General features: G+C 36.7%; 3 protein-coding genes across 3 annotated transcripts; 1 reads left to right on the top strand and 2 right to left on the bottom strand.

Moving 5' to 3' along the window:
• The first annotated feature begins 17,329 nt into the window (after positions 1–17,329).
• LOC120075201 (glucuronoxylan 4-O-methyltransferase 3-like) lies at positions 17,330–18,819 on the top strand. Its single transcript, XM_039028404.2, has one exon. The coding sequence runs from the start codon at positions 17,748–17,750 to the stop codon at positions 18,624–18,626; it is 879 nt and encodes a 292-aa protein (XP_038884332.1). The 5' UTR covers positions 17,330–17,747; the 3' UTR covers positions 18,627–18,819.
• A 125-nt stretch (positions 18,820–18,944) lies between these two features.
• LOC120075200 (GDSL esterase/lipase At1g71691-like) lies at positions 18,945–20,818 on the bottom strand. The gene is made up of 4 exons (XM_039028403.2): positions 20,275–20,818; positions 20,009–20,130; positions 19,677–19,916; positions 18,945–19,580 (listed from the first exon to the last, which is right to left on the bottom strand). The coding sequence occupies exons 1-4, from the start codon at positions 20,570–20,572 to the stop codon at positions 19,110–19,112; spliced, it is 1,131 nt and encodes a 376-aa protein (XP_038884331.2). The 5' UTR covers positions 20,573–20,818; the 3' UTR covers positions 18,945–19,109.
• Positions 20,819–23,124: 2,306 nt separating this feature from the next.
• On the bottom strand, positions 23,125–54,540 carry SMU1 (transducin family protein / WD-40 repeat family protein). Its single transcript, XM_039030360.2, has 16 exons — positions 54,253–54,540; positions 53,461–53,671; positions 49,156–49,308; positions 45,925–45,973; positions 45,153–45,236; positions 42,423–42,526; positions 33,483–33,569; positions 33,348–33,401; positions 33,098–33,193; positions 32,657–32,784; positions 32,346–32,472; positions 32,173–32,232; positions 31,947–32,054; positions 24,862–24,962; positions 24,126–24,177; positions 23,125–23,484 (listed from the first exon to the last, which is right to left on the bottom strand). Exons 1-16 carry the CDS (start codon positions 54,279–54,281, stop codon positions 23,386–23,388), a joined length of 1,542 nt encoding a protein of 513 aa, XP_038886288.2. The 5' UTR covers positions 54,282–54,540; the 3' UTR covers positions 23,125–23,385.
• Positions 54,541–64,597: the final 10,057 nt, after the last annotated feature.

Genomic DNA, 64,597 nt, shown 5'->3' with positions numbered 1-64,597 from the left:
AATGTTTGAATTGCTCATTTCATTTTAGAAATAACCTAAATCTAATAAACTAAGATCCATGACTATTACATGAATACTTGAACTTTATGTGGAGACATAAGAGTGGATCAAGTTCGAGTAAATAGCCAAAATGTTCTATAGTATACGGATAAGGTTAGGTATCTTATTCTGGGGATACTATTGGATGCGACCCACTTTGTAGATGTCACAATTATTGTTGGTGGGGTTGATGGTTGATGCCCTAAATCTCGTAAGGTCCTATAGTTTGTAATTGTTATGTACAAATATTTTATTTATGGAATAAAATATGTGATGTTTTGTTTCATTTCTCGAGTTGGATTAACCACAAACCAATAAACTAAGATCCAAGGTTATTATCTTAAACATATATATAGAGACATACGGGTGGATCATGTTTAAGTGATAACCTAAATGATCTGTAGTAGGTGGATAAGACTAGATACTTTATCTTGGTGACACTACGAGTATGACCCGCTTTGTAAATGTTACAATTGTTGTAAAGTGCTACAAATGATATAATCCTGATCATTCATGTGGAGATATGTGAGCAGGAATATTCTATACAAAGGAGTTTGTATAAGACCAAACCACGAAATGTTTAGTTTTATTATATAACGTCGTTCATAATAGAGACTTATATTTCACCAGAACGACCATAGGTAACATAACCCGAATCCTGAGTGAATTGTGAACTCTTGCCCATGAGGACAGTCCTTTGATTTGTATGGGTTAGAGTGACCAGATCGCCGACTCAATAAGCCTACCATTTTGGGGATTCATCTGATTAGGGAGCTGAGAACACAATTACATAAGAGGGAATTCACTCCTTCCCCAATGTCCGGTCAAGTAGATAAATTGCTCTTTTAAAGGCTGATTCCAAGGCTTGAACAATGTGGCGTCATACCCTTTCCTGGCCCCAAAGGGGTTTGGTCATAGTTGGACTATGATTTATTGTTCATTAGAGGGATCGGGGTACTTAAGAAGTTAAATGTAACTATAAGGACAAAACGATAATTTTGGCCCAATTGTATTTATGAGCAATTTATGAAGGGTCATCATACTGTTGATTGGTTATATCCAATGGACACATAAATATATTTGTAGTGCGAAGAATACAATTGTCGGTCTTTAGTGGAGTGTCGATAGTTAACGGATGGTGAATAATTTAATTAAAGAGTTTAATTAATTATTCACATACCATTGAAACTTCAAGCTATAGATCCATGAGGTCTCTTCGGTAGCTCAACAGGATTTAATGAAAATCAATTTTTTGATTAATTTGAATTGTTCAAATTAATTAAGGGAATTAATTATATATGATATAATTACTATAATGCATTTGATACATTATAATATTAATGAGAGGAAATAAATATTTGAATATGATTCAAATATTAATTATATGAATTGGATTCATATTGTTAAATTTAATGTAAATGTGATTTATGTTAAATGACATTGGTGAGAGAAAAGAAACTATATATTATATTGTATTTGATACAATATATAAACTATAGGTTATATGTTATATATGATATAACATATAGTTTAATATATATATTATATGATAAAGTGTTTATCATATAAATAAATGAATATATATATATACAATAAATTATTTATTAGAATAAATTAAGTTTTTTTTTTAAATAATTAATGGGAGTGAGTTGTAACTCCCTCTTCCCCTATTTTCTCTCCACACGTAAGTGGGAAAGTAGTTTTTATTCTTCTTCCTGTGTGAAAAAGACAGATACAAAGAAGACAGGAAACGCTAACTTTTTACAATCTTCCTTTTTCTCTCCTCTCCTCTCTTTCAATTCCCTCTCAACCAAAATAGTCAGAGCTCCACTCCTCCTGGATTCTCATCTAGAGAATACCGAGGTAGCCGTTTATGGTAATGTTCATCGATTCGAGGAAATCCATTGAAGACTGTTCTTCAAAGGTAAGGGTTATGAACCCTAATTTATTTTTCTTATATTTTGTTAAAATCATGTTATATTATATTTGTTAAATTCATAATTCTTATTATGTTTACTGTAAAATTTTACATTCTTTAAAATTGGTCTCAGAACGATCCGTTTTATTTAGAAAATTGGTTTTATAAGGCCTTATGTTTTGGGGCATTAATAGCGATAGAGTATGTAATTTTTTTTTTTGTTGAGTCTTTTGTGATGTTCCCGACCATTTTCTGGAGAATTTGAGGTGTTTTCCCTCGAGTTTTAAAGTTGTTTGAATTATACAGTGGCGACTGTACAGTAGCGTCGCGACGTTGTGCCCTAGCGTCACAACGCTGCAATGTAGAAAATGAAGGAAAACTTCGTAGCATCGCCGTACTAGGGCACGACGTCGCGAGGCTCTAAGATGGAGTTTTCACACAGTTCAGCTCCGGGTTGCGGGCGATTCGTGGTCTGCTGGTTCAGTTTGGTTCGAGCTATTTGGGTTCATCTGGACCAGTTCCTGGTTTGGTTCGAGCGATTCAAGACCTAGTTCACCTATTTCGAACCGAATGGATAATTATCTTGTAATAGTTAGTTTTTTTTGTAATAGGTGTCCACCTCGGTCCATTAATTGCTTTTATATTATGCATGTGATGTATGATTTAATTTTGTTATTATATGCTATAATGTATGTCATAGTATAAATCTCATCATAGGTTATGCATTTAATTTCATGCATCATATTATAAATGTTGTAATTTTTGATGCATGATTTAATTTTATAGCATGCTCATGCATCATATGATATAAATATTATAATATATACACACATGCATTAATAGCATATCCATGCATCATTTATATTATAGTTTTTGTAATACATAGTTCAATGTATGTATGGATGTATGCTATATTTCGTTTCATTAACTATTTATATAAATATTATATATGATAGTAATGAAATGAAGTTGCATGATGCATGACACTACCTTAGATAATTTATAAATGTTATAATTTAATAAAGTATGTCAAAGCATGCAATGTATGTTTTAATTTGTTTCATTTGTTTATAATTGTTATAACTAAATGAAATTAGAAATTAAAATTGATAATTTAGAATTGCATGCAAACCTTAGACTAAATGAGACAGCGAGAGCGAGATCCATTGTAGCAAGAACAAGACCAATATCGTGTGGGGTAATTCTTATATTATCCTAGCATGATGACATCAGAAGTGCGTCAGTTGACTTTTTTTTTAAAGGGCCATTTGGCATTATAGGCCCAAATTTTAGGTCATCGGCTCAAATTTTTCCTTAAAATTTTGCAATAAAAATAATATTTTAATTGTTTTTAAATGGTAAATCTGTTCCCAGTTTGGTAAAAGTTAACAATTTAGGCCATATAATCCGGTCCTTTGATTTGTATGGGTGCGAGTGGCCAGGTCGCCGATCCAAACCTACCATTTTGGGGATTCGTCTGATTTGGAAGCTGAGAACTCAGCTACACAAGATGGAATTCACTCCTTCCTCGAGGCAGGGGTAAGTAGATAGATAGTGTTGGGGTTGATGCCCTAAAGTCTCGTGTCCTATAGTTTGTAAACAGTATGTACGAACACTTTTGTTGTTAATATATGATATTTACTTCACATCTTATATTTTACTCGGTTAATTGTTTTATTTGCTTTACTACAAACCAATAAACATAAAATCCCTGGTTATCTGTATGTGACTCAAGCATATATGTGGTGACATACAAGTGGATCAGGTCTTGAGTGATAACCAAAATGGTCTGTAGTAAATAGATAAAGGAGGGAAATCTTATCCTGGTGAAGCTACGGACGCGACCCGCTTTGTGAAATAGTCACAAGTGTTGTGACTTGTCATAAATGGTTTGATCCTGATCATTCGTGTTGGGGACATGCGAGCAGGGGCGTCCTATACAAAGAGTTTGTATATGACATGACCACAAAGTGTTAACATCTCGTTATATAACACCGTTCATGATAGAGACTTCACTTCACTAGGATGACCATAGGTAACATGACCTCAATCCTAAGTGAGTTGGGAACTCCTGCCATTGAGGGCGGTCCTTTGATTTGTATGGGTACGAGTGGCCAGGTCGCCGATTCAAACCTACCATTTTGGGGATTCGTCTGATTTGGGAGCTAGAAACTCAACTACACATGATGGAATTCACTCTTTCCCCAAGGCAGGGGTAAGTAGATAGATGGCTTCATTAAGGGCTGATTCTGGGGCTTGAACGATATGGCGCCACACACCTTCTCTTGGCCCGAGAGGTGTTCACACATAGTTGGACTATGTTGTATTGTTCATTAGAGGAATCAGTGGTACTTAAGAAGTGAGATGTAACTACAGGGGCAAAATAGTAAATTGGCCTAACTATACTTATGAGCATCTGTGAAGGGTCATCGTACTCATGATTGGTTATATCCGATGGACACAGAAATATATCTGTGGTAAGAAAGTTCAGTTGTTGGTCTTTAGTGGAATCACTGACAGTTAACGGATGATGGTGGATCTCGTGGCTAAAGAGTTTAGTCAGCTATTCACGTACCGTTGGAGCTTCGAGCCACAGGTCCATTAGGTCCCCTGGGTAGCATGGATAAAGTCGAGAACCAGTGTTTGGGTTAATTTGAAATGTTCAAATTGACAAGAGGAAGTTTCATTATATATGATATAATTGGATTGGTTAATTATATATGATATAATTGGCTAAATGTATGAGATACATTATTTTGGAGAAAATTAGATATAAATATGATTTATATCAAGTAGAGGAGAAAATACTATAGTAGATATGTGATATCAAACTATAGGATATAAATATAATATGATTATATTTATAATTAATTAATTGATTAGTTATATGATAATTAACCAATTTTTCCACGTTTGGACGTGGGTAGTGGGCAGCGTTGGTTATGGTAACTGGCGGGTTAAGAAATGAAAAGAGTTTTCATTTTGCATCATGCATTCAATATATTTCTTCGACCGCCCAAAAGAATTCGTGAAACAATCGCCCGAGAGCCTATATGATAATGGCTTCTCCATCTAAACGATCGTCTACCTCACGATTTCTCTAAACGATCGTATACGTTTTTCCTAAACTATCATTCAGCCTTTCCTACACGATCGTATAGCTCCTCTATGCGATAAGCACTTCTGCTATACGATAGCACTGTTATATCTCCCACTTGTTTATCATCTACACGAATCGTTGTCCTCCGTCATCTACCAAACTCACCAAAGCCCACCCTTTGGGTTTTCACGCCGAGAATACCCGGGGTTCATTAGTGGTGGTGTTGTCCCCACTGCAACTTTCGTGTTCGTGTTGATCATGCTGTTGCAGTCGATATTCCCGTCGGGTGTTGATAGATCTGTTGGAGGGTTCCGCTGCATTGGGGTTCAGAAGTTCCAAAAGAGTCTTCAACTGGTATGGAACCCTTTCAGTGTTATTTATTTTGTCCTGAGCATTCCGATAATTAGATTTATGTGCATAACTATTAGTGTTGAATGTATGTCATTTGTATTTCGGTCAATGTGAAATCGGAGCGACCTGAACACGCTCACGAAACTCTCGGTATGAGATCCTTTAATTGGTATCAGAGCTAGGTTACTAATACTCCGATTTCATCTGTTGCAACGAAATAACATATACATTCATGGTGGGTGCATTTCTATGCTGTTTTAATTGTTAAATCTGTTGTGGATATGCTGGATTAATGGATGTTTTTGGGATGAATAGCCTCGGTTTGTTTAAATCCTTTTACATTTGTGGTTGTTTGTAAAAGGCCCCTGCATTTTTTGGGCATTAATAATCGTTATCGAGTCTGTATTCAAAGATTGTTTGAAGTTCTGAGTTTTTCGTCGAAGTTCTGGGCAAAGGTTGCGGCTCTTCGAGGAAGAAGACGATCTAGGGTTGATCGCATCATGCAGAAGAAGTTCTACGCGATCATTGTCCATCGCATCGTAAAGATGAAGAAGTACGCGATCGCGGTTGAATGCATCGATTAAATGATGGGCAATGCGATCAAGAGTTGATCGCATCGGGTTGATGATCGATCACACGATCGCTGAGTATTGTTTAATACGCGTGTGTGTTAGACGATCGTTTAGGTCAGCAAGCTTCATCGCTTAGTAACCGACTAAACGATCACTTAGCATCGTAAGGTAAATCGTTTACCAAGTTGCACGCATCGGTTAGATGATGAGATGCTCGTGTATCGTTTAAATCACGCACGCTAGAAATTCGTTTAGGTCAGCAAGCTTCATCACTTAGTAACTGACTAAAGGATCGCTTAGTAACTCAAGGTAAATCGTTTACCTATCGTCGCGCTACGCGATCGCATGGATGGTCAGGCTTCGCAGCCTCGTCATCATCTACGCGATCGTTTACTTATGCTTTTATCGTATAATGCGCGTTGAACGATCGTCTACCTACTAGAGTTTGCTACATGATGAAGACCTTCTGGCAGTTCAAGACCCGGTTCGCCTGTGAACAAGTTTGCTCGATGAAAATGTAATATATAGTTTTTTTCATTCTGATTTTTGGTAAAGGCTCATCCCGGTCCATTAATCCTTTTGTTTATTACATGCGATGTATGTTTTATGTGTCATATGGTATGAACATATAGTAAATCCCACCTTAGGTTATGCAATGGTCATGCATCATCTCTTTATTGTAATTGTTATAATTTAGAGAAGCATGATTTTAATTATGTAAGAGCATGCTCATGCATCATATAATATAAGAGTTATATTTATGCATGCATAAAAAGAATTGACATGCATTAACTTTATATTATAATTGTTATAGTATAAGGGTGAATGATAGCATGTTTGCTTGGTTGTTACGCGTTATATAAAAGTTATAAATAGTAATGACCAGACATTGCATGAAGCATGACACATAGGTTAATTTATAAATGTTATAAATGCCTCGTTGTACGCAATGGTTTTAGTTGTCTCTTTTTAAAAGTTAAAGAGAAATTAGAACTAAATAAGAAAGACATGCATGCTCACTTAGGTTTAATTCATGGTTTTAAAATGTTTAAAACTTGGATCACATAGACCTGAGATCACGGTTCTAATATGATTAGCAACCCTAAGGCTTTAATCTTTTAACCAGTTTAATAGGATTAAATTGGCTAATAAAAGGTTAGAGTGTAGCAAGTCTATCTATAAGGGATCTTTTGTCTAAGGGGGATTCTGTCTAGGATGGGGTATTTAAGTTGACGGAAACGTAACACCCCTATCTGGGAACTTACTTGGAAATGTGAATTAGATAGATTTGATGCATGCATGCAAGTTAAGAACAGTCCATTAAAGTGTTTAAATGTGACTACTTGAACTTGTTCATATTTTATAGACAAACGTTGTTTATGAGCAGAGTTTAAAAAGAATACTTAGATTAAAATCAATAGCCAGATTGTCTAGGTTAATGAATCCTTAGGTAGAACATTCAGTGGGAGGTACTTGGGGCATAAGTTGCTTCACTTAAACCTTTCACTTTTCTCCTAAAGTCCACACTGTGAGTTTTATCCTCGGCCTCGCGGCACCTTTGGAATTGAATTTATATGTGCTAAGACCGTTAGCCATTAATTCCCTCCATAATACTGAAATGTTCAGAACTTCCATAACTCAATCAAAACGTCGAGGAATTTCTCCAAAAGAAAATGCCCAAGTTTGGCATCTACATTTAGGGCACATCAATCTCAATAGGATTGAGAGATTGGTGAAGAATGGACTTCTAAGTGAGTTAGAAGAAAATTCTTTACCTGTGTGTGAATCTTGCTTTGAGGGTAAGATGACTAAACGACCTTTTACTGGAAAAGGTTCTAGAGCCAAGGAGCCTCTTGAGTTAGTACATTCTGACCTTTGTGGTCCTATGAATGTGCGAGCCCGAGGTGGCTATGAGTATTTTATCAGTTTTACTGATGATTACTCTAGGTACGAGTATGTTTATTTTATGCAAAGGAAGTCTGAATCCTTTGAAAAGTTCAAAGAGTTCAAGGCTGAAGTTGAAAATGCATTGGATAAAAGGATTAAAACACTTCAATCGGATCGAGGTGGAGAGTTTTTGGACTCGGCATTCCAGGACTATTTGATAGAACATGGAATCATTTCCCAACTCTCAACGCCGGGTACACCTCAACAGAATGGTGTAACGAAGAGGAGAAATAGGACCTTGTTAGACATGGTTCGCTCGATGATGAGTTACGTTTCCTTACCGGACTTGTTTTAGGGTTTCACAGTGGAGACTACAGTGTACATACTCAACGTGTTCCCTCCAAGAGTGTTGCAAGAACACCTCTAGAGTTGTGGAATGGGCGTAAAGCTAGTTTACGTCACTTCCGCATTTGGGGTTGCCCTACACATATGCTTGAGGCTAATCCCAAATAGTTGGAACTACGATCGAGATTGTGCCTCTTTGTAGGCTACCCTAAAGGTACACGAGGGAGTTATTTTTATGATCCAACGGAAAATAGGGTGTTTGTTTCAACAAATGCTACTTTCCTGGAGGAGGATCATATGAGGGATTACAGTCTACGAAGCAAAGTCGTGTTGCATGATCTTTCCAATGAAACTACTGAAACTTCAACAAGAGTTGTTGAAGAGCCTGCCACATCAACAAGAGTTGTTGATGGGAGTTCATCCAGTAGATCGGTTCCACCTCAAGAGTTGAGGGAACCTCGACATAGTGGGAGGGTTGCGAACCCACCCGTTCGCTATCTGGGTTTCATGGAAATCCTTGCTATGGTAGCAAATGGCGACGTTGAAGATTCGTTATCTTATAAGAAAGCAATGGAGGATGTTGACCGGGATGAATGGGTCAAGGCCATGGATCTCGAGATGGAGTCGATGTACTTCAACTCAGTATGGGATCTCGTAGATCAGCCTGATGGGGTTCGCCCTATAGGTTGTAAATGGATCTACAAGCGCAAACAAGGTGTTGATGGGAAGGTAAAGACCTTCAAGGCTTGACTTATGGCAAAGGGTTATACTCAGGTAGAGGGAGTCGACTATGAGGAGACTTTCTCCCCTGTTGCCATGTTAAAGTCGATCTGCATCCTCCTATCCATTGCAGCTTATTATAATTATGAGATCTGGCAAATGGATGTCAAGACAGCCTTTCTAAATGGCAATCTTGAGGAGACCATTTATATGGTGCAGCCCGAGGGATTCATAACCCAAGGTCAAGAGCAAAAGGTTTGCAAACTGAATCAGTCCATTTATGGACTAAAACAGGTGTCTCGATCTTGGAACATACGGTTTGATACTACGATCAAGTTGTATGGCTTTGACTAAAACGTTGATGAACTTTGTGTCTACAAAAAGATCATCAATGCTTCAGTAGTCTTTTTAGTGTTGTATGTAGACGATATTCCACTCATTGAGAATGATGTAGGTCTACTGACTGCAGTTAAGAACTGGCTAGCGACCCAACTCCAAATGAAAGATTTGGGAGAGGCTCAGTTTGTTTTAGGTATACAGATCTTTCAGGATCGTAAGAACAAAGTGCTAGCACTGTCTCAAGCATCGTACATTGACAAGATGTTGCTCAAGTACTCGATGTAGGACTCCAAGAGAGGCCTACTGCCGTTCAGGCATGAAGTCACTTTGTCTAAGGAAATGTGTCCTAAGACGCGTTAAGAGGTTAATGAGATGAGAGGGGTCCCATATACGTCTACCGTTGGTAGTTTAATGTACGCGATGCTCTGTACTCGTCTAGACATTAGCTACGTTGTGAGCATAGTCAGTAGGTATCAGTCTAACCCAGGCCAGAGTCACTGGACCACGGTAAAGAACATCCTTAAGTATCTTCGGAGAACGAGGGACTACATGCTCGTGTATGGTTCGAGGGATTTGATCCTTACAGGATACACGGATTTTGACTTTCAGACTGATAAGAACTGTCGCAAGTCCGCATCAGGGTCAGTCTTTACTCTTAACGGAGGAGTTGTAGTGTGGCGAAGCACTAAGCAGGGGTGCATCGCCGACTCCACTATGGAGGCGTAGTACGTAAGTTAACCCCATACTCTATTTTTCCTACAAAAATGAGTAACAAGCATGTTACGTAAAATTATGAAAGGAGGTAAAGAAAGTAGGAAGATGAAGGAAGAAAATTCTAAGTATTAGAAATACTTAGTCGGGTGAGTTTTAGATAATATAACAAGTAAAAATTGGCTAAGTATGGAAGCAAAGTGTAGCCATGTGTTGATGGAAAAGTGTGGAGCATGAGGTTGCATGTGTAGCAACCAAGGCTTGTAGAGGCTAAGTGTTGAAGGCAAGGATAAACTATGCGTTGGTACTAAGGATGAACGCATGAGTTGAAAGGCATGATGCGTTGGTAAGGCATGCGATAGCCTATATCTTGAGAGGTAGCAAAGTGTGCGGCAACGCTATGCAATGGTGCTATGCGGCAACACTATGCGATGGTGCTATGCGGCAACATATGCGATGGTGCTATGCGGAAACACTATGCCATAGTACTATGCGGCAACGTTATGCCATGGTGCTATACGGCAGTAGTACTAGACGACGAGTGAGGCGATGAGACAAACCATGGTGGACGCATGGTGAAACATCTTGCGTTACTAAGACTTAACGCATGGTTGATATGATAAGACAACTATGTGTGGGCGAGGACATACGTTGGCTTAGAAGTATGTGACCAAAGGAGGGATGCAATAGCCTCTAAGTAAGCTATGCGTTAGCCAGGTTGGGCGATGCATTGAGGAGGTATGCGACCATGTGGTTGCAAGCATTGGCTAGAGAGCTGACCCTTGCGTCGGTAACCAAGAGGGAAAGATCATCTTGATGATTGATCAGTTAAGCCAGCTGTCATACTCAGGTTTGATATTATCCTTTAAGGATGAGATGGCAGCTTGATGTTAAAAGGAGAACATACAGCTGTTAGTTTAAAAGAGAAGCTCGATTTCAAGAAGAGGTGGGGAAAAGTTTGCTAGTGCAAATGAAGTAATTTGAGAGCCATTCGAACCCTAAGTATGTCTAGTTGCTGAGGTTGAAATGTCGGAGGGAGATTCTAGCGGAATCGAGTTGGAGTATGAAGAATCCGGCTGGAGGTCGAATTCTCGGGTAAGTTGGGCCAGTCTTGATAATTTGATGATTTCGACACAATCACGAGGAATTCTGAACTGAAATTTTAAGTTAAGCTTGTTAAAACATTTTAGAAAATGGTTGTAGAAGGAAATTTCTTGAGAAAAGGCCTGGAAAATTAGTTATTAAAATTGTAGGTTAAATCTGGAATCTTAAGCACGCAGGTAGCTGCTTGGGTTGAACAAGCAAGTAGCTTTAAGGGCTTGACGATGATGTTGAGCGCATGCGTTGGAGGTTGAATTGGCGCAAGGACGCGCTGGGAAGCATTAGACTATGCAACGCATATTGAAGCCGTAAGCGCAAGGTTGCGTTGGAGTTTATGGGCGCAACCAGACGAACGCATGGGGCATGCATTGATTTGCCATAAGATGGGCGCATGAGCTGAACGAGGGGTGCAACCAGATGAATGCATGGGGCATGCGTTGATGTGCCACGAGATGGGTGCATGAGTGGAACGATGAGCGCAACCAGACGAACGCATGGGGCATGCGTCGATGTGCCACAAGACGGTTAGCTCATTCAACCTTAGCTATAATCCTAATGCATGCTTCATACTTTGTAAAATAAGTTGGCTTAAAACATGTTGAACTAGCTTGTAAAAACCATTAGCATGCGTTAGACATGGAAAACATACTTGGAAAACTCATACATTAGTAAACATCATGCTTTGGTCATGCTTTCAATCATAGAAATAAGTTACTTGCAATCACATAAAACTTAACATGAGAATAACTTTGCAAAGCATAAACTTTATCATTTAGAAACATTAGTCACTCACAGCTCGTCGGAGATCTTAAAAGGTTTATATGCCTCTCTTAGCTCTTCTTGGCCTGAAAGGACATAATCCCTGGTTAAATTCCTTAGAATTCTCAGCAAAAAGCTTCAGGTAGCTCACTTACTGATGAAACTTTCACCAACAAAGTAGAATTACTAGTAAGATGATCATTATGAGCGAGATCACCCTTATTAGCGAGATTTGTAACTTTTCAGCGAGATTTGCATCCTTAGCGAGATCCTCCTCTTCCTTAACTCACTCTCGCTCTCGCTCATTTTCTTATCTCTCGCTCACTCTCGCTCATTTTCTTATCTCTCACTTGCTCTCGCTCAATTTATGATCTCTCGCTCGCTCTTACTCACTTTCGTGAGCTGCCTGCTTAATCTTCTCAAGCAGCTGCCTACTTACGCACTGATTCCCTATTCTAACTTCAAAAATTCATAACTCAAAATTCAAAACTTTTTTTAAGAAACTTCCTTCTAGAAACTTGTTTAGAATTGAGTTAATTTCTTATCCTTAAAATATCACCAGAAAATTCCTTGTAGTTTGTCCTAAAAATTTTAATCTTCACTTCAGGCCTTGATTAATCTAAGAATCTGCCTCTTCTACAAATTCTTCCCTTTTTGCTATTCTTCGTGTGAGATCTTTCTCCAGCAAAACAACCTCAAAAACTAGATTCTCCCAGCTTTCGAACAACACTAATCTCATTTAATTTGCTCAAGTCATTTTCCAAAACCGAGCTTCTGAAATTCCTCTCCCTTTTATACTTCCTTCCGCCTCCCCTGTTCAAGGGTTAAACTGCCATCTCATCCAGCACTTAGTGCTTCCGGCCAATTCTCATTAGTCAGTTTCTTTAATTAATTTATTTTTCCTTCCTTTCCTTCATAACCCATGTTAGGCCTTCTCCTCATAATATAAATTTAGCGTGCATCGCATACTCCATCATCTAACGCCCAACGCCTATCGTCTAGTGCCCAGTGTCTATCGTCTAGCATTCAACGTCTATTGTCTAGCACTTGTTGTGCAGCTCATCGTCTAGTGCTGATGTCGATCGTGCAGTGACAACGCCCTATCGCTTAATGCTATCGTTTAGCGAGATCTTTCGTATCGTCTAGTGCCCAGCACCTATCGTCTAGCTCAATCGTTTAGCAAACAATCTTGCTGATCTCGCTCTCAACGATCTCGTGCATAGCCTATCGCTTAGCTACTGTGAGCATTGTTTACCTCCGCGCAATTACTACACGATCGCCCAGCGTTCGCCTACACGATCGCCTACCTCATCGTGTAGTGTTGTTCACTTACTAGACGATCACATACCCAATCGTATAGTGCTGCTCATCTGCTACACGATCGTCCAATGCCTTTGCTCGCACACACTTGAGGCTTTTGCAAGCCTTATCAACGCATTATGCCTTTCAACCCATGCGTTCATCCTTAGTACCAACGCATAGTTTACCCTTGCCTTCAACACTTAACCTCTACAAGCCTTGGTTGCTATACACGCAATCCCATGCGTCCACACTTCTCCATCAACGCATACCTACACTTTGCTTTCATACGTAGCCAATTTTTACTTGTTATATTAAAACTCACCCTTGACTAAGTATTTCTAACACTTAGAATGTTCTTCCTCCATCCGCTTACTTTCTTTACCTCCTTTCATAATTTTACTTAACACGCTTGTTACTCACTTATGTAAGAAAAATGGAGTACGGGTTTACAATTATATCATATGTAATTAGAACAATTCAATTTAATCCAAAAACTGATCTTCATTAATTCCCGTTAAGCTACCGAGGGGTCTTCATGGACCTATAGCTTGAAGCTCCAACAGTATGTGAATATTAATTAAACTGTTTAACTAAATTATTCACCATCCGTTAACTATCGGGCACTCTACAAAAGACCGACAGCTTCACTCTGCGCACTAAAAATATATTTTTGTCCATTGGATATAACCAATCAATAGTATTATGACCCTTCACAAATTGCTCGTAAGTACAGCTGAACCACCTGTTTACATCTAACTCTTTAAGTACCACCGATCCCTCTAATGAACAATAAATCATGGTCCACCTATGACCAAATTCCTCTTGGGCCAGAAGAGGGTGCAGCGCCACATTATTCAAGACCCAAAATCAACCCTTAAGGGAGCAATTTATCTATTTGCCCTGACATTTGGGAATGAGTGAATTCTCTCTTATGTAGTTGTGTTCCCAGCTCCTCAATCAGACGAATCCCCAAAATGGTAGGCTTATTGAGTCGGTAATCTGGCCACTCTCATCATACAAATCAAAGGACCGCCCTCATGGGCAGAAGTTCACAACTCACTCAGGATTCAGGTCATATTACCTATGGTCATCCTGGTGAAATGTAAGTCTCTATTATGAACAACTTTATATAATGAGACTAAACATTTCATGATCTATTCTTATACAAACTTCTTTGTATAGAATATCCCCGCTCACATGTCTCCACAAGAATAATCAGGATCAGACCATTTGAAGCACTTTACAACAATTGTAACATCTATAAAGCAGGTCATATTCGTAGTATCACCAGGATGAGGTATCCAGTCTTATCTATCTACTACAGACCATTTAGGTTATCACCTAAATATGATCCACTCGTATGTCTTTACATATATGTTTAAGATACAAGATAACATTGGATGTTAGTTTATTGGTTTGTGGTTAATGCAACTAATTTTGAAATAAAACATCACATATTTTATTACATAAATAAAAAGTTTGTACAATACAATTACAAACTATAGGACCCTACGAGATTTAGGGAATTTCCAACACCAATCACCTCCATATCGAATTAGTAGACACTTTTTTGTCGCAGATGAATATCGTCTAATACACATGGATCTCTCTCATTATCACTCTCTCTTACTCTCTCTCTCTCTCACACTCTCTTGTTATCACGTTCTCTCACTCTCGTGCTCTCTCTCTCTCTCGCTTTCTCACTGTTGCTCTCTCTCGATCTTTCTCTCAAAACCCTAAAACCATGGTGATGATCGCTCTCACTCTCTCTCGAGCTTTATTGTTGTTGCTCTCTCTTGCTCTTTCTCTCAAAACCCTAAACCCTTAGTAATGATCTCACTCACTCACACTCTTTTCATTATGCTATTTACATACCTCTTTTGAGATCACGTTCCAATACCAATGAAATCAGGTTTTAGGAAAGTCTGTTATGTTATGAAAAACCTGTCCTAAGAACTCCGTTTGGTTATGAAAAACTCCATTATAGAAAACCTCGTCAATAAATCTTCGTTCAACAAAATCACAGTTCAAATGAAGTTCAGATTTTAAAGAATTCACTATTACATGTTTAGCGTGTTAATGATTTGAGATTTTAGATAGATGATTTCGTGAAAATTGTCAAATCATTCGTTCACTAACAAACAATCACATCATGATGGAAGAGAGACAACGAGAACGAGACCAATACCATGAGGGGTAATTCTTGTAATATCATATCATGATGACGTCAGCAGAGAATCAATTGACATTTTTTTTAAAAAAAAAAAAAGTCACTTGGCATTATGGGCCCTGATTTTAGGTCATCGACCCACATTTCCCCTTAAATTTTTGCAATAAAAATAATATTTTAATTGTGGTTAAATGTAAATCTATTCCTGGTCTGGTAAAAGTTAACAATTTAGTTCATATAATTTTATTCAAAAATTAGTTCTTATCATTTGATAAAATCTTTATAAATAGTCCTATGATAGTTTTTTTAATAAATTATTTCATAGAAATCTGTTAAATACATATCTTTTCGTAGGCTTGTTTTCAAGTACAGATAAATATTCAACTTATTTACAAATATTGTAAAATTTCATTGCGATATACACTGATAGATATATATTAATATCTATCACTGCATGTCTATCACTATAGACAAGGACGGATTTAGTATGTACCTAGGAGGGCTCGAACTCCCCCTCAACTTTATTTTTTATATATATATATATATATATATATATATATATATAAACTGGCGTTGTAACAAAACCATTAATTTTTAAAAATATTTTCACCCATTTTTTCATTTAAAACAAATTTTCATTTTTTTTAATCTAATTACCTGAATTTTTGTAGAAAAAGTTATTTTAAATGACAAAAGTATTAAAAATATTTACAATTAATAGCAAAATATCATAGTCTATCTACGATAGGTAGCGATAGACAACAATAGACTAATATGTGTTGACATTTGGTTATTTTTTCTTATTTGAAAACTGCCTTTTTTTAGATAGTTTCGGAAGTATAATGATATTTTGAATAATTTATAAATAAATCGGTAATAATACCTTAAAAAAATGAAAATTGAAATTTCCTTTTTCAAAAAGTATTATTATCTTGCATGGCGTAATGAAATTTTCGTTTTTTACAAAAATCATTTGAAATTTTAGAGATTAATCCTCCCATCTACCTTTGTTCACTCCTAAATTAATAAAACCTCTAGTTTGGAATTAAAAATAAACATTACAAATTTAGTAAACAAGATAAAGTTTCAAATATTATTTTATTTTTTAGGCTCGACTTAAAAGTGGTATCATTCTTTTTACATATTTTTAAAATAATATATGGGTAAGAAAATTAAACCTCATGTCTTGAAGTTTCATAATGTCATAATACAAGTTTATGTTAATTGAACTAGGCTCATACAAAATGACTAATTGATTAACTCTAAAAAAAATTATTGAATATTATTATCTTGCCATTTAAATATTTGTTTTTCAATTATTTAAGCCTACATCTTTTTGTTTAGGTAGTTCTTCTAATACATGTCTATCAACATACTTTAATTCAATAGATCATGGAGTTTTTGTATGGATTACTCAAATTGATAGAAAAAAAATGAGATTTAACATGTTTTTTTTTTAAATGAGGTTTTTTTATCCATGCTACCGATGAAATTACTAAAACGAAACTCTCACACACGCGGAATGGTCTCCCGCTCTCTCGTTCCATCTCTTTCCTCTCTCACATGACTCTCCTTCCTCACAAATCGCTATCCGTTCTCTTGATGTCTCACTTTCTCGCCTGCTCTACATGGTCTTGCTCTGCCTGAAGTTAGTTGCGTCGGAGCTACTCATGTGGGCTCGTTGTGTCGAAGAAGAATAAAAAGACGCGATAGGAGAGAAGAAGAAGACGAATGTGAAGAAGAAAAAGGAAGAGAGAGACCAATCAATCACGTAATAGAAGAAAGTAGGAAAAAAAATGTCAAGAAAGAAAGGACAATAACGAAACTTTACGTGATCATGACTCATTACATTAATAAAAGTGGGGTAATTTCATTTTAAACCTCTAAAATGAGGCAGTTGTGTCATTTGATCGTAGATGATCATTTGGTCCATTTGGAAAAGAAATAAAAAGGCAGAGCAGGAATGTGATTTACAACTCCAAGAGCGAGTGGCAGATGGAAAGCAAAACAATGCTTTGTATGGATCATTGATTTATTATTAAGCAACAACAGAAAACGCATTATTGTTCTCACCAAATCTCCCCAACCACACCACGTTTATATAAAAATTAACAACTATCCGTCTTCTAGTCCCCCAATACGAATAAAATGATTTCAGTTTCATTCCATTATAACCATTTTGGCGTAAGCTCCCCATAAACAAAGATTGAGTAAAAAAATGTCAAGCAGAGCAGGTCCACGTCCACCAACTGTTGTAAATTTTCCAGTCAGGCCCAACAGCCGCCTAACCACCTCGTCAACATCAAAATAGTACAACTCTTCTTTGCTTCAACTCTACTTCTATAAATCCTTTCACTGCAAATTTGTGTTGTCATACTCATAAATGTCCCGTATCTCTGCTGCCCTTTGATCAGAATTTGAAACTTGGAAACAATGAGCATGAGGTCCAGCAGACCCCCACTCTCCATTAACCTTAAGCTCATTCTTCTTCTCTTCCTGTTTCTTTCCTTCCTCCTCTTAGTAATCAGATCTGGTTTTCAATCTTCCCAGAATAGTCCACCGCCTGCTACACAAACCCATTTATCCAACTTGACAGAAGAACCCGAATGCCCATCTCCTCCCACGACTTCCATTTGCACAAAAACCCCGGCTTCTGTGGCCAACGCTCTCATCCATTACGCAACCACCAACGTAACCCCCCAGCAAACCCTCAAGGAGATCTCTGTGTCCGCCACAATCCTGGAAGCAAAGTCACCCTGCAACTTCTTGGTGTTCGGATTGGGGCATGACAGCCTCATGTGGACGGCTCTCAACCACGGAGGGCGCACGGTTTTCCTGGAAGAAGACAAGGCCTGGATCGAGCAAATACAGGAGCGGCTGCCCAACTTGGAAGCATATCACGTGCAGTACGACACCAAGGTCCATCAAGCGGATGAGCTGATGAAGATGGGAATGGAAGAAGAGTGCAAGAGTGTGGGAGACCCCAGATTTAGCGAGTGTCAGCTTGCGCTCAAAGGGTTTCCTAGCGAGATTTATGAAATGGAATGGGATTTGATTATGGTGGATGCTCCAACAGGCTACTTCAATGAGGCGCCTGGAAGGATGAGTGCCATCTACACGGCTGGACTCATGGCTAGGAACAGACGGGAGGGTGAGACCGATGTGTTCGTTCATGATGTGGACAGAGTAGTTGAGGACAGTTTCTCTATGGCTTTTCTGTGTCAGGGATATCTCCGCAAACAAGAGGGCAGGATTAGACACTTCACCATTCCCAGCCATAGGCCTCGCCCGGACACACCTTTTTGCCCCTAGACCCCCCTTTCTTTCAGATCACCATTCTTCTTCTTCTTCTTATACATATATTTTTATTTTATTATTACATACAAAATCAACCCCCACCTTTTTTGTATTAGAACATGCCACATTATGCTCAAACTCCAACCACATTTGTTCCTCCACAATTAATATTGATTTTCACTTTATATACATTCTACAAATTTTCAAATGGCCGAACAATGATATTACTAAATTAACCCTAATCCATCAAATTTTTTCTTTTTAATTTTTTTAAGCTTAGTGATTTAATATTAGAAAATTTTCGAGTGAAAAATAATAATTTTTGTTTGTACGTGTATTGAAATGGGTTGATAGTAGATTCATTTTTGTGGAAAGCCACGACAGTTGGATCGCTATGCATGAAAAACATTGAGTAAATTCTTTGCATTGCATTACATGGGAAGGGAAGACATAACAAAACTTGTAAGGATGCAAATGAAAATTGTAGGGGCGGTTGGTTCAAAGAGTGGCCAGCTGCTGGATGTTGAAAGGGGCAATAACAGATTGGTCGCCATTAAAAGCCTTCCTGGCCATGAGAATGTTTACTGCTTCGGTGGGATGGAATGCATCCCAAAAGATATACTGATCCCGATTGGTACAAGGCGTTTGGAAAGGGAGGCATGTGATTTGGCCTCTGTTCCTCCCAACTCCACAGCAACCTCTGTTCAATACACTTAACCCATAAAATCTAGAGTTGACAAGCAGGTCCTGGAACATGCGTTCTATGTCGATGTAACTAAATCTTGCTCCTGGAAGGTTGGCATTCAGCTGGTTTATCATGCTCTTAACATTCACATTGAAAGGTCGAACAAGTTGGTTCACTTCTTCTGAGCAGCTTCCCGATGGGCTCTGTGCCAAGATGCTTGGAATGCACCCCATCAGCCCCAACCCTGCTATCACAAACCTTCTCCCTCCCAGATTGTACAACCTCTGCCCATTAAAAAAGTAATAAAAGCCATTCATTATTTACGTGTAGATTGAATGCGATGTTAAATGAGGATTGCAAATGGAGTTACTGATACTGACAGTGAGCTGCTGCGTGTACTGGCTGACCAACAAATCCGCGTACTGTTGAGCATTATATTGATTTCGAGTGGGGTAATTGGGCATAAGATAGTTGTTAAGATAGTCGTTGCTCCCCATTCCCACAAAGAATATGCACCGTCCGATGGATTGTCCCACGTTCGCCGCCCCTAGATTGTTACTAAGCTGATCTAGCGTGTTCTCGAAGTTTCTGATTTGTTGATTGAAAGGTATGCGACTCACCTGATGAAATCCCAATGTATACTACATTATCTACCAGTGTAATGTTCCATACAGTGAAGTCTCAACTAATTACAAGATGAGTGGATACTTACAAAGTTCCTTCCGGTAACGTCAAGAATGCCTGCAGCAGCGGATGCGTAGTTGACTCCATGCAGAGATTGGGCTCCAGAAACTTGAGAGAAGGCAGGAACTAATGGGAGTCCAAGCAGCTCCGCTACATGTACATGCAATGCAATGAATAACAACAATATTGTCAAAAACATATGTACACACACACACACACACATATATATTCACATGCATGCGTATAGGTTGAAAAATGGAATACACATATGATGGGGGCTGGCAAGTGGCATACCTATTTCATCGACCATGGTGTAGCCATTGGAGAAGCGGCCAGTTGGGCCGCCGTTGAAATCAATGCCGTAAGGGAAATAGTTGGCCTTGGCGAAAGAGGGAAGATTGTTGTTATTTCCATTGTCAATGAGAGAGTCTCCGAATATGAACATGGCCGGAACCATCTCCGCCCTTCTCCCGGCCCCATTGCCGCGTGTGAAGGGACCGTTTCCACCTCCTTGAAATTGCCCAAGACTTGCACCAAACAACAACACCATTCCCATAACAACCGCCACACCGTGAACCTTAAGATTACCCATCACCCTTCTACTTTGTATGAGAAAAAGCTAAATAAGGAAAGAGAATAAGGAGGGAATTGCTTGATATAGTGGCGATCAAGTGAGTGTGAAGGAGAGTGGTTTTAATAGGAGGGGTGAATTGAAGGTGGTAGTTGGGAAGGTAGTAAATGGATTCATCTGTTCTCTTGCAATGCAGTAAATGAAGCAGCAATACCAACATCTCCGATTCCCAACCATCCCAATTCCCTTTTGTTCTGAAATAAAAACAAACTCACTCATGGGGGATCCCATCTACTTTATTATCACTAGGAAAAACAGGCGGCTTCCTCTATGCATGGCATACAAGAATATGTCTAATTGTCAAAGGGTATAAAAACAACATAAAAAAAAAAAAAAAAAAAAAAAAAAAAAAAAAAAACTTCCATTTTTCTCGACCATATAAAATTAGTGATGTTATTAACGATTAGTACTAAGGTAATATGGAATTTTTTTCATACTAATTATAATAATGCCACTCAAAATGACAAAAATAAAAATAATACAAAATAAAATAAAATAAAACTTAAAACATAACATACTTAATGGTTTATTTGTTTGGAAGAGGTGAATGGATCCTTATATTTCTTCATTCGAGATTTTTTTAAAAAAAATGTTATTACAATGAACAGAAAAACAAAGAAAGAATGAAAAAGAAAAATAAAAATGAAGATGAACATAGTTGGAATGCAAACTAGGGTGAAAACGGTTTGATTCGGTTTGTTTTGGTGGTCAAACCGAAGCAAATTGATTTTTTTTCCCTAATATGTGAAATCAAACCGAACCGATTTATTGGTTCAAACCGAATCGAAACAAACCGCCTGGATTTCAAATTCAATTTTGGTATTTTTAAAAAATCTATGTTATACTTTTTTAATTAAAAACGGTTCGTTTTAGTTTGATTTTAAATCCGATTTTGTTCTTTAAATTAAAAACAGTTCAGTTTTAAATTTGATTTTACTTTTTTTTTAATACGTAAATATATAAATATATATTAGTTAAAAACGGTTTAGTTTGGTCTCAAATTCGGTTTTTGAAATTGAACCCAAACCGAACTAAATTAATTCAGTTTCAAAATTTCTTCAAACCGGATCGAACTGAATTTTTTTGGTTTCACTAAATTTTCGGTTCGATTCAGTTCGGTTTTTAGAAACGATTTGATTTTTGCAGTTTGAATGACCACCTCTAATGCAAACCTTCAAACAAGGATGAGAGCGTAAAATTATATTGAAAATTGAGAGGAAAGAGTACAAACGATGGAAAATGAGCGAAAAAATGAGGGAGTGTAGAATTGTGTTGAAAAAAAAAGTTAAAAAAGAGAGAGAATGTGAAGAGTTAAAAATCAATTAAGGGAGAGAATTAAACAAGCAAAAAAAATGAGATAATAGTAAAAAAAAAAAAGAAAGAATATAAATTAAAGATGAGGAAGAATTGTTGCTTGACCAAAAAAAAGTCTTCGACTTAAAACCAAGGTGGAGTCACGTAAAAAATTACATAAATAAAAATATGGTAACAGTGCCACTAATTGAATAGAGAAGGTGGGTACTATTTCCGGTAGACGTAGAAGAAGGAATTTTCTGGCATCATTAGATCCGAGTTCGAGTTTAGCCATTTTTCTGTCTTATATATTTTGGGGTGGATCAGAACTATCATGTGTATTCCGTAAGTTGAGAAGCTGGATCTCATAAATGAGCATACATGCTTATTTGATGATTTCAGTGCCATGATGGATGGATAGTACTTGAGGTAAATGATTCTCTTTTTTTTTTAAAAAAAAATAATAATAATAAATTGCGACTTTAGACTGGTTTAGTTCAACCCAAAACCAACATTAAATGAACTTATAAGCCAACCCAGCCAAAAACTTACCATTCATTTGCACTGAACCCTACCCATTGGGTTGATTGAATTTTTCAAACCATCAGCATCGTGAATGCCAGGCTATCCATTCATCCAACTTCTGATAAATTTTCAACTTTGCCTACGGCATACTGGGTCTGGCCCATATCCAAATTTCGATATTTTCTTTCCACAGTTTCGTTGATTACATAACATTTAGCAAACAGAAAGAAAAGTTAAGAACCAAGTAGACGAATCGTGGGAAAGTACTACGCAACATCGACAAGGACATCAGAATACAGAGGTCTGTCAAATTGAAGAAGGATAAATATAAAATAAAAAAAAGCATCCAACCCTGACGGGCTTGTTAGGTATACTAACTTTAACCAGTAACAATTGTTCTGTTGATCACTCATATACACGCATACCAAGTATTCATTCCTAGCCCCATAAAGGAAACATTTTGCAGTTCCTACTAATATGTCTAAATTTAGAGAAAGTGCACAATTGTATAAGAATAAAAGACCTCGGTTTCCTTTTCTTATGGTAGCCAAGTACTTCACATAACTTAGGACTCCATCGCTGACTACTGGTTGGTTCTCATTCCAATTTCTAGCTTTTAGATAGAGACCTCACCCAGTGCTTAGCCACAATATGACAACCTTTTGATCTAAAGGTTCAAAGGTTATACTTCAAAGTTCAAAATAATGCACTCCTTTGGAATAGTGGAGTGCAGTTGTCTACTCTTAACAAATCGAATTACCACTTTATCCTTATACTCTACACAGATGGGCATGCTCAGGCAACACCGTCACAAGATTCCATACATGGATTATCATCATTTAAAATAATGCCAAAATGCCATCGAGAAAACCAAGTTGCAAATGAGGTAAATGAATACAATTATAACTTAAAAAGTGTTGAGTTTTACACTTAAAATATTAGCATAATTAAAAGAGTCAAGGCTTCCATAACTTCATTGTGCTGTCTTCACTATAAGTAGCAACGAGATTTCTATGAGGATGATGACTCACACCTATCACGTCCTTCTCATGAACCTGGCAGAAACAAATTAAAAGAATTTGGTATCATTACTTTTTCCTCAGCTTCTTTCGAGCTAAAATAATCTAGTGATAAATTATGTCGACTAACAATATATGATATAAGTATGTCACTAATAGATTGATATGCGCAAATGAGTGACAGACATAAACAATATTTAAAAGGCAAACAAACAATTATGGATGGAAAAAAAAAACCAAATATCAGTTACAAACCTCTTTTGTTCTATTGATATTGTGTATCAAATGATAGAATGAGCACATAAACAATTATGGATGGAAAATAAAGCCAAATATCACTTCTATGCTCTCTTTTATTCTATTGATATGATATATATCAATGATAGACTTTAAAGGTAAAGACATATCACCTTGAGATTGAAATTAATCTAATGACAAACCAAGGATGAGACAGATTCTACTATTTTATCAGACCAATCATTAACGGAAAGAGCAGACTAAAGTACAGTAACTTAGTTCCTAACAATTTACACATTGGCGAGCCAACTCTGATTTCATCACATATTTAAATGAAATACAATAGCCAATTAAAATTGTCATAATGATAAGAAGTGTGTTCTAATCTATGTTCTTGGAAATAAGTTGTTTAAATTAGTAAATATATTTTTATAACATACCTTCATGAGATGTTCCAGCTTACCGGATTGGTGGCTGAAGCAATAGATATTCCTGCATATGGTAGACAAATTAAAGGTCAAACATTAAAAATTATTATTATTATTATTAATGTATAGTTTAGAACTGTAGGATACTAAAGGTTGGTTACAATGACATATAGTTGGGCAAATCCACCAAAGAAATTACAGTTTGGTAAGGTCAAACAATCGTACTTCCGTGAAAAGGGTACCAACTACCAAGAATTTACAGCATTGTAAAGTACCTATAAACGGCGCACATCTAGGGGGCCAATTCTAGATCATATAGTCTAGGGCACTAACCCGGAGTTAGATTGATTTATAAGTATGAAAATTGGCCAAAAAATTACAATTTGGTAAGGTCAGACAATCATGCTTCTGTGAAAAGGTAACTACCATGATTTGGAAAATGCACCAAACATGAAACTGAAAAGGTATCAATCACCAAGAATTTGCAACATTGTTAAGTGCCTATAAACTACCCACGTAGGAAAAAAAATTGGACACTGCACCAAACATGACAAATAGAGGACACAGTAAACTGGATGACTTTATTTTTATGCATCCATAACATAAGAAAACAGACCTTAACAAGCTTGTTTTTTAGTATGCCCTTGTATTTTTTTCATTTTTCTCAATGAGAGTTGTTGATTCTATAGGAAAAAAAAAAAAAAAACAGAGAGAGAGAAGAAAGAAAGAAAGAAGAAAGAAATCAGACCTGTCTTCACCAATGCAGTATATCCATTCACCTTTCGGTGATACGCAAGCTGCAACAAAATCTCCCCCTTCCCTTTTACCAGATGAGAAGCTCTTCACAACCTATATGCAAGAAAGAGATTATTAGTAATTAGTAAGCCAAAATAGTAATGCTATTAGTTACATTATTCTACAGAAAATTTTGAAGTATGTCAGAGCATCATAATAATTTGTAAGAAGAGAATTCCTCAAATCCCTTCTGCTTTGAGTTAAACAAAACTTCCATCTGAACCCCTGTAAATTGCATGCCAAACAAATTTGAAAAAAGACCAAAAAGTGCTTCTTCTTCAATGCCATGCAAGCAGATACTTCCAACCTTTTTTTAGAAGGAAAAACTTTTTATTCCACAGCTTTGGCAGATCACTTAGCCCCATTCATCTTTGGTGTATTATATTAATTAAAAGAGACTAGGGCTCCAAAATACAAGATTTCCGATGGAAAAAAGAAGAATAGAAGAACAGTTAATATTAATGAAGAGTGCAAAACCAAATAAGACGAGAAGCCTACAACTAATAAGTACCAAAAGCTTGGAAAGAGAGCTCCCATAAGAAGCCAAGAGCGTACCGAACCAAAATAAAAAGACCAACAGAGTGAAATATCAAACCAAAAAGCCCACAAGATTGCATAGTGACCCATGAGAAGAAAACTAAACTCCAAAGCAGATGAGGCTTTAAGAATCTCTGACAGACCAAAAATATAACCCTGAAAAATCCATAAAAGTGCTATTGACTCTAAACAAGCAAGGCAAACACCATTAAACTGTGACTCCCAGAGATTTAGGAAGAATTGCCTTCATCTAAAGACCGCAAACCTTAACTAAAGAAGAGAGTTCGTCAAGAATCACAGGAGAACACACTGTTGTTGCTGCTGCAATAGGCTCTGAACTAAGTGACTCATTGTCTTTGCTGGAAAATAGATCATAATATGCCACAGGCTAGCGACACTGCACCCTTCTTCTCTTTTCCCTCTCTTATTTTATTCTCCTCTCTTTCTCATCTCTTTATTGTTATTACTTTCGTCAGAAAAGACTACAAGAGAGAGTCATCACTGCCTTTGCCCTCACTCCTCTTTTTCTTTTTTTTTGGGAAAAAAGAAATAACTTCATTGAAATGTTGAAAAGAGACTAATACTCAAGATAGAAAGATATAAAAAGAAGACGACAAACCTTTCTACAACAACATAAGGTCCATGCAGAAAAAACTAAAGCAATCCAAATAAACAAAAATATTGAAAAGAGTAGATTCCACTAGGCTTGGAAAGAGAACACCACAAGGAGACGATACTCTGAGCAACCTCAAAACAAACAAACCAAAGAAGAGTCTTTTCTTGAAGAGCATGTTGATTTCTTTCAAACCAAAGTACCATCACCTCTACCCTCTCTTCTCCTTTATTCGTATTTTAAAAAAATTGAAAACCAACCAGCCGACCAATTGAGCCGTTTGATCAGTTAGTCGGCAGCCAATTGCCCTCTAAAATTGTTGATTTTCATGACCGATCAACGAACAGCCCTACCAATGTTGGTTTAGTCGGTTTTGGTTGATTGGTCGGGTCGGTTTTTGGGGTTCCTTAGAACACCCTGAGGATGATGATGCAAATTGAACAATGATTTGTATCCCTCATGTTTGTGTTGATTTGACCATCTCTTTCTATAATTACGGTTGAAAATAAGGGGTTGTATTGTGAGTTTAGCCCAAGGGTATTTTAATACTTTACTTTGTCCTAGATTTTTACTTTACTGTATTAGGGCTTGCTAGAGCCTATATATATCTCTGTCCTCTCTTGTATTGTGTAGAGTTGAAATTAATAAAAAGTGACTTTCTATCGTGGTTTTTTCTCCCCGTACTAGGGTTTTCCACGTAAACCTTGTGTTCCTTATCTTTATCTTTCAATATGGTATCAGAGCATGGTGATGAAACCCTAGCCGTCATTGATGAAAACCAATCGGTGCAGGACAACTTCAGGGCTTCATCAGCCTCGCTTCCACCACCACCAACAACGGCTGCTACCGCCGTCCCCACCACCGTGACCGCCACCATTGCTACCGTCTAAGCTACTGTAGATCGGTACCTCCAATCCCTTCATATTGGTCCGACAACCGTACTGCCGCCTACCCTAACGCTGGCTATCCGAGTGCCGGCCACCCAAGCGACGCCAACCTCATGGATATTCCTACTGCTGACAGTCGGAAGATATCTTTTGAAACAGGTGAGTTGACATCATACCACGGTAGACAGCAACCAGCCGCAACTGCCAGCTGCATTGTCAACTCCTTTCCCCATGTGCAGCTGCCTCCAAGCTTCCCTCAACATGTGCCGGCTAGCCATGGTAATATGGGTTCGATGGGTTTGTCTTCGGTAGTGGTTCAACGATTGGCTAACCTTCAAGCAAGTTTTCAACGACAGATTGTTGCCCTTGGGGCAACCCTTGGCGCTTCCAAAAACTTCCAAACGAATCCCGTAAATTCTGATTTATCTCCCGGTCTACCGATGTATCCAGAGAATCTGGTAACCACTTTTTCTACTTTACCCACAACAAATTATTTGTCTGGATCTATAGGAAATTCTACAGGACTCATTACAGGAGAAAAGTTGAATGGCCAGAATTAATTCTCTCAATCTCAGTCCATCAAGATGACCCTCTAGGGGCATCACAAATTTGGATATCTAACTGAGGAGATACCAAGACCTAGACCAGGAGATCCTCAAGAGCGCATTTGGAAAGGAGAAGATTCCCTGCTTCGATCTTTGTTGATTAATAGTATGGAACCACAGATAGGAAAACCCTTACTGTATGCTGCAACTACTTGGGATATCTGGGATGCAATTCAGAAATTATAATCTAAGAGGCAGAATGCATCCCATTTGTACACTCTGCGTAAATAGGTTCACGAGTGCAAACAGGGAACAATGGATGTTATTTCCTACTTTAACAAGTTGTTCCTAATCTAGCAGGAGATGGATCTATGTAGTGAAATTGTTTGGGATTGTCCATATGGTGGTGTTCAATATTCGAAAATTGAGTAAGTTGATCATGCTTATGATTTTCTTGCAAGTCTGAACTCCAAATTTGATGCAGTGCGCAGCCGAATACTGGGACAAAGACCAATACCTTCTCTTATGGAAGTGTGCTCTGACGTTCGTTTAGAGAAAGATAGATCAAGTGTTATGAACAACACTATTTTTTCTCCTACTGATTTTGCTGCGTTTAGTGCAAAATTATCTAGATCTGATGGTGACAAGCAAAATGGAAAACTGCCTCCTGTTTGTTAACACTGCAAGAAATCTTGACATACAAAGGATCAGTGTTGGAAGTAACATGGCCGACCCCCAAATGGCAGACGTTGTCCTCTGAATGACAAGTCCAATCCTGGCCGGGCACTTGTGAGTGAATTGGCGAGTGCTGCTTCATAGTCACAACCTCAGGTGAATTGCTAGAGCGAACCTGGTGTTGTTGGGGTCGTTGGGACTACAGCCCAATCAAGTACTTCCCGGCCCTTAAGTCTCCTCAGTGTCAATGGTAAGAAACCATGGATACTTGATTCAGGAGCTACAGATCATTTAACTGGATCATCTTATCATTTTCTCTCATATCTTCCGAGCACTAGTAATGAAAATATTCGGATTGCAAATGAGTCTTTTGCTCCTATTACGGAGAAGGGTCATATTTCTCCTTTTGAAGGTTTAACTTTATAGAATGTGTTGCATGTACCCAAAGTATCTTACAATTTACTATCTATTAGTAAGATAACTAGAGATCTGAGCTGTCAAGTTGCCTTCTTACCAAATAATGTTTTCTTTCAAGACTTGAGCTCAGGGACAACGATTGGCACTATCCAGCACGATAATGGACTCTATTTCCTTGATGATGATGCTTCTTTTAGGAACTGTTATAGGACTAGTTGTCTTCTTGTTTTTCAACTTCTGAAAAGGATTGTATGTTGTGGCATTTTCACCTTGGTCATCCAAATTTCCAATATATGAAATATTTATTTCCTCATTTATTTCATAACGCTAATATCCCATCTGTCTTATGATGTGTGTATTCGTGCAAAACAACATCCGGCCACCTTTCCTTCTCAACCCTACAAACCTTTCCAACCATTCACTCTTATCCATAGTGATGTTTGGTGTCCCTCAAATATTACCACCTCTTTCAAAAAACGTCAGTTTGTGACATTTATTGATGATCACACCCGTCTTACATGGGTGTTTCACCTCACTGATAAATTTGAGGTACCATCGATATTCCAACAATTTTACACTACGGTAGAGACTCAGTTTAACACCAAAATTGCTATTCGAGTGATAATGGTCGTGAGTTCTTTAACAACACCCTTCATGAGTTTCTGTCTTCTAAAAGCATTGTCCATCAAAGCTCCTGCGCTTATACCCCTCAACAGAATGGGGTGGCTGAAAGAAAAAATCGTCACCTTCTTGAAGTCGCACGTTCTCTCATGTTGTCTACTTCCTTTCCATCTTACTTATAGGGGGATGTTGTTCTGATTGCAGCCAATTTTATTAATCGAATGCCTTCCCGTGTCCTCCAACTCCAAACTCCTCTTGAATGCTTCAAAGAGTCATACCCAACAACACGCCTTATTCCTAATGTTCCCCTTCGGGTGTTTGGATGCACTACCTTTGTCCATAGTCATGGCTCTAACCGAACTAAACTTACCCCTCGTGCTCAGAAATGTGTCTTTATTGGGTATCCCTTTCACCAGTGAGGTTATAAATGTTTCCATCCATCTTCACGGAAGTACTTCATCTCCATGGATGTAACATTCCTTGAGGATAAACCTTTCTTCCCTGTTAGTCCTCTTCAAGGGGAGAATCCTAGTGAAGAGACTAATTGGTTCACATCTTCAATTCCTAATGACCACCTTCTTGAACCCATCCTGAGTGCGCATGACACTGTCCTACCCACTAAACAAGTTCCTTGGATAACGTCCTACAGGAAGAATCTCAGAAAGGAGATAGTGACACCTATTGCTCCACCGGCTCTGATCCATGCATAGCTTTCTATCTTACAGTAATCTATCTTCTAAGTTTAGGGTGTTCACTACTAGCCTGGATACAGTAACAATACCGAAAAATGTACAAACAGCCATGGAAGTTCCTGAGTGGAAGGTTGCCGTCATGGAAGAAATAGAGCTCTTGAAAAGAATAATACGTGGGACCGTGTGGCTCTTCCTAAAGGGCATAAAATAGTTGGGTGCAGGTGGGTGTTTACTCTGAAGTATAAATCAGATGAAACTCTTGACAGATACAAGGCCAGACTTGTAGCAAAAGGGCAGACTTGTAGCAAAAGGGTTTATTCAAACATATGGGATATATTATTTTGAGACTTTCTCTCCTGTAACGAAGTTAAATATAGTTCAAGTGCTTCTTTCTATGGTAGTTAATAAAGACTGGCCTCTCCATCAACTTGATGTGAAAAATGTATTCAAAATTAGAAGAAAAGGTTTATACGAGTCCTCTTGGTTTTTAAGCTCAATTTGATCATCAGGTTTGTAAACTCATAAGTCTTTGTATGGCTTGAAACAGTCCCCTTGAGCGTGGTTTGACAGGTTTACTACCATTGTTAAGTCCCAAGGTTTTACTTAGGGGCACTCTAATCATACATTATTCACAAAAAGGTCGATATCAAGGAAAATTGTTGTTCTAATTGTGTATGTAGATGATATTGTCTTGTCAGGAGATGATCCTGCTGAGATTATCAGGCTAAAAAAGAAAATGACTGATGAGTTTGAGATTAAGGATCTTGGGAATAAGTATTTCCTTGAAATAGAGGTAGCAAGACCAAGAGAAGGGATCTCTATCTCTCAACGAAAATACACTCTTGGCCTATTAAAAGAAACGGGTATGACTAGATCTAGACTTGTTGACACTCCTATAGAATTCAATGCTAAACTGAAAGATTCTATTGACAAAGTTCCTGTTGATAAAAAGTGGTACCAGCGTCTAGTGGGAAAATTGATTTACTTATTTCACACTAGACCAAATATTTCCTATGCTGTCAGTGTTATTAGTCAGTTTGTACAGGCACCCTACGAGGAACATATGGAAGCTGTGAATCGGATTCTGAGATATTTGAAAATGACTCCAGGTAGAGGTCTGATGTTCAGGAAAACTGACAGGAAATGCATTGAGGTTTATACCGACTTTGATTGGACAAGATCTATGACAGAAAATTTACCTCTGGATACTGTACTTTTGTGTGGGGTAACCTAGTTACTTGGAGAAGTAAGAAGCAAGGTGTTGTTGCTAGAAGTAGTGCTGAAGCAGAATATAGAGCTATGAGTTTGGGAATCTGTGAAGAAATCTAGTTGAAGAAAGTTTTGTCTGATCTTTATCAAGACAGTGATTTACCTATGAAGCTTTATTGTGATAACAAAGTAGTTATAAGCATAGCCAACAATCCTATGCAACATGATACAACAAAAGATGTGGAGATTGATAGACACTTTATAAAAGAGAAATTGGACAATGACAGTATCTATATTCTTTACATTCCATCTAATCAACAAGTTGCTGATATTCTCACCAAATGATTACTCAGGCAAAGCTTTGATTCTTGTGTTAGAAAGTTGGGTTTGATTGACATCTACACCCCAACTTGAGGGGGGTGTTGAAAACAAGGAGTTGTGTTGTGACTTTAGCCCCAAGGGTATTTTAGTACTTTACTTTGCCCTAGGTTTTTCCTTTTCTGTATTAGGGCTTGCTAGAGCCTATATATATCTCTATCCTCTCTTGTATTGTGTAGGGTTGAAAATAATAAAAAGTGACTTTCTCTCTTATATTGTGTAGAGTTGAAAATAATAAAAAGTGACTTTCTATCATGGTTTTTTCTCCCTGTACTAGGGTTTTCCACGTAAACCTTGTTCCCTATCTCTATCTCTTAATAATTACAAGCAATCTTTCTATAGTTCTATTAATGGGTTTGTCAGCCTTGTATCATTTTATTTATCAATGATAGTCCCTTAACTAGAAAGAAAATCGAGGGATGAAAATGATCCCACTCCCAGCTTAGCAATTAACAAAAAGTTACCTGCCCTTGCAATGTCATGATATATATTGACGATGTCTTGTTACAAACAACAATATGATCTGCGTTTTTGGGGAAGATATGAACTGAATTCACCGAGGCATCTCCTCCCTAGAATTCCCAAAAGTGAAGAACAAAGGTGAACAACACTGAGATTGCAAGCAACCAAGGGAACGAGAAGTTCAAAAGAGTTAATTTCTCTCATCTATAACAATGCACTATCACAAACCCTTAACGGAGGCGGTGGCTTGAATGTATGCAGACAATCGGTTGTCTTCACATCCCAAACCTACAACGAACAATAAATTCACTGTGTTACGTGGGACAGTAAATAAATACCCAGCTAGCCATCTACATTGCACATTCAATTATTCATAGAACGTGATCAAAATAAAGATCAACCTTGACCGTGCAATCACTAGATGCCGTAATGGCACGTGCTCCATCATTAGTAAAGACTGCATCATTCACATATGATGAATGGCCACGGAATTCCTTCAATAGCTTCCCAGACTTTAGGCCATGGATTCTATATCAAATATATAACCAATCAGTTATACCATCCAAAAAAAAAAGAAGGAAGAAGTCTGAACCATCCAAGAATTAAATCACATAATACTATAATTGCCATTGACATATACCACATATTATGATGTCCACTTGAGCAAACATAGAAAATATTTTCATAGCAACAATCAAGATCTTGAACCAACCTTGCTGTTGTGTCAAAAGATGTACTCAGCAACTGGGTTCCATCGCGAGAGAAAACAACACTCGTAACTCCTTGAGAATGAGCACGTTCAAGACGCCGCAAGCATTGGCCAGTCCTTATACGCCATACCTATATCACGACAAAAATATGGTTCTGGGTTGACTGAAATAACAAAATGTAATATTAAACAATATTTACTATTTGGAAAATTAGGCCAATTATATAACTCTCGAGACTATAATATTAAACAATATTTACTATTTGGAAAATTAGGCCATATGCATCTACAGAGTTGTATGGAGAATATTTATTCTAGCAAAACAGTTCAATGATGAGATTAAGACAGATAAATGAAGCAAAACAAACTAGCACACAAGTGGTTACAGACTGACATCTTATCTTAACTCCAAGAGTGAATGAAGAAGATGAATTCAGAACTCACTTTGATTTTTCCATCTTGTGAACCAGAAGCAATCATCTCTGAGTCTCTACTAAAATCAACACAAAGGACCGGATCATCATGCATCATAAAAGTTTCCTGCAAATCCACTTGCATGTCAAAATATGCAACCGACAAGAAACTTATAAAAGAAAAAAGAACATGTATGCAGGCCTTTACAGTATATCAAAACTAAGTGAACTTACATATGGAAAATATATGACATGCAACAAAGGACAGAAAGCATACTTACATCAGCTTGGTACTGAAGATCCTTCTTGAGTTTCCCACTTATATAGTCCCAGACCTGTATGCAAATAGAAGTTAAAGAAGCTAAGAGGACAATTCTCTAACATCCTATCAAATAATATTTGATAAATAGCTATACCTCAATGAAGCCATCCACGGAGCAAGAAACAAGAAACTGGCCATCTGGTGAGAACCGAGCACATTCTGCATGACTTTTGGTACCAAACTGCATCAAAAGTACTTTGAACTATGAGTAAATTGGACAGAAGATAACAAAGAACCGATCCTAGTCGAGTAAAGAAGAAAAGAACACTAGCAAACAACAAATAAAATTCTTATCATTCTTTTTTTTAAAACAAGATATAAAAAAACTAATGCTCAAAAATACGAATTTCCACTAATAAACATCTTATCATTCATCTTGTTTGTTCCTATATATTCCTGTCAAGTTCTCTTTTTATAGTAAACCAAAATTTTATTGAGAAAACGTGAAAGTTGTTGAATTATCTGTGTAACTAAATTTATAACAGTCCATCGACTTAAGCTTTTGGGTCAGTGATTTAACAGAAGTATATAACCTCTAGAAAAAGAAGAAGAACAAAATAAAATAAAATAAAAAAGGGACAAGCCCTCCAAAGAAATCCCTTTTAAAGTAAAAGGCTCCAATTGTGCAAATAGAACTTATAGAATAATTACAAAAGCTCCCAAGCCTAAAAGAGAATCTTGAAATTTAACCAGGGACCAAACATCCGAAGGCTCCCTCCCCAAACCACGTTACGTTCTACCATTCCTCCCACCCCAAAGATCCCACAAAATAGTGCATACCCCTGGAAACATAAGAATCTACCCTTATCATGAAAAGGCAGATTGAGAGGAACTCATCCATCATTTCACTAATAACTCTATGACAAGCAAGCTTGGACCCAAAGTCCGAACAAAGCTGCTCCAAACAAATCTCGCAACCCCACACACCAAAAAAATATGAACCAAGTCTTCCTCCGCTTTCCGATAGAGAATACAACATAACAGGCCAACTAACAAAGGAACTTTTCTCAAAAGTTGATCCAAAATCTTAGCTCAACCATGTAAGAAGTGGCAAGTAAGTCAAACTCCCATATCAAAGTCAAGAGAGAGGAGACATCCATTACCTTTCTATCAATCCGTCAACAAACAGCAAAAACCAAAAGAAAACGAAATAGAACTCCTTGACCAAACCAGAAAAGCAATCACCAAACAATTTTTAAAGGAGAGCAGGCGATAGAGGCAAGGAAACATAGAGGAAAGGGGGATAGGTCTATCCTCCATATACTGATAATACCATTAGCTAGCCCAGTAGTAAATATGCCTTCTAGCTTCATCCCCCACCTACTAATCCTCCCAAAAATTCATTTCCTTCCCCTTCCCTCCTCTCCCCCACCACACAATAGACCAGATGAGAGAAAAAGGGAGTTCAAAAAAGATATGTTGCTATAGATTTCAATAAATGCCTATAACACCATCCAACAGCCACAAAAAGGATGAGAAACATACTTGCTGACAATAATCTTGTGACAAAGGGTCTTTAAATTCCCTATTCTAACCTTCCCTGGCTCACAGGTTACTCAACATCTCTTTCTTTTTTTATAAAAACAACTTTCATTGAGAAAGCAAAATGATACAAGTGCATAAAAAAAGTCCAAGCCCACAAAAGAAAGAGGCTCCAACTATACAAAATAGTTCCTATAAAATAGTTACGAAAGGTCTTCGAAATTGAAGTCCAGGGAACATACAATCTGAAGAGACTAGACATCACTAGGATCCCTTTTCCCCCTCCAAATAGTTCGTTATTTCGCTACCCCCAATGAACTCATAAAATAGCGCACACCCGTACAAACCACAACCAATGACCCTTCTTATGAAAGGGCGGATGGAAAAGAACTCCTCAACCATAACATGGATGGCCTATGCCAAACAAGCACAAAACCGAACATCTAAAAGAAGAAATACTAGACGGAACTCGCAAACTCACAATCCCAGTAAATATGGTCCAAGTCTTCATTCAATATTTTGACAAAGAATACAACAAAACGGACTAACCAATGAAGGCAACTTCCACGCAAGCCGATCTAGCATATTAATGCGGCCATGCTACACTTGCCAATTTAAAAACCTCACTTTCCTTGGGATTTTGATCCTCCAAAGAACATATAAGACCAGTTCACCTATGGGAGAAGGGTCAACCATACCAGAAAAAAGGACTTACACAAGAATCCCTCTCAGGATTGCGATTCCACACCCTCCAATCCCTTCTCCCAAACCTAAAAGAATACTCCTCTAGCAAAGACGAGGAAGTTGGTTTTGTGTGGGCTCGAGGAAGCTATAAGAAGTTATGTGTTGGGAAATTACTGTTAAGGAATAATCATATTTAGCAATTATTGTCGAAAAACAGCTTGTAACCCTAGGGGTATTTTAGTAATTGTATGTGCCCTAGGGCTTCCCACTAGTCTATTTATTTGGTCTATTCTCTTGTACTTTGTGTATCAAAATCAATAATAAAAAATCTGTCTCTGTTGTGGTTTTTTCTCCCTGATCTAGGGTTTTCCACGTAAATCTTGTGTTTCTTTCTTCTCTATTTTTTTCAACATGGTATCAGAGCATGGCGACGAAACCCTAGCCATCATCGATGAGAATAGACCAAATTCTCCATCAGCAACCTCCATTGGAACTAGTGGGACCATAAACGCAGACATCACTAAAGCCGTTCGGGAAGCCGTGGGATAATACCTCCAAGCCGCGCTGCCGAAAATCATCCAATCAGTGTCGGACCTCAACCCTAGCCGGCCTAGTTCCAGCTGCCCATTCCCAGCCGAACAAATCCCGTCGGATCAGAGCTCAACCCCAGCCAAACAGCCGCGATTCCCAGCCGAACAGATCCCGTTGGATCAGCGCTTGTCGTGATTCCAGCCGCTCGACCCCAGCGTGTTCCAGTTGCACGACCCCAACCGCACATCCCCGTCAGTCGATCGAGCCAACGCGATGATCTAGTCAGAGCAGATCCAGCCAGTCGCGATGCTTCATGGACAGCAACCGGCAAACTCAGCGCGATTCCAAACAGCGGTGTCTTTTGTGGTCGAGTCATCCCGGGAGAAGTCGGTCAGTCCCTATGCGTCGGTCTTCTGCCCGAGTGGTTCAATCAACCCTTCAGTCCAGCGGTCTACTCCGATGGCGCCGGCGGTCGGGTCTGCACATTAACCTTGCCGAGGGTCTACAAATGATCTCCAACGGCATTTTGCCCATAACAACAGATTGCAGATTTCGGAACAGTTCTTGGGACGAATTCTCAACCAGAATTATCGGTCAACATACCAGTATATTTTGAAAACCCGGTAAATTCTTACCCTATTTTACCCACTATAAATATCTTGTTTGGATCCATAGGAAATTCTGCAGGATTTATTACTGGAGAGAAACTAAATGGCCAGAACTACTTTTCCTAGTCTCAATCTACATCAGAATGGCCTTGGAAGGACGTCATAAATTTGGGTACTTGACTGAGAGATACCTAAACCCGTACCAGGAGACCCTCAGGAGCGGATCTAGAAGGGGGAAGACTCGCTGTTGAGATCTGTTCTCATTAATAGTATGGAACCTCAGATTGGCAGATCGTTACTCTATGCTGCAACGGCCAAAGATATTTGGGATGTTGTTTAACAACTTTATTCAAAGAGGCAGAATGCATCCCGACTCTATACGTTACGGAAACAGGCACATGAATGCAAACAAGGAACTATGGACGTAACATCCTATTTCAATTAAATGTCTCTGTTGTGGCAAGAGATGGATCTTTGTAAGGAGATAGTCTATAAATGTACACATGACGAAGCACAGTATGCAAAAATTGAAGCTGACCGTGTCTATGATTTCCTTGCCGGACTAAATTTGAAGTGTGATGTCGTTCGGAGTCGGATTCTAGGGTAACGCCCTACTCCCTCTTCCATGGAATTTTGCTCAGAAATACGTCTGGAAGAAGATAGATCAAATGCAATGAATAACCCAGTAATTACCTCTATAGATGTTGCTGTTTTTGCCACTAAGTCCTCCAACACTGACGACGATAAAAGGCCCACTCCTATCTGTGAGCATTGTAAAAAGCCATGTCATACAAAGGACCAGTGTTGGAAGCTACGTGGACGGCCCCCAAACAGTAAACGTCGCCAATCACATGAAAATCAACCCCTGGACGTGCCCTTGTGAGTGACTCGACGAATGAGAATCCTCAATATCAACCCTCAGCAGACAGTACGACCAACCTAAGTACAGTTGGAGTCAGTGTCATCGCCCAGTCAGGTAATATCCAGTCTTTTGGTCTTATTAGTATTAACGGTAAAAAACCATGGATTGTTGACTCAGGGGCGACAGATCATCTTATTGGTACTTCTTATCAGTTTCTTTCATATTGTCCAAGTGCCGGTAACGAACAAATTAGGATTGCAGATGGGTCGTTTGCAACTGTTGTAGGAAAAGGATATTTATCTTCGTTTGAAGGTTTGGTATTGCAGGATGTTTTGCATGTTTCTAAAATATCATATAATTTGTTATCCATCAGTAAGATTACAAGAGATCTGAATTGTCAGGCAGTTTTTTCACCCGACTCTGTTTTATTTCAAGATTAGAGCTTGGGAACGACGATTGGCACTGCCCGGCACGATAGGGACTCTACTTCCTGACTGATGATGCTTCTTCTAGGAATGATTATAAGACTAGCCTTGTCTCTTTAAGTTTTTCTAATTCTGAAAATGATTTTCTGTTATGGTATTACCGCTTAGGACATCCAAATTTTCAATACATGAAATACTTGCTTCCGCATTTATTTCGCAATATTAATATGTCGGTCCTATCCTCCCTACCAATCAAGTCCCATGGATAGCAAACTATAAAAAGAATCTCAGGAAGGAAACAGCGCCACCTGTCGCATCTCTGGTTCCGGTCCATGAGTCAAACCCGGCATCAGGTACGTGTATTCCTGACATTAATAAGATTGATACTTGTGCTGAGACTAATGAATGCAGAGAGGAAAAAGGAGAAAAAGGTGCTAACAACACCACTATAGCAGATGGGAAGACGACGGTGAATAGTGATCCAGAAATAGTTCCAGAAAATGTGAGTGAGACGAAAGATGATGGTGTAAAGGGGACTTCTGAAGATGAAACCCAAGCAGAGGAGACTATTGATCACAGTGGGAAATCTGACAGTCTGGAAGAGCATGACGTTTCTCTCGATCTTCCAATAGCTCTGAAGAAAGGTATTTGGTCATGTACAAGGTACCCTATGCATAGGTATAGGTACAAGACATACAGTAATCTGTCATCTGAATTTAGGGCCTTTACCACCAGTTTAGATACAAAGGTGATACCGAGTAGCATACAGGAAGCAATGAAAACTGAAGTTTGGAAGGTTGCTGTTATGGAGGAGATGAGGGCTCTTGAGAAAAACGGAACATGGGAGCAGGTGATCCTACCTAAAGGGCACAAGACAGTTGGGTACAAATGGATTTTCACTATAAAGTATAAGTCAGATGGAACCGTTGATCAATACAAGGCCAGGTTAGTTGCCAAAGGGTTTACTCAAACCTTTGGTGTAGATTACTCCGAGACATTCTCTCCTGTAGCTAAACTCAATACTATCAGAGTATTGCTATCAGTTGCAGTTAACAGAGATTGGCCTCAGCATCAACTGAATGTAAAGAATGCCTTTCTCAATGGAGAACTTGAGGAGGAAGTCTACATGAATCCTCCTGGATTTGAAGATCAGTTCAAACAACGAGTCTGCCAGCTGAGAAAGTCACTATATGGGTTGAAATAGTCTCTGAGAGCCTGGTTTGACAGATTTGCCACCTTTGTCAAAGGACAAGAGTATACCCAAGGGCACTCAGATCACACACTATTTACAAAGAAGTCAACTTCAGGGAAGGTTGCAGTTCTCATTGTGTACATTGACGATATTGTGCTCTCTGGTGATGATGATAATGATGAAATTGTGAAACTCAAAGCAAAGATGGCCAAAGAATTTGAGATTAAATACCTTGGGAAGTTAAGATACTTTCTCGAAATGGAAGTAGCTCGGTCAAGGGATGGGATCTCAGTGTCCCAACGGAAATACACTATTGACCTCCTAAAGGAGACAGGAATGACTGGGTGCAAACCTGTTGACACCCCAGTTGAATATAATTCAAAGCTCAGCAATACTGGTAACAGTGTCCCGGTCAATAAAGAAAGGTATCAGCGGTTAGTTGGGAAATTGATATACTTATCTCACACGAGACCCGATATTTTATATGCAGTTAGTATTGTCAGTCAGTTCATGCAGGCCCCTTATGAGGAACACATGACAGTAGTTGAACGCATCCTATGATATCTGAAAGGAACACCAGGTAAGGGGTTAATGTTCAAGAAGTCTGATAAACGTTGCATTGAAGCCTACACTGATTCTGATTGGCAGGGTCTGTTGATAAAAAATCAACATCTGGGTATTGCACATTTGTTTGGGGTAATCTAGTGACCTGGAGGAGCAAGAAACAAGGAGTTATGCGAAAAGTAGTGCGGAATCTGAGTATCGGGCTATGAGTTTAGGGATATGTGAAGAAATCTGGTTGATGAAAGTGTTGTCAGATCTTCATCAAGGCAATGAGTTCCCAATGAAACTGTTCTGTGACAACAAGGCAGCAATAAGTATTGCGAATAATCCTATTCAGCATGACAGAACAAAACACGTTGAGATCGACCGACACTTCATCGAGGAAAGACTTGACAACGAAAGTATATGCATTCCTTATGTTCCCTCAAATTAGCAAATCGTAGATGTGCTTACAAAAGGGGTACTGAGACAAAACTTTGATTATTGTGTCAGCAAGTTGGGCCTTATTGATATTTACGCCCCAACTTGAGGGGGAGTGTCGAAAAACAGCTTGTAACCCTAGGGGTATTTTAGTAGTTGTATGTACCCTAGGGCTTCCCACTAGTCTATTTATTTGGCCTATTCTCTTGTACTTTGTGTATCAAAATCAATAATAAAAAATCAGTCTCTATCGTGGTTTTTTCTCCCTGATCTAGGATTTTCCACATAAATCTTGTGTTTCTTTCTTCTCTTTTTCTCAACAATTACCAATTGTAATTGTTAAATCACCAATTGACCAAAAGTTTAAGTTGATGGGTGAAGGTAAGTTTAACATCATATCAATACTCTAACACTCCCCTCACTTGTGGGCTTGAAATATGTAGAAGACCCAACAAGTGGAAATCAATATTTATTAGGAAGGAAATTAGACGTTGCAGAGTTGGGGAAAAGACACTAGCCAATCCACTAAAAAGTTAGCAAAAAAAACAATACAAGGAGACTAGACCAAAAACAAAAGCAGCACCATGATCAAACCAAAGCACATCAAAAAAAAAGTCAAAGAGCACATAAAAAAGGATCAAGGTCAACTTCCACGAATCCCAGCAACGCTACAACCACACGATAAAATTGGGAAGATGAAAAACCCATCAAAAACATATTTGTATCTCCAAAAAAATCCGTCTAAATAAACTAAGGTTCAATGAACAAATGTCATGCTAGTAAAGACTGCTTTATATGCTTTGATTGTGCTTTTTATCATAAGAAATAGAGAGCATTTGAGGTTCCGTAATTCTCTCAAGCCTTTTCTTTGCTTCACTGTGAACTTGTTGGTTTGCTTCTTTGTTGGGATCGCCATAATGCATAACCCATATTTTCTAAACCATAGGGCCAATGAAATCAAATGGGGAGCTAGATTAAAAGGACCACGGGGTGTGTATGGGATGAAATTGTACCATTGACCCTCCATGAGATCATAGATGGAAGGAGGTGGGGGGAATCGGGCGGTGTAGGAATGGGGCTAGACATATAGTTCTCATTGTCGACTTCAGATGGCAAAAGCAACGATGGCGGTGAAGGGCTTAATTTTGGGGCGAAAGATGGTAGGTTTGGCAGAAATGGGGTGAAGGCAGTTGGTGGAGCTTGGTGAGGAATCAAAGATGGGAAGGGGAGAAGAAGGATTTTCAATGGGTGGAGAAGAAAGTAAAGGGGCAGATGTGGAAAGATGTCAAGAGTTAATGGTGGAAGAAGGAGTAGGAAGGGGAAGGGAAGAAGGGTTGGCAAAGAGTAACGTGTTGGGGGATGGAGAAACGTTTGGGAAGTCTAATGGAGGAGGTTGCATTTAGGGGGCACAAAGGTTGGATGTGATAATTGATGGGGAGGGATGGGTAGAGTTAGAAAAGGGGGGATTTTTTCTTCTCTAAGGTACGGTAAAGGGTTGGATGGGACAAGAGTTATAGGTTTTGCCAATTGTAGCTGATGCAAGTGTTGGACAAAACGACATTTGATGTTGACAAATAAGATGAAATTCAAACAGAAGAGGGTGGTGATTTTGCTTTTCAATGATGCGGTTGGATAGTTGTGCACTCAGTCAACTATAGTTGGAGAGTTCATTGGGCAAGGGGAGCGGACGAGTGGACTTCCATGCTCTGTTGTTCATGCGTCGGCAAATGGATCTCACCATGCTTTTCAGCAATGTAATCTATGTGAGGTATAGCTTAAAAAAAAAAAAGGTCTACTTGAAATCACCTTTGAGGAAGAAGGAAGATGAATAGTAGCTAGTAGAAACCCATGTTAATCGATGAAACTTTCTTACAATAAAAAAGACTTTAAGCTGATACCATGTCACATCACCGATTGACCCAAAATCTTAAACTAATGGGTGAAGGTAAATTTTATATTATATCAATACTCTAACAGTAATCCCTATGAATGAGCAAAGAAGAAAAATAATTTTTTAAAAAAAAAATAAAAACTTTTGATTTTCTGAAGTGGGTCCGTAGAGCCTTTGGGTTAAAAAGAATTTTCTCTTTGAATGCTCATTATCCAATTGCACATTATTGACTATCCTAGGTCTCTTCTAGAAAACGATAGAAAAGAATGTTTGACACAAAAAAATACTTTTATTAAAAATAATAACAGTATTCAATAAATTCAAAAGGCATGCATCGTGGAATATCAAAATAAGTAATGGATTAACTCTGCACACCTTTATTGTGTGAGAAAGAGTTGTTGGATAAACATCCTCCACATCTTGTTTCATAGCAGCAGTTCCACGAAACAAGTCAAATTGTGTTCCTGGAGGAAGTAAACCTGAAAGAAGAATAAATCATTAATCGTAGTCGTAGTGACCATATGAAACATTTATAAGACAAATTTAAAAGTCATCCTCTAATGTATTAGTCACATTAATGGGAGAACACAGTTTTCACTTTAGACAATATTGACTCCAATGTTAAAAAAGACTTGCCCAACTATTTTTTTTGCTGACATGATTACTGATCTCAAACTTCACGAACCAACAATCGCACTTCCAAAGGGTTCACAAAGCGATTGTGTAGCACTTGTTCTTGTTCACAGACAAGTCAGCCAATTCGAATTCAGATTGCGATAGCAAAAGGGGCATATCTCACAACCTCCACCCCCGTTCCGAAGAAAATGGTTTTATAAATGAGGTTAGAGAAAAAGGTTTTGGCAAACGTTTGAAAGTATGTTTGAGAAAATGTTTGTCACAGACTAGAAAGCAATAAGGTACAACGACGGCTTAATAGCTTACAACTTCGAGTATGAAAGTATGATTATTAGTCTTACTCCCATATAGTATATTAAAATTTATAAGCATTTTTACGACTATCACCCTTGCACATGAAAATGACGAGGAGTCACTTATAACAAAAGGTACAAGAAAAGTAACCTAACTTGTATAACAAAATATATAACAAGAAAGCATGATAAAAAGGAATTGGTTTGAGCATGAGGCCGTGGGCAATATACCCTGGACAAGCATGACTGTGACACTGAGCACAACAGGCACATAGATGGAGAAAGATTGTGATGTTGCAGCTTATGTTGGAGAGAGGTCAAACCGCTTGGAGAAAGATAGTGATGTTGCAGCCTATGTTGGAGAGTTGCTGGTTGTCTAATATTTGTTTTCTATGTTCAGTTGGTAATAAAGAATTTATGTTTTCTTTCAAGTGCTATTATTGGTTGTATTGGTTGTAATTACTATATTCTCTTTATTTGTTTCATTGTAATTTGAGTGTCAGTCTCAATGAAAAATCTTGTTTCCTTCCTTTTTTTTTTAAATATATATTTTGCAGTCCTGGGTGAAGCGGAAGAAGAAGTAGCAATCCAAGGTAGTGATGTTTGCGAAGAAACAAAGAATATGCAACCATTTTTTACCCAATACCCATCCAACCCAACCCAACTTGTACTGGTAGCTTTTCTTTCCTTACCTGCAATCTACATTACAGCCCAACTCCCTTCATTTTGGCCCCATGATCTGTGCAATCCGATCCAATTTTGGCCCTCCTTATTTTTCCCCTTAATCCAACTTGGTTGGATTACAAACCAACAAAGTCCATTCTTTTTAGAAAAAATATTTTAAATGATAAAACTGCTAAAAATATTTACACATAATAGCAAAATATCACAATCTCTGTCTATCATAGTCTATCACAGATAGATTGCGATATTTTGCTATTATTTGTGAATATTTTGATTCATTTTCCTATAATTGAAAACTGCCCATCTTTTCACACAATTAATCCAATTCATGTTTAACTTCGGACATACAAAGAGCTTTTTTTCCAAGTCAACAATTTTCTCCTCAAGGCCACACTATTATTTGCATCTAATTGGCTTTGAATATGATATTTTTTTTATATTTAACATATTTTGATGTCGAGGATGTTTATTTGTTTAATTTTTATCATTATTTTTATATTCATTTCTTTTTAAAACTCAAGGACGAGTTTTTGTTAGGGATAGAATGATGTAATAGGATTAGGGTATATTAGGCTATCTTGGTCAAATCCTTAACTAATTAAGATTAGGATTAGGATCAGTTTCCTTAGTTTATTGGGATTGAAAAAGTTTCTTAGATTAATTACGACCAATATTACGATTAGGATTAGGATTAGTTTACTTTTCAATTCTCTATAAATAAAGTCATTGCCACCTTTGCTCTCGCTCCTCTATTTATTTTTATTTTTTTTTTGAATAAAAAATAACTTCATTAATGATGAAAAGAGACTCATGCTCAAGATAGAAAGATATAAAAAGAAGATGATAAACCTTTCTACAACAAAAGGTAAGGTCCATGCAGAGAAAACTAAAGCAATCCAAATAAACAAAAATATTGAAAAGAGTAGAATCCACTAGACTGGGAAAGAGAGCACCATGAGGAGACGATACTTTGAGCAACCTCAAAACAAACAAACCAAAAGAGTCTTTTCTTGAAAAGCATGTTGATTTCTTTCAAACCATATTCTCTATGAATAGAGAAATTGACTTCTTTTGTATGGACAATTTTTAACTGATAATAACAATTTGATTCTTGGAGAACGTTCTCCTTTTATCTCTTAGGCTATATCAACATGTTTATCTAATACATGAATCTGACAAAATGATTTTTTTATAACAACTTTCATTGGACAAAAAATTTTAAAAAATAAAGGGTATACAGAAAAGAAAGCCCACAAAATGAAGCCCTACTAGTGAAAGAGGCTTCAGCTATATAAAATAGTACCTAAAAAATAATTATAAAAGATCTTTGAAATCAAAGCCCTATGGAAAACAAGAAATCTAACGAAGGACCAAACATCACTTAGATCTATCATCGACCCTCTAAACATTCTATCGTTCCGCTCAACCAAAGATCCCACAATATAGTAAAAATTGATTATTGCGTATAAAGAGTAACACATCATCAGACTACCTTGGTGTTGCTGCCATTTTAGAGCCTGGCCAATTAGAGCCATTAAACGAGAAGGTGCAACCACAGTAACTTCCGCTGCAAGGGCTGTAAAATGCAAATTGGAATATAACCAACAGTCAGCAACAGTAACACAGATACACGTGTAAGAGCAACCTAAAATGACATTTAAAATTCAACAAACATACAACAATTTAAAATAGATAAACGTATCCAACTTTTACCCATTTTTTCTGATAAAATATGGAACCTGTTCCTTAGATCTTCTCATGTCTTAAAAACGAAACTTTGATTGACTCCTTGATGAAAAACCTATCCTAAAGAAAAAGATAAGAAGTTACAAGAACAGCTAGCATCTTTAAAATTTAACAAAGAAATGGGTGGCACATTATTACCAGAAAATTACTAAAAACTCAAAGGGGGACAATCCCAATTAGTCTAACCAAGAAGCCCAACTAGGTTACAATGTTTAATACCACCAGACGTTGTCGACATTCTTCTATTCTTTAAAGTAGTTCGAGGAAGTTTCAGTTTAAGTGAGTTATTTCCTATTGAACTTCTTAATTTTGGAAAAAACAAAAGTTCTGTCTTTTATACACACACACACACAAACATGGGCCATTAAGATTTGATTGTGTACATGAAACTATTACTATATGTGTCATCAAATTTTACTTTACCAAATAATTAAGTGAAAGCATTAAATTCTCAACCATGATAAGAAAATAAGGTCATCCAGAAGATGAGGAAATGAAATATAGGTGAAGTTCAAAACCTTGTGCAATTTGCGCTCGGCGTTTCTCCTTTGTTGAATCTTGATAAGCCTGTCAAAATAACTATTTAAACGTCTCAAGAATAAAATGAACCATCTCATTTGTGTGTGTCCTTGCGGGCAGAGCACCTTAGTAAATAGGGACAGATTTTCAAGGTTGACGTATAGATAACAAAATAATCAAAGGCGCAACAAAACAAACAATTACATATAACATAAGAACTATGCTAGAAAAATAAAGACATTTCAATTTAAGCATAAATCTTCAATGGAAAAGTCTGCAAACACCAAGAGGAAGCTTCAAAACGATCTACCCTTTGGGTCTTGGTTACTGAAGACTTTCATTCTTTTGAATTGGAGTTCTTTTGAATTGAAGTTCTTTTTTGGTTATTGTGTAACTTGGTATTGTGTTAGGTATCTACTTCACTGCATGCAGTAAATTCCAATAATATGCAAGAAACAGAACAACAACAGCTCTGATATATGATATATTGCACTTATTTTTCCTTTGCACTTTTGTTATCTGCTTTTTCTCTTGTATTTTTTAGCTTTTGCCTTATCATTATATCATCAACAACAACAACAACAAAAATAAAAAAATAAAAGTTTTGTCTCAATATATATTGTATTGTCTTTTTGGTCGTTACTTTTTAAAAAAAAAAAAAAAAAGAAACAAGGCTTTTCATTGATAAAATGAAAAGAGAATAATGCTCAAATTACAAAGAAACCAAGAAATAAAAATAGCAAATACAATGTAAGACCCTTAGGATTATGTGGAGATAATTAGTGGAATATTGGTATGGGTATTAGAAAGGGCAAATTAGTAAATTGATAGTAAGTGGGTTAGGTATTTTTACTATAAATAGAGGGGAAAGGGTTGGTGAAATGTATGAAGAATTTGGTGGGAATTTTCTTTGGAGAATTGTAGGAGAGAGTAACCCTCTCAAAAGGCTATGATATATTGTAGTTTCATTATTGATATTGCAACATAAATCTATCTTTTACGGTTCTTATTTCTTTTTGTGTTCTTGAGAATTTTCTTGTTAGGTGGTATCCTAACAAATTGGTATCAGAGCTGTTCTTTCTTGGGTACTGTTTCATTTTGTTTGGTAATGGGGGAAAAAGAATCATGGACATGGGAGTGGTTGCATAAATGGACAGAAGATCGCAAACGGGAGGCAGCAGAGAGAGGAGAAACTCCATGGACATGGGAGCAAGCACGAAAATGGATGGCAAATAATGAGTGCAAAATGACGGAAGAAGAAGACCAGAAGGAGACATTGCACGAAAATTCGAGAGAGAAGCAAAATCGAGATGAAATTTTTGAGTTGGTAGTGGCAAAGCAAAACCAACAGTGGTTGAAGATGGTTATGGCCTGATTTCGAAGAAGTTTGTGGTGTAGGGCAGTGGAAACGGCATAGGTTCAATAGGAAGGGAAGTTCGAACGAGGACGGTGAAGAAGAAATCAGAGAGTGAACGAAGATAGAGAAGTATATTCATGAGAATGGATTGGAAAAGGCGAAGAGAGAACTTATCGAAGGGCGACAAGTTGGAGAGGAATGAGAGTAAGAGAAAAATACAGGCGGAAAAATGTGGAGACAAGCAAAAGAAGAAACGAGGAACAACAACGTGGCTGGAGATGAAGACTCAGGTGAATAAACTGTTGAGGTTCAAAGAAGTAGATGACAATTGGCCACGGCGGAGAAAGATGTCGGTGGTTGATTGGCTGAGATGGCAAAGTGGTTGACGGACAAAGTAGCGACGGCTGAAGGACTCACTAACAATTGCGCAAGTAAAAGACAGTGGGAGGACGTTAAGATCTGAGGCGCTGGACATGGAAGACGAGACCGAGTTGTAGTGGTCGGAGAAGGAAATTAAGGGAAGACGGAGAGTGATTAGAGGCCCTCGTCGGTGGCAAGCAAAGGCGCAAACGGAGATGAAGCTACGAACGGAGTTGAAGCCTAGGGTAGGAAACACGCCATTTTCGTGAAGGAGAAATCATGGGAAGGAAATTTGCTTCACACGTGCGTGGTGAGAGGAAAGAAAATTCTAGAAGCAAGGTGGTTACATTTGGGCGGGGCCTTGTTAGGTTATCCAATAATGGGCCAATTTTAAACGGCTTGGGTGAGGCTCATTCTCCTACAAAAGAAGGAAATGTGAGAGTTTCAAAAGATGGGTTTTTGGCCAGGTTGTTATTTGACCCAGGACTAGACTAGACATGGAATTACAACACCCATGGGATTAACTTAACCCTAGCGACACTATGTAAAGGGTGTTGCTTGGTGCCGATCATCTTTCTTAGGATAAATATTAAGTTCTATGTTAAAAAAAATGCAGCGGAAGATGGTGGGCCAGGCATTAGCAAATAACTTCCGTCGAATTATAGAAGTGGGAGTCGAGTTTCTATGCGGCGGAGAAGAACGGCCAAACAATTGGAGTGTCGGTGTCAGACGGCAGATTCTATTTTTTGGGCTAAATCGAAGTGAAACCATTAAAAGCCCAGTTGCTGCCCACAGGTGAAAAGAACAAAGACCTTTATTCCAAGGAGGTCGTGGTCTGAATTTAGTGTTTTTTTCAATTATTTAAAAAAAAAAAAAAAAAAAAAAAAGAAAGGAGAGAACCCTCCTTTTGTGTTTGTGAGCACACCTTGAGGACAAGGTGTCTTCGAAGGGCGGAGTATTGTAGGACCCCTAGTTATGATTATGTGGAGATAATTAGTGGAATATTGGTATGGGTATTAGAAGGGGCAAATTAGTAAATAGTTAGTAAGTTGGTTAGGTATTTTTAATATAAATAGAAGAAGAGTTGGAGAAATGTATGAAGAATTTGATGGGAATTTCCTTTGGGAAATTGAAGGAGAGAGTAGCCCTCTTGAAAGACTATGATATATTGTAGTTTCATTATTGATATTACAATATAAATCTATCTTTTACTGTTCTTATTTCTTTTTGTGTTCTTGAGAATTTCCTTGTTAGGTGGTATCCTAACATACAACCACTTGAAAAGAAATAGAAATCCTTTGTCTTTTTGGTTGTTACTTGGTAGTTAAAATGATCTCCCCTTTTTCTAACAATAGTATCCCTCTTTTCCCTTTTATCCAATTTAGACATGGGTTCCCCCCATCTTTTATAATTTCATACATCAATGAATTTGTTTCTTATAAAAATAAATAAGTAAATGAACTAGTAACTTGCATGAAAAAAATGTCCATCAGATTCATTAACCAATCCTTACCTCATTAGGATCAAAGTATGTTCGGACTAATAGATGCTCAAGTCGCAGGTATCTTTCAGGTTGCTCCTGCTTCATGACACCCATCACTTGAGTCTGCCTTAGAATAGCACGAGCAGTATCCAATTCACGGAGCTCAATCATTTCTAATACAATCTGGAAAAAGAATTACAAGAAGGTTTCTAATCATGAAATGCATCAAGATTCTCAAACCTGAAGTGAATCATGCATTAAATATTACCGAATCTACTATTCTATCCAAAGTTTATAGTATTTAAGACTCTATCACCAATCTTAAGTACTAAGAGGTTGTGAACTGGAGGAAAGGAGGCAACATACTGGTGATTTCAGAATGTGGAATTTGAGATTTCATTTTTTCCTTCTCGTCTATTTACTAGGTGAAACTCTTTCCTCTGACATTTATCCTCTTAATTTATTATTGAGCATTTCTTCCATCAATGGTATTCTTGTTTCAAATTAAGGAGGAAGAGACTATAAAACCAACAATGTACAAGGAAAATAAAACAGAATTGCCATTGTGAAAATGTATTCTCAAAACCCAATGAAATCAAAACTCTTTCTGCAAACAAAGAGGAGAACAAGGACTTAAGGCTCTAAGCTTTCTGACCTATTGAGGCAATGAAAGACAAGCAGTCAAAACAAATATATTAATATTTTGAGTGTCCCTTTCTAGACTTCCAAGGAAAGGTTTTCTTGGTAGTTGGTTGATCTTCTGCAACCTTTATTTTGATAAAATAATGAAGAATGTACCAGCAAAAAGGAAAACCCAGAACAATGAAAATTTCACAAGCTCTTGCCAAAAGTGAATCATCTTTGTTTCTTATAAACATAATTTACAAAAACAATCAGATAGAAGATAAACCTTAATCGTGCCAACAAGAGAACTTGTTGAATAGAATAGTAGATGATTTTATCCCTAACTCAAATGAACTTAATATTCTAAATCCTGTTATATATATAGGATTCTTATTAAAAAAAATAATGAAATAAATACTCCTACAGAGCCCTCTTTCTTCAAATTTTGAGTTCCAAATATTTTCTAGAATCCCATGTTCAGCTATAATGTTGACACTAACATGGAAGAAGTCTTTTTCAAAGGTAAACCTTAGCCTCCATAGTCCTTGGATAAGTATTTTAAGATCGTGGTTGAAGTGGAAGCTCCGAGGGTTTATAAGCTTGGAAATGGCAATCGAATAGCTTTTTGGCTGGACCCTTGGATAGACTATCTTCCCTTAAATATCAGTTTCCCGAATTTGTTTAGAATAGCCCTCAATCCAAATGGATCAGCATCGGATCATTGGACTACTCCCCTTCCTCTTGGTCCATCTTTTTCAAAAGACTTTTAAAAGAGGAAGAGATTATAGAGTTTCAAAATTTGTTAAGCATTGTCTCTAAGAAGAAAGGATTGCCAAGATATTCGTTTGTGGTCTCTTGAAGCTAGTGGCTCTTTTTCAGTCAAATCACTAGTTAAGTATCTTTATCTGGCTTCCTCTCTTGATCATCTGTTAAAGAATGCTATATGGAAGTCCAAGAGTCCTCAGAGAGTGAATATTACAATGTGGATCATGCTGTTTGGGCTGCTCAATTGCTCTTCTGTTTTACACAAAAAAAAAATTGTCTTCACGCAGCCTATCTCCTAACTGGTGTGTTCTTTGCAAAGCTAAAGGGGAAGACCTTCAACATTTATTCTTTGATTGTTGCTATGCTAGTAACTGTTGGAGATCCCTTTTCGAGTGCTTCAACATTAGCTGGGTTTTTGTAATGACTTTAGAGAGAACGCGCGGCAGATTCTAGTAGGGCCAAAATTCAAGAAAATTCCAAATCTTTTGTGGAATAATACAATGAAAGTGGTACTTGCTGATTTATGGTTTGAAAGAAACCAAAGAGTGTTCCATGACAAGGAAACTCCTTGGTTTGTTCGTTTTGAGGCAGCTCGGCTCAAAGCCTCATTGTGGTGCTCTCTATCTAAGTCCTTTGTGGCATACTCCATACAAGATATTAGCCTGAATTGGAGTGCTTAAATCCACTCGGACAGCTAGGAGATTGAAGCCACTAGCATCTGTTTCTTGGATCTTTTGCTTTACTTTATTTTGATTCTGCTTTTGGTTTAGTTTTAGGGGTTGAATACTGGAATTGTAGTTTTGGAAAGCTTTATGTTCTATGTATTGATCACTTTCAAGAGCTCTTGTAAGTTCTATTTTCTCATGTAATTGTTTGAGTCAAGGTTTACTAGGATGCTCCTTGAGCTTAGTGGATTTGCACTAATTTCTTTTTGGATATGATGAAGGCGCTAAGGGGGTGTCAACCTAGTTGAGATGCCTGGGTGTGCCTGTTGATCCTCAGCTATTCTTTCGTGTGACATTGTACATTGAGTATTAGTCTCATTTCATTTTCTTTATTAAGAGGTTTGTTTGTTCCAAAAAAAAACTATAATGTTGCCACTAAGCCATTTGCCAACCCCTCCATCTACGTTCTCAACCCACTAGGTGTCACAGGGCTAGCATCAAAGTATAATTTTTCGCCTTCCCCATGTGGCGCCAAGGGGTTCTCTCTAGACTCTCCGCCCACGTGCATGGGTTACCAGTCTAGTTTGTCGAGCACCCCTTAGCCAGCCTTCCTCACCACAGCATGGTTCCCTCATATGGTTAGAAACTTTGAGCAGAATCAACCACTTTCCTCGACTCTCCCAAACCTCTCGTTCAGCATGACCCTCAACAACTTCTCTCAAGGCTTACACAAATATCGTTGGATAAGCAAGCAAGCATGCACACACCACAAAGCCACGCAAAGCCAAGCTTTACAAGAAACTCTTCCCAACCTCTATATATAATCTTATAAACAGAAATAGTGTTAAAATGCACGTAACTCTTACATACACATTCCAAGGCACCGACCCAAGGTACAAACCTTAATGGCCTCACACTATGTTTAGCTAAGCCCACTCGGGGCTTCACTCCAACCCCGTTGATGTAGACACCCCTTGATGAACTGCATTCTTCCCACAGGAACTTGACTACACAACCCGTAACCTAAGTCCTTTTATGGAGAACTCTCTTCTCTCATGTAATCCATTCCCCCAACTTAAGAAGACACCACTTACATTCTTCTCCATGTGTAGGAGACATCTCATATCTCCCACCATGTTGTTCCACTATCTTGAAGGCCTCCTTTTATAGGCGCCCTCTCCTAACCACCTCCCACTATTTAGGAGTGTTGAGATGATTGAGGAAGGCCCCTTACTAAATATAGTAGAGCCTAACCACTTCCCCTTTCTTTAGGAGCAAGGTACGACTAATTCTTTCCCAACTTTAGGAACAAGTAATGGGCTTAGTCTTCCTTGACTTTAGGCCCAAGGAATGGATTTAACCTTCCTCCATAATTAAGTCATGTTTTCTTGATCCCCAAATGTAGGAATACTCAACTACCTAGACCTATTCCTTCTCTCACTTGGCCTTCAAGCTTCATTGACTCGTGGAGCAAGTCCCCATCCACAATAAGTGTCCCTTGCATAGTTTCCCACGCCTCTCTATCCACATTAGCCATTTTGTCTTTAAAATGCCATGGAGAGTCGTTAAGCATCCATGCTCGCCCATGTCTGCTCACTACCCTGCACTGTCCTACGCAAGCTGCTGCCTAATGCCCATTCGCACTCACGCTGCCTGGCGTCCATGCACATCCTCTGCATGCGTGTGCACCCCCGCGCACACTGTCTTGTGTGCACGCTGCCTTGTGCCTCCATGCGTGCCTACGCTCATATGCTCGTGTGCACGACATTCATCTGGGCGCACTCCCACCCATGCGAGTGTGTCATCCTACACACTCTACCTTGGTTGTTCGCCCAGCCATGTTCCTCAAGACTTGGGGTCGTAACACTAAGCCACTACATGCTTAAAGATAATTAAATCCATCTATACCGAAAAATCTTTCTCAAGGCATTTGTCAAGTACAAATTTTCTTCCAGCAGCAAAATGAAACATTTTGTCCTAAAGTATAAAATATTAGGGTTTTTTATATATATCCGTGAGTGTCTGGACCAGCTTACGTGCACCTCGACTAATCTCACGAGGCAATCCGCTTGATCCTACAACATTTGGGTGTCAAGAAAACTCGTAGAAAATTAATTCTTGGATAGGTGGCCACAATGGATTGAACCCTTGTCCTCTTGGCCATTTATTGAGACTATGTCTCCTTTTTACTACTAGGCCAACCCAAGATGGTTAAAATATTAAGTTGTTTTGAAACGATTGATGCAATATTTGAATAAATGTACAGTTTGTTTAACTTTACCTGCTCATACAAGTCCTCCAATTTATTTCTTGGAAGCTTAAGTTGAGACACTTGGGGCAATATAGCATCCCAGCGTCCAGAGTTTATATCGGCAACAAAAGTTTCAATGCTGTCTACGGTATTCAAAGAAACCTGACACTCGTTCTGTAACGTCTGGAATGTTTGGTGCAATGAATTTTCTTTACAAAACTGAAGCACGATCTTGATGACACTGAAAGAAAAGCATTATGATCAATGATTGAGGTCCACGTGGAATATATGAATTGCTGCTTAGAGATCACAGCCAACGGTAAGTTGAGTAAATATGACTTCTTTTTTAAGACACAGTAAATATAACTTTCAACTATAAATCACTGGAAACGCATTTACAGTAAAGTTAAAAACGTATGCAAATTGGTTAACAAGTCATAAGAGCTATAACAAACGTGTATATGTAAAATATTAGTAGTGTAAGAGTCATTCTTACTTAAAACCAAAGAACCCCAATATTCTTCAATCTTTAGATATAAACTATATAAAGAAGCAGCTACAGATATGTAAAATGAAGAACCATGGAAAACTAATGAAATTAAGAATGTACAAATAATGCGTACTAAAACGTATTGCAGGCAGTTTGAAAACCTAAGAAACGAAAAAACAGAATAGATAAGTGAAGATAAAATACAAGCAGCTCATAATTAATGCACAAAGTAAGTCATTAATCCCATTTCAATCATCGAAATTTCTGGGTAACCAGTGAGACAGAGATTGGACAAAGAAAAAGCCAAGAGATGAAGGAAAAAGCAAACATACTCCCTAGCTTCGATTTCGAGTGTAGACATGCTGGGCAGGCTCGAGGGCAAAAATCAACCAGAGGAAGACGAGGGAGAGATTAGATTAGGGCTTAATTTTTTTGCCGGGAATAATATTCCAAGTAACGGCTTCAAAATCAAGACTGAACTGAGCTGAGAAGTGAAGAACCTATTATCCAGAATATAGATGTGTGTAGTCTGGTTCGGCCGATAACCCGGACACGAAGCATGTACATGGGCCGAGCCTCTTATCCATTTAAATCATGATCGGTGGGCTACTCGGCTACCTACATAGCCCAGGACCATCGCAATCCTTTTTTTATTGGAGAATTGAGGTGTATGGTAGAATTTGAGGTTTCATACTGAAAAATGGTAAAACTGCTCAGGAATAAAAATTATGACAACTCATATGACATGCATATGGTCACAAATTTCAAAATCCTTTATTTGCCTTTGTTATAAAACTACAAATACCAGGTAATTCCAAAATAGAAAACAGGGTCGATATATAGTAATTGTTGATATTTGTCAAAGACAATTGTCCTCCTAATTTTGTTCATGTAGTTAACATAATCTCTATATTTTATTATTATTTTAGATTCTGTTTAACCAATTTTCGAATTTATCTCACCTTAAAAAAATTTACAAATTTTTCTACCAAATTTATATTTGAAATATCCAAATATTATTAAAACTTCTTTTATCTATATATTTTATTAAATCTCTATATTGTTTTTCATAATTGTATACATACATTTTTAATAAATTAGCGGTATATTTCTCACATTCTTCATAAATTAGTTGTATATGTTATTTTTTATATTATTTTAACTTTTTTTTATTGTTGCTCATACATTGTCATAACTTTTGTTACTTATACAAAGGTTTCATCGATTTAGGTTTTCGTGTGGTTTCTTTAACAAGCTAATGTTTTTGCTATGACTTGATTTGATTTAAAATAAACCAATCTCTTCCTCATTTTTCTCTCCTAATTGATCAAATTAACTATTTGTTTTTATTTGATTTAACTACTTTTTGAAAATATTCAGAATTAATCAATATTGTTTACCACCATTTGGATTTTAATTTATAATAGATTTTATATTATTTTATTCATTTTTTATTATTCTAAATTCGGATTAAAATTTTTATTTTAATTATGATTTTAGAAAATATTTTATATATATTATCATCTAATAAATTGTATATTTCATTTAAATTTCATCATTTTTTGTATTTCTTAATTACATTTTCTTCATTATCATCTTATTATATTATTATATCATTAATTTGAAATAAGTATTCACTTTTGCAACCTTGCTGATTTTGCTATGCCAGTTAGACTTCTTTCATAGGTTTTTGTGGTTGATGAATATTCAAGCAGGCCAAGCCCTTACCCTGTGTTCTCTCCAGGTTGGGTTGGAGGCGAAGACTGACAAATTCATCATTCAGTAGTGGGGTGTTCATAGAAAAGAAGGTGCCGCTTAATGAGTGGTAGGAAAGATGACAATTCAATCTTCAAAAGCTAGTCCTAATAGGCAAACCGAAGGGAAAGAGAATCACCGAGGGGTGTACGTTGAAGCTTATGAAAATGGAATTATGGATACAATGTCATGGTAAATAAACGAATTTGATTTTTCTCCATAAATTATATTTGAATTTATATTTTATTATCAAATTAGATTTTATATAACTACATGTCGAGAATAAACAAAAAAAATTTCTCTCCAATTTACATTTGAATTTATTTTTTATTATCAAATTTGATTTTATTTAACTAACTTTTGATTTATTTATATGTTTGTTACAAATTCAATTGTATCTAAATATTTTATTATTATTATTTTATACATATTGTTATCAAATTAATTTGATCTTTTTTTTCTTTATATTTTCGATGTTTTCAATTTTTCATATACAAACATGTAAAAATAGCTTGTTGAACCTAAAGAAACATATAATGGAAATTAAATTTTAAATGTTTGAAACATGTGGGTGTGTATATATATATTTTTCAGTTTATTATTATTATGATGATGAGGATGATGATGATGATGATCATCATCATCATCATCATAATTATTATTATTTATTAAAAGAAGATAACAGAAAAACCCTAAATCTCGTCTTCTTCATCTTCTTCACTTAGCCGCCCCCAACTCTTTCTTAAATTTCATCATCTTGGCTAGCTTTTAACGACCACCCTCATCAGGTTGCCGATCATTTTTCGTTTGCGCACATGTTTTCTACTTTGAACATCATTTTCAACGATGAAGTTCTGGGATTGATAATGTTTAAAGTTGGCTTTTAAGATCCAATGAGCAAAATATATGAAATGAAGATGATGAGACTCCCTACAACTGGTTTGGTGTCAAACGCAATCATACTTCCAAATGTCACATCGTCATGAAGTTGCAATTCCTTCACAACTTATCAACAACAATTTTGCTGGTAAAATCAACTTTGCTCTTTCTCACCTTGGAGGAAGTCCATTGTTGTATACATCCATAAGTTTCTAATGACCCCCATCGACTACTCGTCATCTTCCTTGCATAAAGAACCATATTGGGTGATTTTCAATTTTGCTTTTGAAATGTTTAGATACTATGTATTGTGGTTCTAGAATGTCTAGGTACAGTGTATTTGTAGTATTCGTGTTGTTTTTGAAGCAGTGTATTCTTGTATTTTCATTTGTACTTAATTTTGTTGTTTAGGGTAGTTTTGTCATTTACTAATTAGTATGTTTTATTATATAAATTAGTTCTGCTACTTTTATAATTTTGAAACTTTTTTGCCATTTTTTCAAATGAAACTTTAAAATTTGTTGTTTCTCTTGTCAGCCCTTTTTTATTATTATTATAGATTCAATTCCTTTTTCAAAACATATTTTCATAAATGTCCATTTTTTTTTTATATTTTCGTATATAAGATTTAATAGATCTTTTAGACTAAAATATCTTGAATATGGTGGAGGATTGAAGAGAGAATATGATATTGGAAACAAAAATTCATATTTACGAAGCACCCCAATGTAGGAGAGAGAAAATATATTTATTTGTTGATATTTTATTCTTTTGTTTAATGTAGGAGAGAGAAAATGCATTTATTGAAAGAATTAAAAAAAAAACATGCGAAGGATCCATAAGCATTCAAATTCACTAATTTTGCCAAAAACTAAAGCATGCTCTTATAAAAAGTGAATTTTTTCAGATCATACCTTTGATGAACTCTCCAAGAAAACGTGTGTACAGCAGTTGTCTTCACTTGATATCACCGTGAACCACCTCAAAGCCTTCCTTACTATGCTCTTGGAGATTTAGGCAGAGTTGTGGGACTCAAGAGCAACTGATAAAAAGAACCGTTTCTTCCAACAGAAGTTTTTTCTCTCAAAATTTTGCATTCATCACTCTCAAATGACTCCAATATTCTTTATATATAGTAGATGAACATGCAAAAAATGGAGTGCATGGCTTGCCACTCATGCTTGTAGAATCAATGTAGAGAGGATAATGGCCTTTGTGTGAGCATGAAGATGAAGGTAATGGAAAAAACTAATTCTCCATTTTGTGCAACATGCAAAATGAATTTTCACTTTTCTTTTAAAACAAAAAATGATTTCAAAATCATTTTAATTGAAAATTGATTTTCTTAAATTAATTTATGGAATTAATTTAATATCAAATATTAAATTAATTTTTGCATAATAATTATCTTTATATATTTAAATCATATTTAAATATATATTCTCTTGTTCCGTTTAATTTGAACGTTTCAAATTAATTTCTCAAGCTACCCTAAAGCTTATCCATTTACGAGCTAGTAGGGGACCTTGCGGACCTACAAATCATGAGCTCCAACAATTCGAGATTAATTGGCTAAACTCATTAGTCCGACATAACCCCCATTTGTTAACTAATGGGACACTCTACTATAGCTCATAGTTGAACTTCCTTCATTGTAGATATATTATGTCCACTTAATAACCATAATCAGTAAGTCGATCCTTCACATGTTGTTCGTAATCACAGCAAGGTCAAAAATACTGTTTTATCCCTGTGACTACATCTTGTTCCTTAAGTTCCTATTGATTCTCTAATGAACAATTCTAATTCATAATCTCTATGAATCAAATCTTTTCTCTATCATGAGAAGGTGGGGCCCTGTTTGTTCAAGATCTGGAGTCAATACTTAAGAGAACAATTTATCTACTAACCCCAAATAGGGCAGGAGTGAATTCCATCTTGCAAGGCTATGTCCCTAATTCATCCGGTCTTATCCCAAAAATGGTAAGCATATTAAGCAATGCTGTTGGACTACTCTCACCATTTGCAGATCAAAGGATAATCCTGAAAAAACAGAAGTTCATAGATAGCTCAAGATTAAGATCGAGTTAACCTAGGTTATATAATAAATGAAATAGTCAGTTTTGACAATAAACGGTTGTTATAAAGAAAAATTACTATTTTCGTGGTCCAGACTATATGCAAACTCATTGCATAGAATGCCCCCACTCTCATGTCTCAACATGAACGATTTGTGGATCACATCGTTTGTAGCACCTTACAACTTTTTGTAACAACTACAGAGTGGGTCGCATCCAATAGTGTTACCAAGATGAGATAACCAATTTCATCCATATACTTGTTAGACCATTTAGGCTATATACTGTCAACTTGATCTTGTTTATGTTACTACATAAAGTTACAGCATTTAGACTATAGCCAAGGATGCGTTTATTAGATTTTCATAATAAGATGCAAAATCAACAAGTCATTATTATTGATAAATTATAATGTTTAACACGAACTGCGAGTTCTAGGACATTCCCAACATTTATTTTATTCATTTTATTTAATTGGAGAGAGAAGATGTGTTTAATAAAATTTTATTTTCTATTTACGTTGGTTTCATATATCAAATTATTAGTTTATCTAGCAGATTCATGGTTATTTTAAATATAACTTATAACATTTTGTTAGGTATTTGAAAATATCTTGACCAATATATGAAATATACCACCGTATATAAATTAGAGTTTGACTTAATGTTTGACATAAATCACAGTATAAACCAATATATGAAATTTATCACGGTATATAAACCACATATTGGCTTAATGTTTGACATAAATCACAATATATATCATAAATTTCATTTACATCACAGTATATATATATCATTTAATTAGTAACAAATCTCAACAAATCAAAATGTGTATATATTATAATACATGAAGTCTAAATAGTAATAATAATAAAAAAAAACTCTCATTTATATCAAATAAATGAACACATTGAAGGAAATCTAAATAGAGATCCATATGAGCGGAAGCGGATCGTTCCAAATCCCATCGAGAAATAACACAAACAATTACAGTCTAAATGGAAACGATTATGCATAAACAGTAAATTACACCATGCTTCTTTAAAAAATTGAACACGGGATAGAGTATGCAAACCTTTGAAGAACTTTTATTCAAGTATTCCTCAATCGTTCAGTAACTTTTTCAACAGCACGAACTCGAACGCAATGATCAGAACACGGTCTCAACGAACGTCTGAATGAACCTTGATCCCAATCAAGTCCAACTCGATCCTCGAATGAAATTATAACACCGCCACAATGGTTACCTTGGTATTTTTGGTGTGAGAATCCAGGAGTTGTGGGCTCTGTATGATTTTGGATTGAGGAAAGCAGGAGGTAGACGATTGAGTAAATGGGAGATGAATGTTGTCTATCGTATAGACGACATACTTGATCGTTTAGAAAGATGAAGCCCATCGTATAGACTTTGCTACTTGATCATGTAGCAATGAGTAAGCAAGTAATTATCGTATAGTAAACTCAAACTCGATCATGTATGCTCTTTATGCTATCGTTTAGTAAAACACTTTTACTTGATAGTCTTTTTGTGAGATTATTCTGAATTAATCATCAACTCTCTGATTTGGTAAACAATTTCCCTTTTATCTCACAATTACCATAAAACTTCCAATAACTTCCCACTCAATTCGGTTATTAGAGAAAAAGAATAATTAATTGTCATATAATTAATATGTTATAAATAAATTTAATAACCAACTTATCGTATTATATTTATAACCTATAGTTTTAATATTTCATCATATGAAACATATAAATCGTAGTTCTTTTTCTATTTTATGGTATTTAATATAAACCATATTTATATTAATTCCTCCAATTAATGTATATAATGTATCATATCAATTATATCACATATAATTGATTTTTCTTTTGTTAATTTGAATACTTCAAATTAACCCAAAAATCTGATTCTCAACTTGAACCCATTGAGCTACCAAGGGGACCTCATGAACCTGTAACTCGAAGCGCCAATAGTATTTAAATAACTAATTAAACTATTTAATCACGAGATCCACCATCCGTTAACTGTTGGTCACTCCACTAAAAACCGACAGCTGCACTTTTCGCACTACGGATATATTTCTATGTCCATATGACCAATCAACAGTGTGATGACCCTTCACAAATCGCTCGTAAGTACAACTGGGCCAATTCACCGTTTTGCCCCGTGTAGTTACATCTAACTCCTTAAGTACCATTGATTCATCTAATGAACAATACGTCATAGTCCCACTATGACCGAGTCCTCTTTTCCTAATAGAGGGTGTGGCCACTATGTTCAAGACCTGGAATCAGCCCTTAAGGGAGCAATTTATCTGTTTACCCCTGCATCGGGGAAGGAGTGAACTCCGTCTCGTGAAACTGAGTTCCCAGCTTCCCAATCAGACGAATCCCCAAAACGATAGGTTTGTTGAGTTGGCAATCTGGCCACTCTCACCCGTATAAATCAAAGGACCACCTTCATGAACAGGAGTTCCCAACTTACTCAGGATTTAGGTCATGTCACCTATGGTCATCCTAGTGAAATGTGAGTCTCTATTATCAACGGTGTTATATAAAGAGACTAATTATTTTGTGGTTCGGTCTTATATAGACTCTTTGTATAGGATACCCCGCTCACATGTCTCCACATGAATGGTCAAGATTGGACCATTTGTAACACTTTACAATACTTGTAACATCTACAAAGCGGGCCATTCCGTAGTGTCAACAGGATAAGGTATCCCTCCTTTATCCATCTACTACAAACCATTTAGGTTATTACTTAAGGCATGGTCCACTTGTATGTCTCCATATACTTGCTTAAGTTACAGAAGTAACCATGTATCTTAGTTTATTGGATTGAGTAAATGCTTATAAAATAAATTTATTTTATTAATAACAATATGTTCACAAAGTATATACAAACTATGAGACTATCAGGAGAATTAAGGCGTCAATCCCAACATATATATATCACAATATACATCAAATTTTCTATAAAAGCTACAAAAAAAAAAAGTGCACATATCATAGTGTTTATATATATGTGTGTGTGAGAGTTTTGAGAGAGAAATTGAAAAATATGGAAAGTTGTAGGTATTTGAAAATATTATGACTTAATATATTTTTCCAAAAAAAACGCGCCTCATTTAAAATTCTTTTTCTCTTTCCTATTTTAAAAAATGTATAATTAATCTATTGTCTAGAACTAAATGGTAATTTGGTCATAATTTTATGGTCTTTTTTTAAGAAAGTTAGACATGATTGTAAATAAAATAAAATAAAAAACTGAATACTAATGAAATATAGGCCCCTTATTAGGGCTTCATGTGTAGAAAGCTCAATATCCTAATACTTCATAACTAGATTTTAGCAACATTTTAAGACATTTTTAACTTTTTAACACTTTCATCTTTTAATTCTCTAATATTTTAAAATAAAAAATTATATCATTTTATAGATTTACTATTAATTATATTTGGATTTTCATTAGTTACATTATCTATGGCTAATAAATTTTCAAAATATTTAATTATTTGCTTATTAACACCACGCTTAAGTTAATTTTGTTCGTACTAATTGTTAATTAATTTAACGTATTATATTTCAAATTAATGTTTCTTTCATTCTATAAGATTTTATATTTTATTTGATACATTCCTAGAAGAAAATCGATCATCTCTCTATTAAGATCCAAGTATATCTCAATTATACTAGTCTCGAGTATATGTCAAATATACCAATAATATATTAAAAAATGTACACATACATCATATATACCATGATTTATTTTTTTAATATGTTTACAAATATATTGGACAATGTAAATATACATTGCATATATTGATTGGTATATAAGACGATATGTTGTACAAATTATCTTGTTCACGCACTTATCAAATGTACCCAAATTTTTTTTCATCAGAAGCTTCTTGCCAATTATTGCGTTTATTTACGAGGGGGATCTTTTTTTAGATTTGTTGAGAAACTTTCCTTACTTGTATAGGTTTTCTAAGAAAACTGTTATGTGTTCATAATTATAAGAAATTCCTCTTACATGTTTCATTTGGTATATACATACATACGTACTTACATGCATTCATAATGGTAAGAAACTTCTCTTACATGCTTCCTTTGGTGTGTGAGTGTGTGGGTGTGTGTGTGTATATATATATGTATATATATAACTTCTCTTATATGTTTCCTTTAGTATATACATACATACATATCTCATCCTCTTTCTCTTCCTCTTCCTCCTCCTTGCCACACCATAAGTTGAGAAATTACGTATTCTATAAACACGAACAAAAGAAATTTATTAAAAAAAAAACAAACAAACAAAACAGACAAACAAACAAATAGGTCCAAATTCGCACCCGCCAACGATAGTAGTCACCTAACGAATAAGAACTCTTAAGGGGTATTTGGGGTGAAAAGATGAGATGAATTAAGATATGAACTCAACTCGTTGTTTGGGAGGCCAACTTTGTATGTGGTCACATTTTATACCATGTTCACCAGCAGTGTACTTCACCCTCATCACCACCGATACCTCATTACTCAACTCTCGCAACCACCTCCGATGACCAATTTTGGCAATCACCTCCAACGGCCAACTCCGACAACCACCTTTGACAGCCATCTTCGGCGATTACTACTTGCGACTAACTCCGGCAACATTCAACAACCACTGTTGATGCCAACTTGCCGACACCTCTGAAGGTGACCACTCCACCAACTCCAACGACCATTATTTAAATAAATTTGGGTTTTGTTGACATGTGCGTTTTTGTTTTGTCGACGCTCGTGATGTAAAACCGCCAATAAAACCTTAATTTAAAGCTTAAAAACAACTATTAATTTAAAAATTCACATAAGACATCAATAAAGCATTTATATTTAAGTTGATGCACAAAATTGTCAATAAAAACATCTTTGTTGAAACAAAAGTACGTAAGATTTGTCAAAATGTTGAATTCTTAATTTTTTTTAGTTCATAGCATTTTATAGTCGTTCTTACAGTAATTTATTTCTTTTAAAACAATTTTAAATAAAATCGATTCTAACAATTAATTTTAAATAAAATTAATTTTAATAATTCAATTTGAAACTAAATTAATTTTAAAGAATTAATTAAACAATTTAATTTAATATAAAATATTAAATTAATAAAGTACCAATCCCGAACATGAATCCGCATTCATGTGTACAATATTTAAACCAAATTTAAATATTTCAAACTCTCCAATTTTGTTTAATTCAACAATTAAACTACGTTAATTATATCGCATATAATTAACTCTTATTCCCTTAAACTGAATTTGAACGTTTCAAATTCTCTCATCACACTATCCTAAGGTTTAGTCCGATATGAGCTAGCAGAGAGACCTAATGGACCTACAGATCATGAGCTTCAATGATCCGAGTTTAATCGGCTAAAATCTTTAACCTAATTAACACACATTCGTTAACTACTAGGACACTCTACTAAAGCCCAATATTTGCACTCTCCTCACTGTAGATATATTTCTTGTTGGGGTTGGTGCCCTAAATCTCGTAGGATCCTATAGTTTGTAATCGTATTGTACAAACATCTTATTTATCTAATAAAATATGTGATGTTTTATTTGACTCTTAGTCGCATTAAACCCACAAACCAATAAACTAACATCAAAGTTTATCTTATAGCTTAAACATGTATGTAGAGACATACGAGTGGATCATGTTTAAGTGATAACCTAAATGATCTATAGTAGATGGATAATATTGGATACCTTATTCTAATGATACTACAAGCACAACCTGTTTTCTAGATGTTCAATTGTTGTAAAGTGCTACAAATGATATGATCCCGATCATTTATGTAGAGACATGTGTGTGGGGTTATTCTATACAAAAGAGTTTGTATAAGATCGGAATACGAAATTTTTAGTCTTATTATATAACGTCGTTCATAATAGAGACTTACATTTCACTAG

This window comes from Benincasa hispida, chromosome 4, assembly GCF_027475165.1.
Source record: "Benincasa hispida cultivar pf3 chromosome 4, pf3_genome.v1.1, whole genome shotgun sequence".
Taxonomy (NCBI): Eukaryota; Viridiplantae; Streptophyta; class Magnoliopsida; order Cucurbitales; family Cucurbitaceae; genus Benincasa; species Benincasa hispida.
The sequence above is the reverse complement of the archived record's forward strand: the minus strand, read 5'-3'. Positions and strand labels throughout refer to the sequence as shown.

Coding starts and splice junctions, on each gene's coding strand:
- LOC120075201 (XM_039028404.2), top strand. CDS start 17,748: ATGAGCATGAGGTCCAGCAGACCCCCACTCTCCATTAACCTTAAGCTC.
- LOC120075200 (XM_039028403.2), bottom strand. CDS start 20,572: ATGGGTAATCTTAAGGTTCACGGTGTGGCGGTTGTTATGGGAATGGTG. Junction 20,131..20,274: donor CACCATGGTCGATGAAATAG/GTATGCCACTTG, acceptor ATGTACATGTAG/CGGAGCTGCTTGGACTCCCA. Junction 19,917..20,008: donor ACGTTACCGGAAGGAACTTT/GTAAGTATCCAC, acceptor GGATTTCATCAG/GTGAGTCGCATACCTTTCAA.
- SMU1 (XM_039030360.2), bottom strand. CDS start 54,281: ATGTCTACACTCGAAATCGAAGCTAGGGA. Junction 33,194..33,347: donor ATCTTCAGTACCAAGCTGAT/GTAAGTATGCTT, acceptor GTGGATTTGCAG/GAAACTTTTATGATGCATGA. Junction 32,785..33,097: donor CACAAGATGGAAAAATCAAA/GTGAGTTCTGAA, acceptor GTCGTGATATAG/GTATGGCGTATAAGGACTGG.